At 36.4% G+C, this 72,089-nt stretch overlaps 2 protein-coding genes across 2 annotated transcripts; both read left to right on the forward strand.

The window, feature by feature from the left end:
* The first annotated feature begins 20,415 nt into the window (after window positions 1-20,415).
* notum1a (notum, palmitoleoyl-protein carboxylesterase a) lies at window positions 20,416-60,036 on the forward strand. Its single transcript, XM_056454295.1, has 11 exons — window positions 20,416-20,919; window positions 32,236-32,288; window positions 34,849-34,944; window positions 35,084-35,144; window positions 35,249-35,307; window positions 44,166-44,268; window positions 46,641-46,832; window positions 50,692-50,789; window positions 50,910-51,057; window positions 51,143-51,190; window positions 54,226-60,036. Exons 1-11 carry the CDS (start codon window positions 20,582-20,584, stop codon window positions 54,530-54,532), a joined length of 1,503 nt encoding a protein of 500 aa, XP_056310270.1. The 5' UTR covers window positions 20,416-20,581; the 3' UTR covers window positions 54,533-60,036.
* A 3,937-nt stretch (window positions 60,037-63,973) lies between these two features.
* LOC130221716 (myeloid-associated differentiation marker-like protein 2) lies at window positions 63,974-66,395 on the forward strand. The gene has a single exon (XM_056454296.1). It carries the CDS (start codon window positions 64,599-64,601, stop codon window positions 65,508-65,510), a length of 912 nt encoding a protein of 303 aa, XP_056310271.1. The 5' UTR covers window positions 63,974-64,598; the 3' UTR covers window positions 65,511-66,395.
* The last annotated feature ends 5,694 nt before the right edge of the window (window positions 66,396-72,089 follow it).

Here is a 72,089-nt window from a genome sequence, read left to right on the forward strand (position 1 = left end):
TGCAAATAGCCTCGTCTTTTAGGCAAAAGCTATGTACATATCATGAGCCCCAGACAATATTCTTTCCTCCAACTTATGTAAATCCTGAGAGTGTAAGATCCTGGTAAAAAAACAGACCAATCAGAATAAAACACGAACTATGATATCGCGCATGGGATCATTAATATGCACGTGTTTGATTGGACACAATGTTTTCAAGTGAGATTATAACAATGATAAACAATGATAGTGTCGGCATGAAATCAAAATGTATTCTTCTCATTTTATAAAGTAGTGCTTGTTATAAATGAGGTATTTGTGCATTTCATTATTTTGTTCAAATTATTTTCCCTTATAATCTTTAATACAATACCATAACTTTCCTTCACCCCTCAAAATGACTTTATTTACTTTTGGTCAAATGGAACACCTTTAGGGTGGGTTATCTCTTTCTGCTCTGTCTTTCAAACAAATATGATGATTCTGTCAGTAAAATTTAGCTCCTCATCAGAATCGGGCATCTGAAAACATTCTGGGGTTGAAAAAAAACACCAGAGGGTTCCGATGGTGATTCTGGTGTACAGTGAACCTCTACAACTGTGCAAACTGGAATTTAAATCTTTCTTTATTTTGTTAGCAATGCCCACCTTCCAACCATCCAATGGAATTCCAAAGCATGAAATCATGCACTACCCTATGTTTTTATCTCATTTCAATGAACATTTCAAGTGGATGTATATCACATTAAAACAAAAAAATCAATCATAACTTCCATTTTATGTCGACTTTAAGTTGATATAAACTTTGATTATACTATGTATGTGAGACTCTTATTTTGAAAACAAGAGAGGCTTTAAGCTGCGGTCACACTTGACTTTTCCTCCCATAGACTTCCATTCATACGCACGCGAATGCGTCAGACCGGAAACGCGGGGTCATGCGTCAAGTTTCGCATGTTGCTGCGGTGCAAAGTTCAAGCTTGGTGAACTTTGACCTGCGAAATCGCATCACTTGACTGTGTGAGACCAATCGAGGATCAAAACAGGACCTCTCTGGACAGAAATTTAAAACATGGAGCAATCACTCGGTTTTTTAAATGTCTAATCATCTTGTTTAATCCCGCCCCTTTTCGCAGCGCCGCACGACAGAATTTCGCACACACAAAGCCCAGTGTGACCATAGCTTAAAGGAGTAGTTCGGTGAAGCAGGCAATTATGCATGACCATAGATTGTTAACAGCTCATCCGAATGCAAAATGAGGGATATACGGATTATATTATATTATTCAATGCCACTCTGGATAGATATTAGGTCTGTTTGTTAGTTTAGCGTGTATATTTTGACATTTGCCACATATGTTTTAATGCGACAACAAACACGTAGATTGTCACAGTCAGACCAGGTTCTCCACCCAATCAAACACCACAAGCACTTTCACATGAATTCTAAACACCTGACGTTCATCAACGTCATCATCACTGCACTAGAAATACCCCTCAAGCTGCAGTCCCACTGCACTTTTCTCCCCATAGACTTCCATTCATTTGTATGCAAATGTGACAGACCAGAAACGCAAGCTTGTGTGACTAGTTTTGCAGTTTGCTGCACTGCAAAGTTTAACCTTGGTGAACTCTGACCTGCGAAATCGCATCAAGTGACTGCATGAGACCAGTCGAAGATCAAAACATGACGTCTCTGTAAAGAAATGTCAAATATTGACCAATCGCTCACTTTTTTAAAGTCTAATCATCTTGTATTATCCCAACCCTTTTGCAGTGCTGTATGACAGAAGTTCGCATGCTCAAACTCTAGTGTGACCGCAGCATCACTCAGTTCACTCAGCGTCCGACCTCATCGCTAGCACAAGAAAGAACTGAACTCCCAGAACATGGTCAGTGTCCATTCTTTAGCTCTAGTACTTGCCTTCCTTGTCTCCTGTGATCTTCAGTGTCTTCTGAGTCTCTCCATCTCCTCTCGTCTGGCCATCGCCCTGTCCGTCATCCGTGGTTTCTGTTCCCATACCCATCTCTGCAAAGACAATATCACCAGTTCATGTTCTACATCTGCGTTCATCTGGAAATAGTTCACATACTCACCTGCTTATATACCTGGAATCCTTATTAATAAACTGTGTTTACATCACCTTATCTTAGTCTTGTCCTTTCTGTGACATAGACTGAATAAGTGTTTAATGTATCGTGTCATTTCACTCAGCTCTTCCTGTCATTCTTCAAAAACAAAGGTTTATGCAAAGGTTGATATTAATTCCTGCCTGTTTTTACAAACCTTCAAAATATGGTCAAAACCAACCAAATCAGATTAGGGTGCATTAAAAGGTTGGAAATGGATCTGTAGACTCATTTCTGGAGTTTTTTTGCCTTACCTAAGCCACAGTTAGATATCAAAGAACAATTCATCACAGTGTATTAATGCATTCTGTGGCACCATTAAAAATCTGCTCACCAATTGTAGGTCAGCCCCTTAAGAGTCTATATGTCTCTGCTTATTATAATAATTTGGTTAGATAATAACATTTCTGGTGCTAATCATGGCTTGCATGCTGAGTTTGGATGGAAACAATTCAGAGTATCAAGATTTAACAAAGTTAAGATTAGTAGCAGTCTTTGTAAAATCCTATAGTTAAATAAGTAACTTAATAAAAAAATAAAGAGTATTGTAAAAATGGTTTATGTGGATACGTGCACTAGGAAGCAAAGGTATAATAATGTTTAAGGAAGCGTAATGTATAATGTGTCTGATGAAGTGCTTGTTGGATTGGTGTATACCTGTTGATTGTTATGTAATGGAAGAAAAACCTGTCTGGCAAAGTCATATCATCATATCATATCATCACTTACTCATTAAGAAAGCTCAATTTTGCTTTTCCTAATTCCATTTTTCTCTTAATCAATATTATATATCAAAAGATAATGCCAAGCTGAGTCAAAGATGCCTAAAATACAAATCCCTTTGGTGCACAAAACACCTGAACCTTATTGTGCAAACATAGTCTTTTTTTACACTCTTCGCAAACTAGTGTGTAAGGCAAGGCAAGGCAAGTTTATATATATAGCACATTTCATACACAGTGGCAATTCAAAGTGCTTTACACAAACAGGAATAAAAGAAACAAGTATAAGAAAAATAAAAACAAATAATAAAATGGTTAAAAAAAATTAAATAAATAAAAATAAAAGCTGATAAAATGTGTTATAAAAGAATGAAAAAGAAGAGAAAAATAGAATAGTGCGATCTGTCGGACGTAGCACAGTGCTCATTCAGTAAAGGCACAGCTAAACAGATGTGTTTTCAGTCTTGATTTGAATGTGCATAATGTTGGAGCACATCTGATCATTTCTGGAAGCTGATTCTAGCAGTGAGGGGCGTAGTAGCTGAAAGCTGATTCACCCTGCTTTGATTGAACTCTTGGAATTTCAAGTTTATTTGATCCTAAAGATCTGAGTGATCTGTTAGGTTTGTATTCAGTGAGCATATCTGTAGTGTATTGAGGTCCTAGGCCATTTAGTGATTTATAGACCAGTAATAATACTTTAAAATTTATTCTGAATGTAACTGGGAGCCAGTGTAAAGACCTGTACAATAACACTCTTTTGCAATTTGCTTTTTAGTATTGTTTGCTTTTTACTCTATAGTGTAAATAGCAACTAATTTCTGCATCTACGTTACACAGTATCTTCCAGAGAAATTCTAAGAAGTGTTTGCTTATGCAAACAATTGCTGATGAAGTTTCTGTGTGCTTGTAAAGGGCTTTGGTAGTTTTAACATGTTGATTTGTGAGTGTTTTTAGGTGGCTGCTTTAATAATGCCCCAATAAACCTTCTGTAAAAGTTTAATCTGACTGGTAAACAGCTTTAAATTATCAATTGGTATTGGTAGCAAAGTTTACAGCTAATATTAAAGGTGCAGTAAGGTTTTGACTCTTCTAAAGCATAGAAATTCTACAATATGTTTGCAGATATTTGAGAAACATGCTAAGTTAACAAATTTGTTTATCTGAAAAGATGGTCTCTTTGGTCACTTCAATCCACCCAATGCCAGTTTAGCCAATTATATTCTAGCACCTCAGGTTGGAAAACAGTGAATTTCATTGATTCAGTCATGAAGGCTGTCAAAGCATGCGTCCCTGACCAAAAAATGCAACCGCTGGTGGACAGTAGCAGCTTCGGAAATGAGATGCAGATTCAGAGTTCCATGTGAGGTGGCTATTAATTAGTGAATAATATAACGATTACAAACGTAAACATTAGCTAAGCAGGTTACATTGTAACCCTGTGTCCTAGCTATTGTGACAAGAGTTGCAGTGATAAGCAATTTGCCAATTTTGCACCAGGTGCAACATGAATTGAATTTTATTTGACAGATTTAGACAAACTGTACAAAATACAAGTATCCCATACATTTTGAAATAAAACCCTAGTGGATCAAACACAATAAAACCTTTTAAATTAAAGCTCTTTGACAGAAACATTTAAATACCAGAGCCATTCGGAAGCACAGAATAGTGAACTCACTGCACTCCGATGAAACGGTAAGGTCTACAATCTAATTAATACATATTAAACCTCTCAAATATTATTAATGTATATGCTGAATCAATGATATTTGTTGTCAAAGTTCTACATTTCAAACGGTTTATTTTATTTTCAAGATCTGAGGTGAACTATCCACTGCTGCTTTTCTTATGGCAATAAATGTCATGCAAATGGCATTAAAACTTACATTACTAGCATTTAGTTAGGTGTACTTGAGGTAATCATTGTCATAGTTTATACTGTTGTTCAGCAGAAATAGAAGCCGTTTCTAAAATAGAAATTTCAGGTATTGGTTAAGACAAAAACTCATTTTAATATGAAAAACATTCGTTCTATTGTGTGTCGTTGCTTTTAGTTAGAACAAGGACATTGTAAGTATGATTGTTAGGCATGCTTTTCCTGTTGGTGTGGTCAATCTGGCAATCTGTGCTTGCCTGGCATCGCCAGAGGAGGAGCCAAGTGAAAAAGGGTTTTGAATCAGAGGTGTAATACCTAGGTTATCCACTGGGTGTCAAACTTACATACTACACCTTTAATACTTAGCTGTAATGACACAGGGAACAGATCTTCAACCACCCATGTTTTTGGCATGTAATTTCATACAATTGTCAGGTCAAAAAATCAGGTGGTATATCAGAGCATTAAAACAATTTTCACTTAAACTCACTCAAGACGTGTTTGCAACGCTTTAGTCATTCATTCATTCATTTTCTTTTCGGCTTAGTCCCTTTATTACTCTGGGGTCGCCACAGCGGAATGAACCGCCAACCTATCCAGCATATGTTTTACACTGTGGATGCCCTTCCAGCTGCAACCCATCACTGGGAAACACCCATACACTTTCGTTCACACACACACACATACACTACGGACTGGGTAATTTAGCTTACCCAATTCACCTGTAGCACATGTCTTTGCAAACCCACGCGAACACAGGGAGAACATGCAAACTCCACACAGAAATGCCAACTGACCCAATCGAGGCTCGAATCAGCGACCTTTTTGCTGTGAGGTGACAGCACTAGATACTCCATCACCGCGACACCCGCAACGCAACGCTTTAATATGTTTCAGCAAATGTGGATTTACTTCAATATTACAATACAGCAGAGACACATATATAGCTAATTGTCACTTCCTTACAAGCACTGTTAACTAAAAAGGTGATGCTCACTAGACGCGGAACACGCAGGTAAATAGACGCGTGAACATTTTAACTTTACTCACTTCATTCACGTGTCAAAATCCGGTTCATTCGCGCGTCAATTACACTTCCCAACACACATGTATTGGCTTGATGGACGGGGCTTCTGTCTGTCCAGTGACTGAAGCCTCGTTGCTAAATAGCTATCATGGATTTTATATAGAAAATAACTGTGTTTATGTGCTTTATGAAGGCTAAAAAAACAGTGTTGATTCGTTTGGAGGCAGTCCATTTTCGTTTGGAGTCCACTAGATCATTTCAGAGGTGCACCCAGCTTTATGAGCTCATAAACTCCTCCAGAAACTTAACCTGGATGATGGAAGCTTTCAGCTGTGCTTCCGACTGAGCCGAGCCCAGTTTGATGAACTGTTGTTCGATGTCGGCAGGAGGATTTCCCCCCAGGACATTAAGAACAGGCACTACGTCATAAGCACGCCCCTACAAAAGAAAGCTCCTGATTGGTTTACACGGCGCGAATGTCTACTGAAGTTCAGATTTTCGAACTCGTTTAAGCACGTCAAACGCGCAAAACGCTCAACTCGCGCCGCTTCATTTGCACGAATCAGGTCATTCGCGCAGCAGAATGTGTATTCGCGTCTTCGCATTGACTTAACATGTAAATCCCTCGTGCTTGACGCTTCTTCCAAATCTGGTGTGATCGCATCATGACAGCGACATCTACTGGCCTGGCGTAGGCAGTATAGTATACAGTATGTGTATATGCAAATTGTTTTGAAAACATTTTCGTGTATGCAGGAAAAATCTGGTTTTGTTTATTATGTTGTTGTGTCAACATAGCAATAGATAAATGTAACATAATCAGTAGAGGTTCTCAATTGATAAGTGCTTTTTCTTCCCACGCTTACACATCAGATTTGGTAATAGTCAAAATCTTTCAGATGAGAGTGACAGATCGGTGGATAAAGCCAAATTACCCTTCTGAAGCTAATATTTACTTTCCACCCTCTTCTTATTTCTACCTACGAAAGAGCATGAGATTGGCGCTTCTGTTGGGCTTCAGCCAAGTCCGTATTTGAAGGGACCCACAGCACTTCACGCAGGCCAACCAAAACACTCTTCATTGGAAAATACAAAGGAGCGCAGAACTGGTTTTGAGAGCGGCACAGGAGCGCATTTGATGTGGTTTCACTTAGATATGTCCGAAAATAAGAGGCTTCTGCAAAACATTACTAATACAAACAGACAAATGGTTAAATAAAAACAGGATTTGATCTGCTGCTTTAAAGATTCCTCCGCCTGTTTATCCACCGTCAGACGTACATCAACCGAGTGCGATTCCGTTTCTAAACAGCCACATCCACACAAACAAATTATCCAATATAATCCATACAAACAAATTAGTCATCTCCCATTTGAACTAGTATACAAGCTGTCAACTTTACTCCCATAATCTCCCCATGCCAGGGTACGGGAAACGAAAGCTGCGCGGTCTTGAAGTAGTTAGTCTTCCTTCGTGAAATGGGGCATCATCTGCAACCAATAGAGACACTGGTTACGAAAGGAAAGCCTGTTTGACAGATGTCTCCTGCTTCTTCTTACTCTACTGAAGTCCACTTCCTAGATGGCACCTCATGACTTATGTTTATGGTCAAGGTTGTTTACTGATTCAATGGGGTGCAGCACGCAGAACACGTTAATGGAGCACAGAACATGCCTGAGTAATAATAATTCAAAAATCTTGTTTGTTTGCTTTAATGCAGTACTATATTACAACATCCTCGAAATACACCCGCAGGATTTTTCTTGGGATCTCATACTGATTTGGATATTTCAAGCTTTCCCAGATAATCATACTCGGTCTCTTTGTAGATTAACACCATCAAATGCGGAGTCAAATTCAAGAGTGACTCTAATGACACTTAACGCTATCCTGGAGCTCGACCAACCCCCAGAATTGGGTGTCACTTTAAAGAAATCCGTTAAAGAGAGGTTCTTAGTGAATTACAAAGGTTTTATAGATGGTGATCTCCGCTTTGTTCTTGGAATGAGGACTTCCACCTGTTTCTGATGATGGGAGCTGGAGCCTGTCCCTTTTAAGAGCTTGATCCTTCTTGATCTCTTTGATGTAACTTGACCTAACAGTTCCAGCGAGAAGAATTTGATGATTGCGGATGGGCTCTTTTAACTAGCTGTGTGGAAGATGGAAGAAGGGAACGCAGCAAAATGAGCAGAGCCAAACGAGGGACGGATGAAAAACTATAGAAGAGTGATGAAGACAACATGATACACCAGTTGCAACCCATTTTAGTTCTTTAATCTCCTGTGCTTTCACGTTAGAGATCTCCAATGAGAAAACAAATGTAGAAGGAAGATTTTTTTCACCGTTGCAGGTTGATTAGGGAAAAGTGGGCAATACACTAGAATGTGTCCAGTTGATTAGAGGGTTTTAAAGGAAGAGCTTGTGCAAGGAGTTGATTGATTAGACATTTTAACCCCCAGATTGTAGATGGTGCAACGGCACAATCTGAGAAATTACCCTATTCACGTGTTTCCAGTTTGTCAGTTTCCTGGCTATGCAGGAAGTTTAATTAAACATTACGATTTTCTGGCTTAGTAAGATTGTTTTATCGGTGTTTACCAGAATGGTAACTAACACTATGCTGCTAATTTTATTCTAGAAAGATCACAAAACAAAACTGGCCAAATTAGCTTTGAAAAACTGCTTTTGACTATTTTTGATACAATAAATACACCTTACTGCTCATATTTCTTAGTTATAGGAGATAACTAGTAGGAGATATATAGTAGTTAGGAGATATAAACTAGTAAGGAGATATCTGGTAGTTTTCTGCGAACCTTGACAATAGTTAATGCATGCACGGTAGCTGAGTGGTTAGCACTTTCGTCTCACAGCAAGAAGGCCGCTGGTTTGAGTACTGGCTAAGCCAGTTGGCATTTCTGTGTGGAGTTTGCATGTTCTCCCCGTGTTGATGTAGGATTCCTCCAGGTGCTCCGGTTTCCCCCACAGTCCAAAGACATGCGTTATAGATGAATTGGATAAGCTAAAATGGCCATATTGTATGAGTGTATGTGTGAATGTGAGAGTGTATGGGTGTTTCCCAGTGTTGGGCTGCTGCTGGAAGGGCATCCACTGTGTAAAACATATGCTGGAATAGTTGGCGGTTCATTCCACTGTGGTGACACCTGATAAATAAGAGACTGAGCTGAATGAAAATTAATGAATGAGTAGTTAATGCTTAATTCAAGAATCCTTGGCATAAAGTACTTTAAATGTTTAACAATTACATGTTAAATGTTTAAACAATTAGTCCTCTTGAATTAATATAGTGACATAAAAGCGCACAGTAGCTGCTTATGTACTGCCTCATAAACACATTTAAATTAGTTAATTTTTTCCTATCAGTATCTTAATATTAAGCTAGAAAGTGAATAGTACAATCGAGAAATGAACTAAAGAGATGCCCCCCTTAATGTGTGACTGGGTAAAGTCTACATGGGTTACAGATGCGGATACATCAATTTAGAATAATTTTTGTAACACTATACAACAATAATTAATGCTTTTACATTACTGTGAGGGTTGGGTTTAAGGTTGGGGTGGTGGTAGGCATTAAGAAAATACAATGTAATGGGTAATTTAGAAAATAATATTAATAATACTCTATATAATTACTGTTGGCGTCACAGTGGTGCAGTGGGTAGCACGATCACCTCACAGCAAGAAGGTCACTGGTTCGTGCCCTGGCTGGGTCAGTTGGCATTATTGTGTGGAGTTTGCATGTTCTCCTTGAGTTGGTGTGGGTTTCCTCCGGGTGCTCCGGTTTCCCCCACAGTCCAAAGACATGCGGTACAGGTGAATTGAATACGTTAATTGGCTGTAGTGTATGTGTGTGTATGGGTGTTTCTCAGTATTGGGTTGCGGCTGGAGGGGCATCCACTGCGTAAAAACGTTGGTGGTTCATTCTGCTGCGGCGACCCCTATTTAACAAAGGGATTAAGTCGAAAAGAAAATGAATGAATGAATAATTACTGTTTTTACATTAATGTGAGGGTTGGGTTTAGGGTTGAGGTATGGGTAGATGTCAATACATCAATAATGTATAATAAATAATCAATGATAGTGCATAATTCTCGTTAACCTACGGCCTCAGCTGTATCTCAACTAGTACATTTACATTTACATTTAGCAGACGCTTTTATCCAAAGCGACTTACAAATGAGGACAAGGAAGCAATTTACACAGTAACAACCATGTGATTGGCTGTTTGCTGCAAGTGTCAGACTTTCAGGTGCATGTGCTCTAGACGTAATCAGGAGCTCTAGATCAAACCTTGGATTGTCAGAGAATGTTTATAGCAAGCATTGTGTGCCTGCTGAACCTGATATAAACCAGGCTGAATTTGTTTGGGTTTGTCAACTTGGCCATGTGTTTCCCTTTTTCCGGTTGTTATTATTTTTATAAAAAATTACTTTTCAACTATGTTTGCCTTTGCCCACAGAGAACTGTCTGACAGGGAGTGCCTCTATATCTGGTGAAATCACGTTGGATATTTAAGTCACAGTGTTAGTGTACTTTTTAGTGTTGGTCATATATTTAGGGTTTCTATGTTCAAAGATTGGGTTGTTGTGGGGTTGCACATCCCTTCTTCAGTCTATAGCTGGGTTTCGTGGGGAATTGCCCAGCCACAAGGAACTTGCATGCAAGCCCCAACCCCAGGACTGGCTCCAGGTTGGTGCTCTGGATTTGCCATACCAGGCAATGTCACAATCTCTGATGTTACTTTACTCATAAGAGGTTTCTAAACCATTCTTAGTGTGACCTGTCAGCTGGGACATTTTTGCCTTTTCACTCTAACCTGTAGTCAAGAGCTTTGGGTTAAGACTAAAAGGACAAGATCTTGGATAAAAATGGCTGAAATGAGCTTCCTTCGCAGGGTTGCAGGGTGCACTCTTAGGAATAGGGTAAGAAGCTCTATCACACATTATGAGTTTAGTAAAGCCACCAATTCTGGTGTTTCCAGACTTGTCCCAATGGGAGGAGTCCCCAGGGAAGACAGTGGACACACTGGAGGGACTATGTTCCTCTGGCTTGCAAGAGAATGCCTTGGGATCAGAAGGTGAAAGTGTATAGGAAGAAGGAAGTCTGGGGTTCTCTGCTGAGGCTACTCCTCCCATGACCCAGCCCCAGATAAGTGCTTGAAAATGAATGAATGGATTTTCAGGGTTGCCCTTTGGATGTTTTGTTAGTTTGCTCAGTTTTGCTGATGCCCTCCGAATGGTAAAGTTGTTGCATGTTTATGCATTCATTCATTCATTCATTCATTCATTTTCTTTTTGGCTTAGTTCCTTTATTAATCTGGGGTCGCCACAGTGGAATTAACCGCCAACTTATGCAGAATATGTTTTAGGCAGGTCATGGAGGAGTGGAGAAGATGAGGTTGATTTCTGAAAGACCCAGTGACAGATGAGTCTCTGCATTGATCCCGTGGGCCAGCCTGTACACGGCTGGTGACCTACTCACACCTGCAGCTTCTTCACGATGGACGTCCAGCATTCTCCAGCGCCTAGACTGCAACTCTGCACAAGAAGTTTGGCCAGAGGAGAAATGGCCGTGCCTAACTGAGCCTGGTTTCTCTCAGGGTTTTTTTTTTTTCTTCACTTTCGAATTGGTCAAGTTTTGTTCCTCGCCACTGTCTCCACTGGCTTGCTTGGTTTGGGACTTGTGGAGCTGAGCATCGATGGATTTGCTCCTCAGTGTTTGGACTTTCAGCAGTGAAAATTAAACCACACCGAACTGAACTAATCTGAACTTCAACTCTGAAAACTGGACTGACACATCTTCAATTTACTAGAACGTCTATGTTAAGCAGCTTTGACACAATCTACATTGTAAAACCGCTATAGAAATAAAGATGAATTGAACTTTTCCATGTCTTGCCTTTCACATCATAGCTAAAGATAACCAATGATGAATGATCTTTTGGTGTCATCAGCCAGTCAGCAGCGCCATGTAAATATATAATAGTTTTGCTGGAAGTTCTAACTTGAAAACTGCAACAAATAATGATGGCCAATAAAACATGAAACATATAATGTAAGCAGGGTTTGATTATCACTTCCTCTCATACTCATTGTGAGACATGAAATACATGCTATGCATGATTATCTGGTAAGCAGCTCTACCAGAGTTGAGAAGTAAACCTTGCAGATCTGCAGAGGGCACATGAAACTGATTGGAGATAAAAGACAGCTTTTGATTTTGACAGGGGCGAAAAGTTGGAAAAAGAGAGTTTAACGACGAACAAGAAACAACTGCCATCGCAGATCCTATCCTATTGTCAAGTGCCATAATGATCTGTATTTACACATATCCGCGAAAAAAGCCAAAAACACTCTATTACATATGCCAAGTCAGTACTTGTATGGAAGTGACAATTTGATCTTTATATGATGTGTCTTCAGTGTTGCTTGTAATATTGGTGAAATAAATCCACACAATATGGAGCAGCAACAATACTACCATGTACCCCACAATTCAAGAGTTCACACTTAGCTCACGATTTATACATAGCTTGTTTGGCGTGCTGTCCCAGGAGAGAGCCCTGAGCTCAAGGGATCCTCGAGCCCAGGGCTCCCTCCTTTCACAGGGCGAGGGGAGACTGAGCTCAGGTCGATCTGAAACTCCCCTGCTGCTGAGGCCAAGGTGAACTTCCTGAGAGTAAGACATTAGAAAAAAGATTCAGGCTTATTTTATCTATAATATAGAGCACATTTAGATGGTGGGAGGAAACTGGGTAACCCGGGGGAAACCCACGCAGACACGGGGAGAACATGCAAACTCCGCACAGAAACACCAGATGGCCCAGTGAAGACCCAACACCATTGGTATTCTTGCTGTGAAGCAACAGTGCTAGTCACTGGGCCACCGTGCCGCCCATTCTGGATAAAGGTGGGAGGAGGGGGGTTTCTTCCAGACGAAGATAGTTGTAGAGAGGAAATGAGGATATATATAGTGACTTGGGATCCTTTGATTGGAGAATCGTGATTAGCTAATGTGGACCAGCTGGGTCAATTATGAGCACATGCTCCTCTCGAAATTAGTTTAAAATTAAACTTCACTTATTGCGTATGTTTGTTTGTGGTTAGGTCCATGTACTATGTACAATGATATCACTGTTTTTTTATAAATTCCCATTTTTAGGTGTTTACATGGAAAAGATTAGAGTAACATTTTCAAAACATTTCACTTTGAAACCCGTTTATGCATTTTGAGTCCTTAAAATGCCACCGTTGTGTAAAGGAACAGGCAAAATGCATAAAGGTTTCCCATTTTTCTTGTAAACAATACATAAACGGCCCATCAGACTGACCCAGGACCATCATGAGACATATTTAGATGTAACTCAGAGAGGACCTCTGAGAAGTGCAATAGTTTGTTGCAAAGAACTGTTCATTCCTGTGATGAGTAATTCCCGCAAGAGTAACGTTATCTCCAATGCTGTCACCATGTGTGAAAGGGGCACCCGGAGAAGGTGTACCAAGAGTGCAGATCCATCTGTGAATGATTTAATGGCTTCAGTTCCAAAGATGATGTGTAATAAAATGGGAGGTATGGGTCAAAGTGACTAGACTCAATCTGGGACAGGCCCTTTGCTTCTGCGTCCGCCACATGCTCATATCTGTACAAACATCTGTTTGAAGTTCCTCAATGAATGCCATCAGCCCATGCTGGTGTGACCTCATGTAGACTGATCCCACCACCACCGCATTCTGTTGCTATAGCTCAACATGAACTGTGTGACGTGTTCAGAACACCCTCTTCACGTTTCCAGGCTTTTCCACAGCTGAATTTTTGAGAAAGATTGCTCACGCATGCATGGAAACTGTGTCATCATTTACTCATCCTGTGTCACACCAAACCCACCTGACTTTGACTGTCCTGTTCAAGTTTTTATATTAAACATTTACTAGCCGTTTCGATGCTATTTTTAACTTTACATGGATATTGAGAAACGTTCAATGTGCCATATATTGGAAGATTGTATTGTGCATCTTATAGCAAAATACTTGTTTTACTGTGTCTGTAGTAAAGTCTAAATGTTTCATATGAGGGCTGTGGTGTTTGCATGGTTTCCCCGTGTTCGTGTGGGATTCCTCCGGGTGCTTCGATTTCCCCCTCAGTCCAAAGACATGCAGTTTAGGTGAATTGAATAAACCAACCCAGGCTCGTTCTGATTACGTACCACTATATACATTTCTGGAGAGCATCAAATACGTCCCAGGAGCTATGTTTTTTTGCAGTTTTTGCGAATCCACCAGAGGCCGCTGTGTACACATTTTGAGATCTCAAATTTCTCTCTCGAGTGCCATTCGTGCCTGTTCTTCTCACATAAATCCACCAGAGGCCGCTGTCGACTGACTGACCTACTGATCACCCCACCCTAAACCCAACCGATAGCGTTTTGAAAATCTATCCAGAAAAAGAAAAGCCCTCGCGGCTTCCTGATTTTTACCCTGTTTTCAGATTTTACCACATTCTCATCCTGTTATTTAATTGTTCAGTTTATTTTTTGGCTTTTGTTTTTGTCTTACCTATTTTTTGAAACAGTTCGAACCCCATCGTCACGGTCAACTCCGCTCTGCGTCTCAAATCCTCAGACATACACGGTGAGCCACTGGGCAAACTTGTAACGGCGGAAAAGCCATCCACACAGAGGCAAGCAGTCAGCTGGTACGTGTGAAAAGGAACGGCTTCATAGTGTTTGTTTTAAAGATGAAATGCAGCCATACGTACCTCTGGCTACATAATTCGCGATCTCCAGAAATGTATAGAGGAGTATGTTTTCAGAACGAGCCTATGAGTCCATGTATGAATGTGAGTGTATATTGGTGGCAGCTGGAAGGGCATCCACTGCTTAAACCATATGCTGGAATAGTTGCCGTTTCATTCCGCTGTGGCGACATCTGATAAATCAGGGACTAAGCCAAAGGAAAATTAATTATTATACCCCAACCTCCATCCCCCCAGCAAACACACACCCCCACTAATTTTAATCTATTCAAATATCTGAGAATTCTGTAAATAAGTGTAAATAAAAGTTACTAGTAAAGTATGATTAAAACTAACAAATATTAGGGATGCAGTAGTTTTAGAAGTTGAATGTTCTTCGAGTTTTCACTCTTTTACACAACACTTTAGAGCTTGGCATAATTTTGATAAAATATATAATAATTGGAAAAAAAATACCTATGGCATTTTAAGAACATAAATGATAAATATAATGATAAATAAAGCCTTTTAAAGCCTGTTCACACCAACAATTATAGCTATGAATTTAACTATAGCAATATCTATTATAGTGTACACACCAGCAGACTATAACTTAAAAAATATAAATATTCTTTGTCACTTTAAATATTCAAGCTCATGACACTGCCTTGTTTATCCAGGTCCAAGTTATTGAGGGGAAAAAATAAAGTTTTACCTATTCTTGTCCTATTTCCAATCCTTTATTACGAGCCTCATCTTGAGCTTCAGCCCCTGGTTGAGAACTAATGTCCACATCCTGGAGCCACTGTATGACACAAAAAAGATGACACAAAATGTTCGCCACAGTTTTCAACAAAAACTTTTGGTCATTTATTTACAAAAAGCTAGTTTTTGAAAATTTTATTGTCAATCTCAGTGTAGACTATCCATAAAATGATTGTATGATCACTGTTGCAGTTTAAACAGAAACTAACAATCCTGTTTTTACTTACACACTGAACTTACACACTGAACCCCACTTTTTAATAAAATGTTTTCAAATGAAGAAAAACAAGTATGTCACAATTTACTCAAGTGGTTCCAAACCTGTTTGAGTTTCCCTCTTCTAGGGAATGCACAAACAAACACAAAATAAGGATTTTTGGAAGGTCAACATAGGCTCATTCTGAAAACGTATCCATGTATACTTTTCAAGAGTTTCCACTTAGATATGCTTGGCTTATAAAGCAGGTTTAGCATGCTGTCCCGGGAGAGAACCCTGAGCTCGGAGATATTTGAGCCCAGGGCTCCCGCCCGGTCGATAAGCATATCAGGAGATCCAAGATCAGGTAGGTCTCGAGAGCTCCGCCTTTAGAAAAGGGAGGAAAAGGAGGAGATGGGGTGGAAGGGGGGATTCTTCCAAACGAAGATTGAACAGTAGGGAAAAATTGATCCATTTATAGTAAACTAGGATCACTCTGATTGGATTATTACTGATAACAGATGAGTGGCCAGACGTGCTCAATCATATCACGTGCTCCTCTCCAAATTAGTTTATGAAACTTCACTTCTGGAGATCATGAATTATGTTGCCAGATGTACGTATGGTTCATCTTTAAAACAAATGCTACGGGGCAGTATGACGCAGTCCATTTTCTCGCTTACCTCCATGTGGACGGCTTTCCGACTGTTAGCAGTTTGTCCAGTTAGGTCTCCATCTACGTCGCCAGACTTGAGACGCAGAAAGGAGTTGACCACAACGACACAGTTAGAGTCTGATGAAGAACAGTTGTAGAAAGCGGGTAAGTCAAAAACAGAAGCCAAGTAATTAAAAGGGTGAGAATGTGGTAAAATCTGAAAACCTGGTAAAAATCAGGCGAAGACTTTACTTTTCTGGATTGCTTTTTAAACCTGTTAATTGAGTTTAGGGAAGTGGCTGTACAGGTCAACCTGTGCTTTTTAAAACAGTCGGTTGGGTTTAGGGAAGGAGGAGTGTGGGTCAGACGATTGGTCCGTCTGTCAGTTAACAGCGGCCTCAGGTGGATTTATACGAGAAGAGCAGGCGCGAATGGCACTCGCAAGAAAAATGTGAGATCTCAAAAAGCGAGACATATTTGGCACTCTCCAGAAATGTATGTTTTCAGAATGAGCCTGGGTTAAAGAAGGTTGTGAAAGTTCAAAGTGGTTGCCTGGTTCACCCAAAATCGAAAACAATGTCATCATTTACTCAAATGTACTTTGAAGAAAGCTGGAAAGTAACCAATAGTACTTCCATAGTATTTGGTTTCCTACTATGTAAATCAATGGTTATAGATTTTCTGCTTTTTTCAAAATGACTTCTTTTGTGCTCATACATACATAAATAAATAAATAAATAAATAAATAAATAAATAAATAAATAAATAAATAAGTAAATAAATGTTTGGAAATGGGCAGCACAGTGGTGCAGTGGATAGCACGATCGCCTCACAGCAAGGTCAGTGGTTCGAGCTCCGGCTGGGTCAGTTGACATTTCTCTGTTTAGTTTGCACGTTCTCCTCGTGTTTGTGTGGGCATAGGTGAATTGAATAAGCTAAATTGACCGTAGTGTATGTGGGTGTGTGGATGTTCCCTAGTGATGGGTTGCAGCTAGAAGGGCATCTGCTGTGTAAAAAAAATATGCTGGATAAGTTGGCGGTTCATTCCACTTTGGCAACCCCTGATAAATAAAGGGACTAAGCTGAAAAGAAAATGACTTAATGTTTGGAACCACTTGAGAGTAAGTAAATGGGCTATATAATGCTTGAGGACTTATTATTTTGAATAAGCCAGCTCAGGTATTTCCAGTGTACTGACATGCTATTATAAACTTGCCTCATTTTGATGTGGTTTGTTTAAAATTAATTATCTTCACTGCCTAATTGAGATACAAAACAAAGTGGGATTCACTTGACAACAAGCACTGCATTAAATTCCAATGTTCTGTGCCATGTCTTTAAAAATAGATTATTTTACCACAGTATTTTCAATTGAGTATAAAATCACCCACCTGCTGTTTCTGACGGCATTTCCTCTTGTTTTATGCTAGAACAACTAATGCTTAAGTCTATTAAATGCACTACATTTTAATTGAAGTACATTATTGATGCTGTGGGAACCTATGAAATTGACAATAGATACATCAACCTCTCGCAGGAAGTTTATCTGTGGCTAAAATCACTTTCCAATATGAGTAAATTTTCAATTTTGGATGAACTGTCCCTTTAAGTAAACTCGTCCAACTGCTTTTTGGATCAACCTACAGTACGATGAGCTTGAGTGTTTAATGGCCTGTCTGAATAGGAGATGACTGCTCCATTCTTCAAGTGTTTAGCATGTGAACAAAAAAAGGCGACGGGATGAATGAGCATGAGTGAGATGAGTATCCCCCCCCCCCCCCCCCCCCCCCCCCCCCCATTTCCACAGCTCTGCATGCATGAAAGAGGAGAGTTTGCTTTGAAACAAGTGGAAAGTGTGGCGAGACGCCTTTTTATCTCAATCCTCAATGGCCGATTAATGGCCGAAGCTGGAGCAACGTGTGAAGGCACTTAATCAAGACATCACTGTGAAGGGGCAGGGAAAGTGAAAATGAACTAAAATAAGCTAGAATTAATGGATAAAGCTTGAGCTGTTGTGACAGGTAGTGTGTTTGCCGGTTAAAATTACCGGCATAAAATACCTCAGGAAGGGCTTAATTTATACCCACAAAAAGCATTCCTGTAAGGTGCGGGTTTCCCTTCCGACTCCAACCCTTCAGCAGAGGGAAAGTCTGGATGGGGCTTCATGAGGGCGGAGGGGTGATGATGACGGACTCCTTTGATCTCCAGGGGCCCCGTCAGCAGACTTCTGCAGATAAAACAAAACCAAAAAAGAGTCGCCGAATCTCTTACGCTGACAAAACACCCGCACGACTGTCCCGGAGCTTTCCCGCGCGCGCGCTGAAGACGACTAGCTGATGTACTGCACAGAGGAATGTAGGAAATTAGGTACATTTTGAAGCGTCTGTGTCCGCATTAAAAACAAAAATGATTTAGGATTAAATGCAAGTAAGATGTCAATTTTAATGTTTTAAATAGCTAAATAAAATTAAAATATCGATTTGTCGATTCAATAATGTTTCATTGTTATTCAGTGTAAGATGTAGACTATATTTATGTCAAAAAGAAAGAAATATAGAAAGAAAGAAAAACAAACAGCTGGTTTGTGCGTATTAAAACAGCCATAAAGAATACAAAAAAACATACTTATTTTATTATATTTTACAAATATAAAACAAACCAAAAAAATGTGGCAAATTATAAAATCTCCAAATGACATATGATTTATTTTTTTACATTTTTTAAATTTATTTTGGTGTGGCAAAAAAGGCAAGTCATTAACCCTTTAACTACCCCACCAAGAAAAGAAAATGTTTAGATTGCATTTCTTAACTTCCAGTATCACTAACACACTCAATCCATTTTTTAACACATCCCATAATTTCTAAAATATCAGCCTCTACCAAATGATTGATATGGCGGTTTATGGTTAAAAAACACATTTAATGCACATGCTATGAAAATATGATATTTTAAAATGTAATAAAAATAAAACATTTTGAATACTAAATCGCCTTTAAGTATTTCATAAAATATTTCAGGTCCTCGTTTAACATGCTTTCCTGTTTTTTACGATAAAACCAAAATCAAGTGTAGTAGTGCAACAGGATTATGTTTGTGTGATTTTCTTTGTAAATCAACAATACTGTGTGTGTAAACCATTATTTAAAACAGTCATTCTTTAAATTACTTTAATAGTCATTATTTAAAACAGTCATTCTTTAAATTACTTTAATAGTCATTATTTAAAACAGTCATTCTTTAAATTACTTTAATAGTCATTATTTAAAACAGTCAATTATTTTAATAGTTATTATTTAAAACAGTCATTCTTTAAATTACTTTAATAGTCATTATTTAAAACAGTCAATTACTTTAATAGTCATTATTTAAAACAGTCATTCTTTAAATTACTTTAATAGTCATTATTTAAAACAGTCATTCTTTAAATTACTTTAATAGTCATTATTTAAAACAGTCATTCTTTAAATTATTTTAATAGTCATTATTTAAAACAGTCATTCTTTAAATTACTTTAATAGTCATTATTTAAAACAGTCAATTAGTTTATTAGTCATTATTTAAAACAGTAAATTACTTTAATAGTTATTATTTAAAACAGTAAAAACATGGTCAACCGTTTGGGAGAGCGACAGTCAAAGGGTTAAAACGATCATAAAATGGTTACTGATCTAAATATATCTGACAAAGATTTATTTATTTTTTATTATTTGTATTTTAAAAACAATTTACACTGAATGACTTTTGAGGGTTTTCTGTTAATAGCCATAAATGTGAGATCATTAAAAAACTGGGCTACTATTTTTGTAGGCTGTTTGATCTGTTTTAAATTTACAGTTAAATTCTCCATACAAAAAAGCACAATTGGACCTCAAACAGCCTAATTTTAAAACAGAAATTCCAAATAATAGATGCATTTACAAAGTTCTGGCTACTATTAATAAAGTAGTTATGTGCGTTTTAAGTTCCCTCTATATGCTTGTAGATTCTCACGCTATTCTGTATTTATATATATAAGCTATTTTTTCCAATTATGTACGAGTGTCAAAAAAAGACTTATTCTCACTCTATAAATTCGCGTGGATTAGGAAACAGCCATTTCAATGCCAATAAAGGCTACCACATCAAGCAAAATATCGCAGTTCAAAACGACCAAACTGGGCATTTTTTCTTCAATAAATGAAGAGGACAGGAATCAGTAGTGCGACTGGATCACGCCCCGCCGCACTGCCCTCCACAGCGATTGGCTGATGGCAAAGAGAGCAGGGTTAAAACCCAGAGCGGTTCAATACACAGGTGCTGCAGCACAACACAAGAGCCAGAGGAGAGTTTTCAGGTCAGCGCAGGAGAGAACTTAGGGGACTTCTGAATTTTGCTCTCCTGTTCTGCAGTTTTGACTCCGCGTAAGTGTTTGTTTGCTTTTAAATTTTGCCTTGTGGTTCAGAAGACTCTCAGCATCACCTCCGGATTTTGCGCGATGAAGAGGAGCCTCCGGGTGGTGCAGGTCCTCCACTGGGCGGTGATGCTGGCTTTGGTTCAGTGCGGCGCGCTCGGTGCGCGGAGGTTCCGCGGAGGTCGAAACCCGCAGCCGCGGCGAGCGCTGCCCTCTGCTCATTACCGGGACCGCGGAGAAACCACCGAGAGCTTCTCACTGGATTTCACAGCCGTGGAGGAAAACATGGACAACTTCATGACTCAGGTGAAGAACCTGGCGCAGTCCCTCTACCCCTGCTCGGCCCAGAAGCTCGACTATGACATGAAGTTACACTTTCTGGAGAATACATCGGTCACCTGTAATGATGGGACTCCTGCGGGGTAAGACTTCATTTTCACACACATACTGTTACTTTTCCGGTGCTCTGGTTTCTTTATAGCCTGTAGCTTTTGAGCGGCTCTTTTGCCTCATCATCTTGGCACCCTGCGGAACACACCTGTGTTAGCGTTAACGCAAGGTTTCGCTTTATTTTGATGGTCTCTTTTGAACATTTTGTTGGCTATGAGTTACATTGCACAGCATGCCAACTAGTTCTCATTAGAACATTGGGGAACTCTTTAAATGAAAAGTGGATAGTTCACTCAAAATTGAAATATCACTCACTATTTACTCTCCCTCAAAAGGTTTTTTAAACCTTTATTTTTCTTTCTTCTGTTGAATACTGTACTAAAAAAGGATATTTTAAAGAGAGCTGAACCTGTAACCATTCCCTTATGGTGGGAAAACAAATACTATGGATGTCAATGATTACAGGTTTTCAGCTTTTGTCAAAAGATATTATTTTGTGTTCAACAGAAGAAGCTTAAACAGGTTTAAAACAATTAAAGAGTCAATAAATGACAGAATTATCAGTTTTGGGTGAGCTATCCCTTTAACTACTGGCTTATTAATGCCTGTTATTAAGATATTGGATGATTATTAGTATTTATAAAGTATGATCTTATTCTAAATCCTGAGCTAAAAGTCTTAGTTAATAGTTTCTTAATAACGAGAACTGTGTCCCTAAAGAAAGTGTGACTTGTCCACTAACAGACATTCTACTAATTATAAGAAACTTTGACCATAAACGTACACTATAATACGCTAATGGAATGACTTGACATGTAGCTGCAATGTAACTTGTAATCAACAAAATGTGTTATATATATATATATATATATATATATATATATATATATATATATATATATATATATATATATATATATATATATATATATATAATCTTATGATCAAATGTACACAATCATTGAAATATTGGAGGTTTCTTGTCAGCAGAGGTTTATTGTGAACGTGACATACTATCTTTGCATTAATGCTAACCATGGTAGGTCGTTTACATTTAAAGGGACAGTTCACCAAAAAATAAAAAAATAACTAAATAAAATTTACTCACACTCAGGTGGTTCTGAACTTTTATGAGTTTCTTTCTTTGGTTAAATACAAAACAAGATATTCTGAAAATTGTTGTGAACATCCACAATATGAACCAAAATTACTATGGAAGCCAATGCTAGCATTCTTCAAAGTATCTTGTTTTACATTCAACAGAAGAAAGAAACTCAAACAGGTTTGGAACAAGTGAAGGATGAGGAATGATGACAGAATTTTCAGATTTGGGTGAACTGTCCTGAAAATTCCACAGGGATGTTTGCAGTTTAGAGTTTTGTGTGTAGCAAATCACATCAACCAATAGACAACAGACTTTTGATACATCTAACTTCAACACCACATTGACTTCATGTAAACATTTTAAATTAGTTCATGTTAATAGTTTTACATATTTATGTGTTGCAGTGAAAGTGTCACAGGACAGAAAAACTTCAAAAGCTACACTGTGCACCTAATTTATACCTAAACCACGCATATTATTTAAAAGCATATGATCACATGACAGCGTTTTTATGACGTAGCGCCTGTTGTTGGTGTCCCAAGGGGAAATCCTCCTGCTGACTCCAGACAACAGTTTATCAAACCGAGCTCGGCTCAGTCGGAAGCACCACTGAAAGCCTCCATCATCCAGTAGCTTCTGGAGGAGTTGATAAACAGAGCTTGTTGCCAAAAATCTAGTGGACTCAGACACGGCGGCGAACAAATATATGCTGTTTTTCAGCCTTCCTAAAGCACATGAACACAGCTATTCCTAATAAAATCCATGTTAGACATTTAGCAACAAAGCTAGAGTCACCAGGCAGACAGAAGCCCCGTCCATGACATGAATCCGCATCTATTGTGAAGCGAATTTGACGAATGAAGTGAGTAAACTTAAAATGTTCACACGTCTATTTACGTGCAAATGACGTGATTTATTTGTGTGTTCCACGTCTGGTGCATTTAAATTACAGCATCAAATTTGCATTCAGTGCTGCTGGCAATGCTACAACGCCACTGCTCTACAGGACGACAGCATGTTTACACATTTATCATACATGCATTGTTTAATAGCTGCTTCGAAGAAATGATCAATGAACAATAAACACACAGATATACATGGATGGTTCAAAATTATTGCGTAAACTGAAAGATGCATCACGATTCTTTCTCTAACAATTCTGGACCGATTCTTAAAATTACAGAATCAATTCTGTAGTCAGATTGGATTATATTAGTTAAATTAGTTAGTAGAAAGTAGTATTATTAGTATATAATTAGTACTATTAAAATTTCACAAGAGAGCTAATAATTTTTACTTCAACTGTACATTTTTCCCCTAAAGGTAACATAGTTTACCTCTTTTTTATGTTTTAATATTAATATTATGGTTCTTCTGAGTGTGCCAGTTTAGGTTCAGTTTAAAACACAATTCAGATTTTTTTATTATAATGTGTTAAAAAGTGTCATGTTGGGGGCGTGTCCACAGCTAGCTGATTTATGGGTGTGTTGCTTCACATGTAAATTAGTTTCGGCTTCCCGCCAACGTAACAAGGGGGCGGGGCCATGAGCTCACCCGCTCTTGAGTGTACCCTGATAGAAACCGATGTTTAGAATTCTAAAACGCATGCTAGTTAAGATCACAGGGAGCTTCTGGGATCGCGAGAAATGCAAACGGCTGAAGTATAAGGTAGACTCAATGAGAAGTACACATGTTTGCAAACCTACCTAAAGATACAACCAATAATTCCGATTAGAGCGATAATGTGGAGAATATTGATCTTGTGTTGAGCTCAATGAGCCTTGCATCTAAAAATAGAGCTAACGTGTTCCTTTAGTGCTATCGCTTCGACTCACGCTGAAAATGGCGGACGTGAATCAACAAACTGAGGATATGATGACGCACCTGTCAATCAATATTGGTGGGCGGGGGGACCGCTCTCCTACGTAAAGTTGCGGTCGGTTTGAAAACCGCTCCAATTGGTCCACCGTTTTTTATGTTGTTAAATTGAAAAAAAAGCACTGGGTGTGCTTATATCACCCCAATATGACAGTCTATACACCATTCATGCACATATGTCTGTCCAAACAGCTTGAAAAGTAGATTTTTTACCATAGGTGCCCTTTAAATTTTCTTAATGTTAAACAATAAAAAATGATGCTCTCTTTTTTTGTGAAATGAATATGATTTTTTAATGGAATATGTTGTTATCCTTCATATTACTCTTTGGTTTTCTTAACTTTCAGTGTTTGTTTGTCCTGAATAATTCTTTAATTAAATAAACGTATTTATTTTTAGATGAGAAAATAGGAAAAGAAATAGGAAAAAAATTAAGTTAAGAATTGTTTTGAAATCAGATCATGACCCACATAATCATACTGAACTGAACTTAAACGCTACAAATTGAATTACACTGTTCCTATTTACTATGACCTTTTATGTGAAACTGCTTTGACACAATCTACATTGTAAAAGCGCTATAAAAATAAAGGTGAATTGAATTGAAAATAATCAGATCGGATCGTAAAGTCCCTAAACATTTCCAACCCTACTGAAAGTGTGAATATGTGAATATTCAGTTCTGGAAACTCTCAGAAGCATACGTCAACATCTTGCCTTGCCTACTTTTACAGCGATTGGTTGTCACCCAGCATTTTTCACTTAACATTTGCATAAAGTTGAGAAATTCACAACTTTTCGGATGCCTTCGGGTGCTCTCCATGCTCTCTCTGGGCCCCTTTCATCCCATAATGCACCACAAAAGCGCTGACACTCAGCTTTCATAAGAATGAACTGAAAATGCTTATATTTTACTCTCAGTGTGCCAGTGGAAACTTGCCATAACTCTGCCTCATACTACCATGATAATAAGTGTTGAATACTTTAGCTCATCCATCAACATGTAATGTAATGTGTATTTATATAGTGCATTTATCGTGTATGGTTATACACTCACAGCACTTAAGTGTGAAAGCATGATTACAGCAGGAGTTCCATAGGGTGTAATGAAGACCACAACTCCCATAATTCCACACTCAGTCATGCCGTCATCATCCTACAACTTTGTTTGTTGTGAATATGCACCCTCTAGCTTTGTTTTGCAATATGGGATAATTTATTAGGCACCAAATGCATCATTGCATGACATACCTAAGCCTGTGCTATAAATCTTAAAAGTGTAGGTATTGTACAATACAAAACATAAAAATAATACTTGACAAAGGGGGGAGGGGACAGATGTAAAGTAGTAGAATACTAAGTACTTTTTAAGTACACTGTAAAAATGCTGGGTTCCACACAATTCCTTCAAGTTGTCCCAACAAAAAATTATCATGTTAACTTAATATTTGTTTTACAAATGTATGTGGATTAGACATAAAACAATTAAGTTGCCCCCCAAAAAAAAGGGAAGTTTCACAAACTAATTTGAAGAGGAGCGTGTGATAGGATTGACTACAGCTGATCCCTATCACTAATCAATAACTAGCCAATCGGATCAGTCCAAATTTAATATAAATATCCAGCCTAAACTTCATTCCTCATCTTCGTTTTGGAAAACCCCCCATCCATCCCTTCTCCCTCCTTCTCAATTCTAAGTTCGGGTGACACGGTGGCTCAGTGGCTAGCACTGTTGCAAGGGGTTCGTTGGTTCAAATACTAACTAAGCCAATCGACACTCTCTGTGCAGAGTTTGCATGTTCTCCCCGTGTTCGCGTGGGTTTTCCACGGGTACTCCGGTTTCCTCCCACACAAAAAACATGCAACAAAAGTTAAAGTCACAAGCACCTACCACATACAGTTAGCGGTCTATTCTTGGGAAGATTTCGAAAACTACCTGATCTCAATCATTCACTCATATTCTTTTTGGCTTAGTCCCTTTATTAATCTGGGGTCGCCACAGCGGAATGAACCGCCAACTTATCCAGCATTTGTTTTATGCAGCAGATGCCCTTTCGGCCACAACCCATCACTGGGAAACACATACCCACTTATTCACACACACATACACTACGGACAATTTAGCCTACCCAATTCACCTGTACCACATGTCTTTGGACTGTGGGGGAAACCGGAGCACCCAGAGGAAACCCACGCGAACGCAGGCAGAACATGCAAACACACAGAAACACCAACTGACCCAGCCGAGTGACCTTCTTGCTGTGAGGCGACAGCACTACCTACTGCGCCACTGTGTCACCCTACCTGATCTCATGTCCCTCCTACTGCTTATTGACCAGGCGGGAGCCTTGGGCTCATCTATCTCCGAGCTCAGGATTCTCTCCCGGGACTGCATGCCAAACCTGCTAAAATATTCAAGCATTATCTAAGTGTGAACTCTTGAAAACAAATTTTAAATAAGTACTTTGAACAAACAGCAAGAATATTTGTTTTGAGTGCACAATCCTATGACAAACAATGGCAGTGTGTGGGCCTATAATAACAAGTGAAAAACAAAATAATATCAACTACACTACTACATAATTTATGATGTTTTTTAGTCTTGTTTGATGTCCATTCTTCACCATCGCGAGTCAAGCTGCAAATAAAATGATATTAGTTGCTGTACTGATATATAAAACAGAAACAATCATAAATCCTTTTCATATATTTAAGCTTATATTCACATCGTTGTATATTCACATTGTCTTTGAGTTAAAGTCTATCCAAAGGCAAATGTACGGTGGCCGAGAGAGCTTAATGTGCTGCAATTTAAGAAAACACGTGCAATTACAAAAAACGCCAGCAAATTAAGAAAAGATCTTCTTCAGTTTGACATGTGCTACAAATCCTCACAACGCAAACACATTTGTAAGAAAAACGTGCTGCATTTTCTCACAAGGCAAACTTATTATGAAAACCTGCTGCATTTTCTCACCACATAGCTAAATGGTTGAAGGAGACCCTGAAATGTGATGAAGCCAGCCAGCTATTTAGGTTATAGTTATTTAGGCTAATAAATACTGAAGAGAAGGTAATCGGTATATTAAAATAAACAAACAAATCTCACCTTTCAAATATCACCTATATAACTTCACTGATGTATAGTTATTAGACCAATACGGGATCTGCACACGCAGAAATCCGTATATTTTTAGCCCATCATGGAGTCTATTTATTTACTTGTGTAAATGTGTGTAAATTTATAATATTCAAGTTTTTAAAATTAATTTCATTAATATCATTAACAAATATGAACATTATGAATTTATTTACAATACAGTTTGTAAAGTAACGTGTTCTGTCTTTTAGTAGATGTATGATAGACTTGCTTTGTTTACCAAATAAGTGGATCTAATAGGATTTGCATTGTAAACATTAAATAAAAGTCAAAAAGGGATTATTCTTTATTTGATATATTAAGTTTTTAGTTGTGATAATCCCAAAATAATTCTGCATAAATCTGCAGATCTTTTTACAAAATTCTTTGCAGAAATAGCAAAAAATGTCCACAGATTCCGTCCGGCACTGGTCATGGCACAGCGGTGTCTGACATGTTTTTGGATCTTGAAATATTTCCGTTGTGTTCCGTTCTTTTTGTGTTATGAGAAAATCCAGCACTTTCGTAAATTGTTTGCGTTGTGAAAAAATGCAGGCGTTTTTTTGAGATTGCATGTGTTGTCTCAAATTGTTAATTGTAACATACAAATGTGCTTTCGAATGATCCTTCATTCTCAACAATTATGGCATTAATGGACAGTTTGCCTAAACATATACAATTCTGTCATCATTTATCAATCCTCCACTTCACTGTAAATAATATTGCTGGCTTAATTTTTTTTTGTTGAATCAAAGGATTTTTTCTAGTCATCTTAACTTACATCAGTCAAACTGACTAAAAATATCAAGTTAAACTTTGTATCACTTAAAAAAAATGTAGTTGAATCCTGATTAATTTTTTAAAATAAGTTAGGGCAACATAAAAATATTTTCACTATCTTGACTTTTTGTCATACATTTTTTTACAGTGGTGTTCTAAATCAGGTTGAGCGTCCTTCTGTTGATCGCAAAGTGAGATATTCTGGATAATGCTAGATAAAGCCATTTACATCCGTTTTTGTTGTATTTTTTAAATAATTAATAATGCATTTTTTGATCCTACTATGACTGTCAATGGCTGCTTTTTTACCAAACATTCTTCAGAATAGCTTGTTTTTTGTTCAACAGAAGGAAAAAAATGTAAGTGTAGAACCAACTGAGTGTGACTAAATGAGGAAATTAAAATTTTTGAGTGAAAAAAAAAAAGATTCATTTATTCATTTTCCTCCGGCTTAGTCTCTTGTTAATCAGGGATCGCAACAGTAGAATGAACCGTCATCTGTTCTGGCATATCAGGGTTCATACGGTGATAGAAAAGTCATTAAATTTTGACATGGCATTTTCCAGGCCTGGAAAAGTTTTGGAAAAACTGAAAAACCCACAAGGTTTTGGAAAATTCATAGAAATTACATTCACATTTAGTCATTTAGCAGACATTTTTGTCCAAAGTAACTTAGGCTACGGTCACACTAGAGCTTGTGCTTGCAAAATTCTGGCGTACGGTGCTGCGAAAAGGGGCGGGGTTAAACAATTTGATTAGACATTCATAAAAGTGTGCTCCATATTTTAAATTTTAAATCATCTTCAATTGGTCTCATGCTATCACCTGATGTGATTTCGCAGGTAAGAATTCACCAAGCTCGAACTTTCGAATGCAGTGAAATGCGAAACTTGTCGCACGTGCTCGCGTTTCTGGTCTGTCGTCATTGCGGCTTTACAATAGTAGTTTTATCTACTATTACTAGTTTATTCATTCATTTTCTTTTTGGCTAAGTCCCTTTATTAATCTGGGGTCGCCACAGCGGAATGAACCACCAACTTATCCAGCATATGTATTACACAGTGGATGCCCTTCAAACTGCAACCCATTACTGGGAAACATCCATACACACTCATAAACACACACATACAATACGGTCAGTTTTAGCATACCCAATTCACCTATAGCACATGTCTTTAGACTGTGGTGGAAACCGGAGCACCCAGAGGAAACCAGAGCACCCGGAGGCTAAAAACATGCTCAAATTATTAGTGCTGTGTAAGCTTCATCTATTTTACATAGATATAAAATACATTTAAACTAAAGAGATTGTTGCATGTTTTATGATATGGTGTAATAAATTTAAATGTGCATTGTTTTTCTTACACGTAGACGTTACATGAAACATTAGGTCATGAAAATTGACTTGAAAGTCCTGGAAAAGTCATGGAATTTTTGGAGTAAAAATGTTTATGAACCCTTTTACACAGTGGATGCCCTTCCAGCTGCAACCCAGTACTGGGAAACACCCATACACTCTCACATTCACACACACTATGGCCAATTTAGTTTATTCAATTCACCTATATAGCGTGTCTTTGGACTGTTGGGGAAACCGGAGCACCCAGAGGAAACCCAAATGAACACGGGGAGAACATGCTAACTCAGAAATGCCAATTGTCCCAGTCAGGACTCGAACCAGCGACCTTCTTGCTGTGAGGCAAAAGTGCTAACCACTGAGCCAACGTGCCGCCCTGGTAATGAAAGAAATAAAGACAAACAGTTGTATCACACCAACATCAACAGATCTGTTTTTGACTTAAAATGCAAACTCCTGACGTTCTCAGTCATAACATGCTAATAGCTTGATTTGCTGTCAGGTAATTATCACTGTTTTAAACTCACTGACTGCTCTATAATGCACTGAAGCATGTTGTATTCTTGAGATCTGCAGTCATTGCTTGTAGAAAAGGTGTCATGTGATCAGCTGAGACACATGAATGGATCACTCACATGTTTCACAGGTTCTGTGGAAATCACAATCCTTCCTATAGACCAGGGGTCACCAAACTTGTTCCTGGAGGGCCGGTGTCCTGCAGATTTTAGCTCCAACCCTAATCAAACACACCTGAACAAGCTAATCAAGGTCTTACTAGGTATACATAAAACACACAGGCAGGTGTGTTGAGGTAAGTTGGAGCTAAACCCTGCAGGGACACCGGCCCTCCAGGACTGAGATTGATGACCCCTGCTATAGACAGTACAGAAAAGTGTGTAGGATCAGATTCATCCTAATTCTGCTTTGATAAAGATTTTAAAAAATCTTTCAAGTGAAGTTTCTGAGGACCAGCAGACCTTCATCTGAATCTTTATTGGTTGTAATGTAGTGAAACATAAATCATTAGCTTGTAAGCAGTGTTGTGGTGGGTAATGGTGAGAGATTTACAGCATACGCCAAAAATGTGGCCGCCAGTGGCATGAATTGGAAGCAAATTAAAGCTGTCTTTAATTATGGTGGAGTGATGCCCCTCAAAGAAACAAAGCCAGCCACAACTGTAACTTTTCTCACACTGGCCAACGGCTGAAGTGTTTGAGACGGACTGATTTGTTTTATGCAAGGCGGACAACAGCGCCCTCCTGTGGAAACCGTGAAGATTGCAGACGACAATGAAGGAGATTAAGCAAAGTAGACAAGGACAATAACATTGGTCATCATTCCTTTTGAAACTAAAAAAGAGCAAAAGTACTTATTCACTTCAACAAGAAAAAACAGACTATTCTACATTTGTAAATGTCTCATTTTATAATTGTTTTTCTTTTAAAATTGATCATCATCAGAAAGTTAAACAATTACAATATTTGGATGAGATAATACATATCTGAACAAGCATGGAATACGAAAGTATATATATATATATATATATATATATATATATATATATATATATATATATATATATATATATATATATATATATATATATATATATATATATAGCTAAAATAGCTTTTAAAAGTCATCTAATCTAAATTGTGGCTGCTGAGATACAACATACTTGAAATCGGGAATCCGAGGATAAAAAAAAAATTGTATAAGTGATGTTTTATAAACAAATTTCAGGAGGAGCACGCGCTGAAGTTTCAGTATCAAATACGTCATTGACAATTATTCTATTATCCAATCAGTTCTTGACCAAACCCCTATATATACCAAAGCTGTTTTACCTGCAGCATCTTACGACTTTAGCATCCCTCCACCACCCCGTCACCTCACCTCTTAAGCATTACAATCCCGGGGGGAGCGTTCTGGGGCCGGGCTAGATACTTCGCTCGAATCCCAATTCCTCTCTGTTTCCTGATAAGAGGGATAACTCGAGTTTGGGTGTCTTCCCTGAGCTCAGAGCCCTCTCCCCGGACAGCACGCCAAATACGCTTTATTCTGAAACTATTGCAAGTGTGAACTTGTGAATATATATTATCTCTCTGTCTTTCTCTCTGTATATATATATATATATATATATATATATATATATATATATATAGTTAAAGTCTTAATTATTAGCCCCCCTGAATTATTAATCCCCCTGTTTATTTTTTCCCCAATTTCTGTTTAACGGAGAGAATATTTTTTCTGCACATTTGTTAAGCATAATAGTTTTAATAACTCATCTCTAATTACTGATTTATTTTCTCTTTGCCATGATGACAGTAAATAATATTAGACTAGATATTCTTCAAGACACTTCTATACAGCTTAAAGTGACATTTAAAGGCTTAACTAGGTTAATTAGGTTAACTAGGCAGGTTAGGATAATTAGGCAAGCCATTGTATAATGATGGTTTGTTCTGTGAACAATAAAAAAAAATAGCTTAAAGGGGCTAATAAATTAGACATTAAAATGTTTTTTTTAATCAAAAACTGCTTTTATTCTTGCCAAAATAAAACAAACAAGACTTTCTCCAGAAGAAAAAACATTATCAGACATACTTTCCCTGTTAAACATCATTTGGGAAATATTTTAAAGAGAGAAAAAATTCAAAGGGGGCTAATAATTCAACTGTGTATATATATATATATATATATATATATATATATATATATATATATATATATATATATATATATATGCGTGTGTGTGTGTGTAAACTTCACAAACACACTCTAGGGATATCAGAGACTTATTTTACATCTTGCAAAAGGGGCATAATAAGCACTATTTAAAAAAAACTTTACTTCTGTCTTCAGTGGCATCTTTTCCCTTTTCTGATTGTGTTTGCTCATGTGAATGCAGGATCAATATGCCGGTAACATAAGATCCACCAATAGCAAGCCACAATCATCCAATGAATTCCCTATAGACAAAATCAAGCCCCGTGCTGTATTTATTCTTGTTTCAAAGTCAATTTCATGCATCACTAAAGGAAATAAGAAAAAAAAGATTTTAATGAAGATCTGCTTTATTGTAGGTACTACCTGAAGGAGTCCAAAGGAAGCAAAAGATGGTTAATATTTCTTGAGGGTAAGTGTGATGCTTTCTGACTACTTATTTTAATACAAAAACAGTCGTTTGAAAAAGGTTAGGACACCCTATTAAATTCAAATTTTTCATATCAGTACATAAAGAATTATCTGAACTATGGCACGGCTTAAAATTTGGGAAATAAAACCTCACGATGAACAACATTTACCATCAACAGAAATAAGTCAGGCAGTGCTAATCAAATACCTGAACTGACAAACAGTTTTATCTGAGGCTGCACTCCAGTCCAACTTTCCATGCTCTTCACTCGCTGCCTTCCCTCATTCTCGTTACCTCAGATGTACATCGTTGATTACATCACTTTTTTTATATATAATACCCTAAGTATATATAATACCCTTGAGCACTTAGGAACTACACTGTTGTGACGTCACAATCACATTGCAATCTGGGACGTACAGGTGCTGGAGTGTACATCCTAGTAAACCTCCAGCACGGGAGTTTAGGTGGAGAAGAGTTTACTATACAGGAGTCATAGTACACTGATAACTAAGGCCAGACGGAATCTGCAGACATGTTTTGCTAGAAATCTGCGGATTTATGCGGAATGATTTTGGGAGTACATTCATTCATTCATTTTCTTTTCGTCTTAGTCCCTTTATTAATCTGGGGTCGCCACAGCGGAATGAACTGCCAACTTATCCAGCACGTTTTTTACACAGCGGATGCCCTTCCAGCTGCAACACATCTCTGGGAAACATCCATACACACTCATTCACTACAGACAATTTAGCCTACCCAATTCACCTATACCACATGTATTTAGACTTGTGGTGGAAACCGAAGCACCCAGAGGAAACCTACACGAACGCAGAGAGAACATGCAAACTCCACACAGAAACGCCAACTGATCTCAGCCGAGGCTCGAACCAGCGACCTTCTTGCTGTGAGGTGACAGCACTACCTACTGCGCGTCGCCCAATTTTGGGAGTATCATAACTAAAACCTTAATATATGAACTAAAAAGTAATACCTTATTAAATTTTATTTAATGTTCACAATGCAAATCCAATTAGATTCGCTTAATTTGGTAAACAAAGCAAGTCTTCTATATAATATATCTACTAAAAGACAGAATATATTATTTTACACACTGTATTGTGAATAAATGATATTAACATTTTTATATTAGTCAATATTATTACTGAAATTAATTTAAAAACTGAACAAATATAAATTTACACACATTTACTCAAGTAAATAAACAGAATCAATGATGGGCTAAAAATCTGTGGAAATTCTGTGTGTGTTCCGTGATGTACCGTGTGTGCCTACTGTTAACCTTTGCAAAATAACGGTTTGAATTTTAATTCGTTTAATCAGTCTATAATGACATTGAGATAATCATTCTGCGGGCGACGCAGTGGTGCAGTAGCTAGTACTGTCGCCTCACAGCAAGAAGGTCGCTAGTTCAAGCCTCGGCTGGCTCAGTTGGCGTTTCTGTGAGGAGTTTGCATGTTCTCCCTGCGTTCGTGTGGGTTTCCTCCGGGTGCTCCGGTTTCCCCCACAGTCCAAAGACATGTGGTACAGGTGAATTGGGAAGGCTAAATTGTCCGTAGTGTATGGGTGTGAATGAGTGTGTATGGATGTTTCCCAGAGATGGGTTGTAGCTGAAAGGGCATCCGATGCATAAAACATGTGCTGGATAAGTTGGCGGTTCATTCCGCTGTGGCGACCCCGGATTACTAAAGGGACTAAGCTGAAAAGAAAATGAATGAATGATAATCGTTCTGCGATTAATGACAGCTGTATGAGCTTCTCTTCTCAATGAACTATGACTGTAGTAAAAGCTGCATGTGAACCAACCGTTCACATTCTGCAATCGCTGTGGCCAGAAGTTTAACAAAAAAAAATTATATTATTTATTTAATTACCTATTAATTGCTATTAATTACCTATTAAGTGCTGTGGCAGAGTGGATAGCACTGTCGCCCCACACCAAAAATGTCGCTGGTTCAAGCCTCAGCTTGGTCAGTTGGCATTTCTATGTGGACTTTGCATATTGGGTAAGCTAAATTATCCGTAGTGTATGTGTGTGAATGAGAGTGTGTATGGATGTTTCCCAGTGATGGATTGTAGCTGGAAGGGCATCCGCTGCGTGAAACATATGCTGGATCAGTTGGCGGTTCATTCCACTGTGGCGACCCCTGATTAATCAAGGGACTGAGCTGAAAAGAATATGAATGCCATCAGAGTAATGTAAAAACTGGCATTATATTGATTATTATTCATGTTATTTATTAAATTACTCATTAAATTGTATTTTATTTACCCTCTACCCCAAACCTAAACCAATTTAAAAACAGTAAATATTGTTGTGCTACTTTGATGTGCATATATGCAGCTCTATCCCTTCTTGATGGTGCCATCTTGCCTTTGGAGGAAATTTACCACAAATCTGCTCAATCGAGTTTGCAATTTCAATATAATTAAATGCCCAGCTCTAGGATAGGGTGTCCTAACTTTTTCTATGACTGTGTGTGTATGTATATATTCCGTATCTGCCATGTATATGTGTAAGACACGTCTCTCTGTGCAGGTGGCTGGTACTGCTTCAACAAAGAGAACTGCGACAGCAGATACGAGACTATGAGGAGACTCATGAGCTCCTCCAAATGGCCACAAACCAAGACAGGTCAGAAACACCAACCGTGTCCATCTAACACAATCACCACTGATCTACAATCGCACAATAGATACCAACATAATCCATGCAAAGACCTCATCATCTCATTCCTTTGTGATAGCTGAATGTGTTTTGATCTCACCTTCAGGCACAGGAATGCTGTCTTCACTCCCAGAGGAAAACCCACACTGGTGGAACGCCAACATGGTGTGAGTATCCCAGAGCCAATGTTTGTCAAAGCACTTGGTTTACATCTCTTTATTTATGTTAGTACAGATTTGAACCTGATGGCTTTCTGTTTTTCACTTTTCAGCTTCATCCCTTATTGCTCAAGTGATGTGTGGAGTGGAGCCTCACCAAAAACGGATCAAAGTAAGACTCCGTTACATCCACTGCTCTTGTGCACAAATTTTTAGAAAGAATCATTTCTTTACTTTTTAAGGGTTAGTTTTGTTATTAATTTCTCATCCTTATGCTGTTCCAACACCTTTAGACCTTTGTTCATCTCCAAACACAAGTTAAGATATTTTAAATGAAATCAGAGCACTCCCTCATCTAGGGATGGGGAGTTGACTCCAAAAGAGTCGATTCCTCGACTCTTAATGAACCAAGTACCGGAGTCGACTCCGGGTCAGGAGTCTGTTTTTTCAAATCCTCCTGAATGAAGCAACAATAACAACATGAATGCTAGTAATAAAATGATGATTACTTGTATGTTATTGACATTTGCATTATGGATAAAATCTCATTTTAATGGCAATACTACTTTTGAATAGATATGAATACAGGGAACAGTGTATTAGCGAGCACCACCATGTTCTATGGTAAATGAAACAAGAAAAGGACAGAACTGGCTCTTCCTGCAGGTGAAAGTGAGGATGAGATGGGTTTTATTGACCATGAGAATGATGCAGACTGGACAGTTGATAAGAGCAGTGATAGAGACAGTTCAGGTAAGTTAGCTCAGAGGCAGATTAGACAGGTGTAGTATAGTAGATAGTATAATATGCATAAACATTGTTAGCTAGTAGCTACATTATTCTGATGCATCTGGATATATTAGACTTGTTATTTATTTGTTGTAATATTTACTGGAGAAAATATTTATATTCACTGTATATTGTATACATGATAATACAATATTAGGTTTGTTTTTAATAATATTCAGCAAAAAAAAGTATGGAGTGAATGAAAGCTGTTGGAAAGTGTGTATAAGGTGATATTTATAAGTTCTATGTTAAAGCTTTTAATACTACAACACTAATTAAATCATTTCAAACAACAAAATTATTAATTATAAGGAAATATTTAAATTTGAAATTAAGTTGGATGCACTTTTGGACGTTGTGGCAACATTTCATAAAGGACCTTAAAAAATAATTCTTTCCTATTTATTTTTTTACAGCACTTCAAGTTAAGTCATTTTAAGAAAAGAAAAACAGTCAAATATATTTTAACATAGATTTATCATAATGGATGCGGTAGAGGGTCTTGCATTTCGTTGCCTTGTACTTGTACATGTGTAATGACAATAAAGTTGAATCTAATCTAATCTAAATATGAACTGCTACTCATCTTTCCATTAAACGTTTCGATAATAAACTGATGGTTTACCTTTCTGTCTCCAAGATTGCAATGTAGTTTTCTAAATTATCTAAACTAGACAATTAAAATATGCTGTAAAAAAGTGTAGGTTGATAACTATTTTATTTTGGCTGGAGATGATTTACTGCTGTTTTTTTCTGACCAGAAGATAACTGCACAATTTTGCAACTGACGTAGTAGCATTGTATAAAGCCAATATGAGACCGCATGTTTAATCTTTGCACTATTTATAAACTTTTATCAGCTCAATGATAAACTTTTTAGATGAATTAACGCAAAATACGTATAAAACAATATAGAAAAAAAAACATAAATTTCAATTTTTGGGTGAATTAACATGACAAAAACTACAAAAACACTATAAATAATAACATTATAAACTTTTTAGATGAATTAATGCAAAAATACCTATAAAAACAATATAAAATAGAAACATAATTTTCATTTTTGGGTGAATTAACATGACAAAAACTACAAAAACACTATAAATAATAACATTATAAACTTTTTAGATGAATTAATGCAAAAATACCTATAAAAACACTATAAAATAGAAACATAATTTTCATTTTTGGGTGAATTAACATGACAAAAACTACAAAAACACTATAAATAATAACATTATAAACTTTTTAGATGAATTAATGCAAAAATACCTATAAAAACAATATAAAATAGAAACATAATTTTCATTTTTGGGTGAATTAACATGACAAAAACTACAAAAACACTATAAATAATAACATTATAAACTTTTTAGATGAATTAATGCAAAAATACCTATAAAAACAATATGAAATAGAAACATAATTTTCATTTTTGGGTGAATTAACATGACAAAAACTACAAAAACACTATAAATAATAACATTATAAACTTTTTAGATGAATTAATGCAAAAATACCTATAAAAACAATATGAAATAGAAACATAATTTTCATTTTTGGGTGAATTAACATGACAAAAACTACAAAAACACTATAAATAATAACATTATAAACTTTTTAGATGAATTAATGCAAAAATACCTATAAAAACAATATAAAATAGAAACATAATTTTCATTTTTGGGTGAATTAACATGACTAAAACTATAAAAACACTATAAATAATAACATTATAAACTTTTTAGATGAATTAATTCAAAAATACCTATAAAAACAATATAAAATAGAAACATAATTTTCATTTTTGGGTGAATTAACATGACAAAAACTACAAAAACACTATAAATAATAACATTATAAACTTTTTAGATGAATTAATGCAAAAATACCTATAAAAACACTATAAAATAGAAACATAATTTTCATTTTTGGGTGAATTAACATGACTAAAACTATAAAAACACTATAAATAATAACATTATAAACTTTTTAGATGAATTAATGCAAAAATACCTATAAAAACAATATGAAATAGAAACATAATTTTCATTTTTGGGTGAATTAACATGACTAAAACTATAAAAACACTATAAATAATAACATTATAAACTTTTTAGATGAATTAATGCAAAAATACCTATAAAAACAATATAAAATAGAAACATAATTTTCATTTTTGGGTGAATTAACATGACTAAAACTATAAAAACACTATAAATAATAACATTATAAACTTTTTAGATGAATTAATGCAAAAATACCTATAAAAACACTATAAAATAGAAACATAATTTTCATTTTTGGGTGAATTAACATGACTAAAACTATAAAAACACTATAAATAATAACATTATAAACTTTTTAGATGAATTAATGCAAAAATACCTATAAAAACAATATAAAATAGAAACGTAATTTTCATTTTTGGGTGAATTAACATGACTAAAACTATAAAAACACTATAAATAATAACATTATAAACTTTTTAGATGAATTAATGCAAAAATACCTATAAAAACACTATAAAATAGAAACATAATTTTCATTTTTGGGTGAATTAACATGACAAAAACTACAAAAACACTATAAATAATAACATTATAAACTTTTTAGATGAATTAATGCAAAAATACCTATAAAAACACTATAAAATAGAAACATAATTTTCATTTTTGGGTGAATTAACATGACAAAAACTATAAAAACACTATAAATAATAACATTATAAACTTTTTAGATGAATTAATGCAAAAATACCTATAAAACAATATAAAATAGAAACATAATTTTCATTTTTGGGTGAATTAACATGACTAAAACTATAAAAACACTATAAATAATAACATTATAAACTTTTTAGATGAATTAATTCAAAAATACCTATAAAAACACTATAAAATAGAAACATAATTTTCATTTTTGGGTGAATTAACATGACAAAAACTACAAAAACACTATAAATAATAACATTATAAACTTTTTAGATGAATTAATGCAAAAATACCTATAAAAACAATATGAAATAGAAACATAATTTTCATTTTTGGGTGAATTAACATGACAAAAACTACAAAAACACTATAAATAATAACATTATAAACTTTTTAGATGAATTAATGCAAAAATACCTATAAAAACACTATAAAATAGAAACATAATTTTCATTTTTGGGTGAATTAACATGACTAAAACTATAAAAACACTATAAATAATAACATTATAAACTTTTTAGATGAATTAATGCAAAAATACCTATAAAAACACTATAAAATAGAAACATAATTTTCATTTTTGGGTGAATTAACATGACAAAAACTATAAAAACACTATAAATAATAACATTATAAACTTTTTAGATGAATTAATGCAAAAATACCTATAAAAACAATATAAAATAGAAACATAATTTTCATTTTTGGGTGAATTAACATGACTAAAACTACAAAAACACTATAAATAATAACATTATAAACTTTTTAGATGAATTAATGCAAAAATACCTATAAAAACAATATAAAATAGAAACATAATTTTCATTTTTGGGTGAATTAACATGACAAAAACTACAAAAACACTATAAATAATAACATTATAAACTTTTTAGATGAATTAATGCAAAAATACCTATAAAAACAATATAAAATAGAAACATAATTTTCATTTTTGGGTGAATTAACATGACAAAAACTACAAAAACACTATAAATAATAACATTATAAACTTTTTAGATGAATTAATGCGAAAATACCTAAAAAAAACAATATGAAATAGAAACATAATTTCAATTTTTGGGTGAATTAACATGACTAAAACTACAAAAACACTATAAATAATAACATTATAAACTTTTTAGATGAATTAATGCAAAAATACCTATAAAAACAATATAAAATAGAAACATAATTTTCATTTTTGGGTGAATTAACATGACAAAAACTATGAAAACACTATAAATAATAACATTATAAACTTTTTAGATGAATTAATGCAAAAATACCTATAAAAACAATATAAAATTGAAACATAATTTTCATTTTTGGGTGAATTAACATGACAAAAACTACAAAAACACTATAAATAATAACATTATAAACTTTTTAGATGAATTAATGCAAAAATACCTATAAAAACAATATAAAATAGAAACATAATTTTCATTTTTGGGTGAATTAACATGACTAAAACTATAAAAACACTATAAATAATAACATTATAAACTTTTAGATGAATTAATGCAAAAATACCTATAAAAACAATATAAAATAGAAACATAATTTTCATTTTTGGGTGAATTAACATGACAAAAACTATAAAAACACTATAAATAATAACATTATAAACTTTTTAGATGAATTAATGCAAAAATACCTATAAAAACAATATAAAATAGAAACATAATTTTCATTTTTGGGTGAATTAACATGACTAAAACTACAAAAACACTATAAATAATAACATTATAAACTTTTTAGATGAATTAATGCAAAAATACCTATAAAAACAATATAAAATAGAAACATAATTTTCATTTTTGGGTGAATTAACATGACTAAAACTACAAAAACACTATAAATAATAACATTATAAACTTTTTAGATGAATTAATGCAAAAATACCTATAAAAACAATATAAAATAGAAACATAATTTTCATTTTGGGTGAATTAACATGACAAAAACTATAAAAACACTATAAATAATAACATTATAAACTTTTTAGATGAATTAATGCAAAAATACCTATAAAAACACTATAAAATAGAAACATAATTTTCATTTTTGGGTGAATTAACATGACTAAAACTATAAAAACACTATAAATAATAACATTATAAACTTTTTAGATGAATTAATGCAAAAATACCTATAAAAACAATATGAAATAGAAACATAATTTTCATTTTTGGGTGAATTAACATGACAAAAACTACAAAAACACTATAAATAATAACATTATAAACTTTTTAGATGAATTAATGCAAAAATACCTATAAAAACAATATGAAATAGAAACATAATTTTCATTTTTGGGTGAATTAACATGACAAAAACTACAAAAACACTATAAATAATAACATTATAAACTTTTTAGATGAATTAATGCAAAAATACCTATAAAAACACTATAAAATAGAAACATAATTTTCATTTTTGGGTGAATTAACATGACTAAAACTATAAAAACACTATAAATAATAACATTATAAACTTTTTAGATGAATTAATGCAAAAATACCTATAAAAACACTATAAAATAGAAACATAATTTTCATTTTTGGGTGAATTAACATGACTAAAACTACAAAAACACTATAAATAATAACATTATAAACTTTTTAGATGAATTAATGCAAAAATACCTATAAAAACAATATAAAATAGAAACATAATTTTCATTTTTGGGTGAATTAACATGACAAAAACTACAAAAACACTATAAATAATAACATTATAAACTTTTTAGATGAATTAATGCAAAAATACCTATAAAAACAATATAAAATAGAAACATAATTTTCATTTTTGGGTGAATTAACATGACAAAAACTACAAAAACACTATAAATAATAACATTATAAACTTTTTAGATGAATTAATGCAAAAATACCTATAAAAACAATATAAAATAGAAACATAATTTTCATTTTTGGGTGAATTAACATGACAAAAACTATAAAAACACTATAAATAATAACATTATAAACTTTTTAGATGAATTAATGCAAAAATACCTATAAAAACACTATAAAATAGAAACATAATTTTCATTTTTGGGTGAATTAACATGACTAAAACTATAAAAACACTATAAATAATAACATTATAAACTTTTTAGATGAATTAATGCAAAAATACCTATAAAAACACTATAAAATAGAAACATAATTTTCATTTTTGGGTGAATTAACATGACTAAAACTATAAAAACACTATAAATAATAACATTATAAACTTTTTAGATGAATTAATGCAAAAATACCTATAAAAACACTATAAAATAGAAACATAATTTTCATTTTGGGTGAATTAACATGACAAAAACTATAAAAACACTATAAATAATAACATTATAAACTTTTTAGATGAATTAATGCAAAAATACCTATAAAAACAATATAAAATTGAAACATAATTTTCATTTTTGGGTGAATTAACATGACAAAAACTACAAAAACACTATAAATAATAACATTATAAACTTTTTAGATGAATTAATGCAAAAATACCTATAAAAACAATATAAAATAGAAACATAATTTTCATTTTTGGGTGAATTAACATGACAAAAACTACAAAAACACTATAAATAATAACATTATAAACTTTTTAGATGAATTAATGCAAAAATACCTATAAAAACAATATAAAATAGAAACATAATTTTCATTTTTGGGTGAATTAACATGACTAAAACTATAAAAACACTATAAATAATAACATTATAAACTTTTTAGATGAATTAATGCAAAAATACCTATAAAAACAATATGAAATAGAAACATAATTTTCATTTTTGGGTGAATTAACATGACTAAAACTACAAAAACACTATAAATAATAACATTATAAACTTTTTAGATGAATTAATGCAAAAATACCTATAAAAACACTATAAAATAGAAACATAATTTTCATTTTTGGGTGAATTAACATGACAAAAACTATGAAAACACTATAAATAATAACATTATAAACTTTTTAGATGAATTAATGCAAAAATACCTATAAAAACACTATAAAATAGAAACATAATTTTCATTTTTGGGTGAATTAACATGACAAAAACTATGAAAACACTATAAATAATAACATTATAAACTTTTTAGATGAATTAATGCAAAAATACCTATAAAAACAATATAAAATAGAAACATAATTTTCATTTTTGGGTGAATTAACATGACAAAAACTATGAAAACACTATAAATAATAACATTATAAACTTTTTAGATGAATTAATGCAAAAATACCTATAAAAACAATATAAAATAGAAACATAATTTTCATTTTTGGGTGAATTAACATGACTAAAACTATAAAAACACTATAAATAATAACATTATAAACTTTTTAGATGAATTAATGCAAAAATACCTATAAAAACAATATAAAATAGAAACATAATTTTCATTTTTGGGTGAATTAACATGACTAAAACTATAAAAACACTATAAATAATAACATTATAAACTTTTTAGATGAATTAATGCAAAAATACCTATAAAAACAATATAAAATAGAAACATAATTTTCATTTTTGGGTGAATTAACATGACAAAAACTATAAAAACACTATAAAATAAACACATAAATTTCATTTTTTGGGTGTATTAACATGACTAAAACTATAAAAACATATATAAACACTATAAAATAAAAACATTATAAACATTTTAGATGAATTAAAGCAATAATACCTATAAAAACAATATAAAGTAATAACATTATAAACTATTTAGATGAATTATCACAAAAATACCTACAAAAACACTATAAAATAATAACATAAACTTTTTAAATGAATTAATGCAAAAGCACCTATAAAACACTATAAAATAAAAACATAATTTTCATTTTTGGATGAATTAACATGACAAAAACTATAAAAACACTATAAAATAATAACATTATAAACTTTTTAGATGAATTACCGCAAAATACCTATAAAAACACTGTAAAATAAAAACTGAAATTTCAATTTTGGGTCAACAAACACCAGAAAAACCCTATATACACTACTTTTGGGTTTGGTCAATATATATATTTTTTATTTATAAATTGTTTTGCTCGCCATGACTGCGTTTATTTAATAATCTCAACTGCATTCAAACTATATATATATATATATATATATATATATATATATATATATATATATATATATATATATATATATATATATATATATATATATATATAAAGTATATAATTTAATTTTAAAGCTGAATTGTCAGCATCATCGTTTCAGTCTTGTGTCACATAATCCTTTTGAAATTAGTACAATATTATTTATATGAACATAAAATAATCTGAATTCAGCTGTGTTGAAAACAGAAGTCAGTTATTTTCAGAATTGTGTGATGAGCTCAATGATCAGTCACTTTTGATCAATTTTCAATCTGAATAAACAATAAATTACTGCAAACATTTGCTTTTTTACAGCATATTTTAATTGTCTAGTTTAAAAGTTAGATTAGCCCAGTAGCCATAAACTAATCTGTGGTTTTATTGTGTACAGATGACTACGCTTTCATGGGTTCGCTGATTATAAAGGAGGTCGTGAAGGATCTGCTTTCCAAAGGTCTGGATAATGCAAAGATCCTGCTGTTAGCTGGAAGCAGGTGAGTCTGCATTGCACACTGTGCTTTTGACAGTGATATATTATTATTATTATTATTATTATTATTATTATTATTATTATTATTATTATTATTATTATTATTATTATTATTAGCCTTAATTTTACCAGGAAAAAGCTATTTTTTTTTTACGAGAGCGTCCTGGCCAGGGGCGGACTGGCCATCTGGCAGACCGGGCAACTTCCCGCTGGGCCGACGTACTTTTTGGGCCGAGCTGATCATCTTCTTATGATCTGACCGGCCCATGTGACATAATCTGCAGCCCATTGGTTCTTTTCTTTATTGACATTGGGCTGACCCAATCATAAACTTCCATTTTGGGCGCGTGAGAGCAGAAGCGGCGAGCAGGCGTCTGCAGCATTCAGCGGATCGACAACTGTTGCAAAGATCAATATATTACTGTCTATTCTATCTATTTACCTATCTGTCTATATAAATATACTTTTTAAAAACTTTTCATCTGCACCAAGGCCCATGGCAACTTCCTCCTATGCTGTTTTCTTAACCCGCAAGTCTATTTTACAAATTATATATCATAAAGAATGTGCTACTCAAGCTCTATGAGGAGTGTCATTCATGTATTTTAAGATGCACTCGGTCAGAGGACAATTGCATGAGATATCATGGCATTTTGTTTTTGATCGTCAGCATGATGTAGGTTTATAGTTACAATATTATTTATACAATATAATTACAATGATATTTATACGTGACCAAAGTAGTGTGCAACTTAAGCAAAACAAAACTAAATATAAAAAAAAAGTATTAGTAGATCGGGCCCAAACAAATATTTGTTGCATTTTTAAATTGTTTAAGTTCATTTGATTGACTATGTACAATCTTTAATCTTTGTTTGATGTTTTATTGTTGATTCAAACATTTTTAAGCATCTATGACACATTGCTTTTATTATTTATCTTTATTAGGTTAATCAACATTAACTGTGTGCATCCGCAGGCAGTTTTTGTTTTGTTCATTATTTAATATAGGCTCCCTCAAAACACACAGGCATGCACAAGATGGACGTCCAGTGTGGATTATAGTTTTAATATAATAATAAATTTTAAAAAATTAATTTTTAATTTGTCAACTCTCATTATTTCCTACTTTTATAGAATGGGAGTTGGTAAACATATTCAATGGCGTGCACAGATGGGTGGCATTTTGATTGAATGTAGTGGGCCGCTCTGTCCCAAAATGCCAGGGCCGATTTTTTTTGTCCCAGTTCAGCCCTGGTCCTGGCCAAGATTAAGTATCATACAGTTTTCATAGGTTTAACCAAAAAAAAAAAACAGATAACATCATTAATCCATCAAAACACACATACAATGACAAATAAAACTAGTTAGAAATCTTCAAATTCTAGTTCAAATCTTTTAAAATCTTTTAGAAGTGTGTAGTGAGACCAACTCTTTAAAGTTTAGCTTTGTTTGGAGGTTCTGGCCCTGTTTGCATCAGGTATCATAATGCGTTTTCGTCAATCCAATCACAAGTGGACAACGCTAAGTAAGATGTTTTGAGTTGTCCATCTTTGACCACTTCCAGAGGTGGTTAAAATGCATTCAATTGGATTGCTATTCAATCTATTGAGATCATATATTTTTAAACGAGCAGCGGGACAGGGATTATCATTGATAATCTTAGGTTTTTAATAGAGGCGAAGAAGAATGTTTGAAGTAGTACGATCTCTCAGCAATCCTTATATCTTTAATCTGTTTTGTTTACAAAAATAAATTGATTTAAAAAAAATCATTCTCTTTAAACAGATGTCGTTTTTGCACAGTGAATAGTATATATCAGTAGATAGGTCTTTGTGAAAGTTTTGTTCTATGTGTAAATTCTTTAATGTCCTTTTAATTACATGGATTGCAAGTAAAAAATTATTCTGACTGTTTTTTTATGGCTACGTTCCTTTAATAAACTTCTTATTTAAATAGCTGAGACCAGTGGAATTAAAAAAAACGATTTTCTTAAACTGCTTTAATATTGCTAGTTTGTGTATTTTAAAAGCTATTGTTTAATAAATATGTTCATTTAGAAAATCCATCATAGACTCACTGCAATTAATGGGAATTCGCTCCACGACACCCACCAATTGTGTAATTGTCATGGACCAATGATAATGTTTAAGAACAAAACAAACTCTCCCATAAAAAGTTTGAATCGGCGAGCTGTTAAACTTGTGGAAATTATGGGCAGATTTGGTTAAAAATTATGTAATTTCTATTCTTTTTTTTGATTTCTTATTATGTCTCTTTTATCCACTTGTGATTGGATTGACGAAAACACATCTTAATACTAGATGCGAACAGGGTCTTTTTGATAATGTTGACTAATGTGCGTGTGCTCCTCAGTGCGGGCGGCACCGGGGTCTTGCTGAACGTGGACTCGGTGTCAGAGCTTCTGGAAGAGCTGGGCCACACCAACATCCAGGTCAGGGGTCTGTCCGACTCAGGCTGGTTTTTGGACAACAAGCAGTACAGATGCACTGACTGTGTGGACACCATCAACTGCGCCCCTACCGAGGTCATCAAGAGAGGAATCAAGTAAGCTCTGTTTCCATCCAAAAATGCGAATTCAATTCATGCGCAAACTGGATTATCGCATAAAAGACGAGTAAATAAAGCAGCGTTTCCATCTAAATAGTCTAATGGCCCGTTTCCACTAAGTGGTACGGTACGGTTCGGTTTGGTACGCTTTTATAGCCATTTCCACTGTCAAAAAGCATACCGAACCGTACCGTACCACTTTTTCGGCACCCTTTCGAAAGGGTACCAAACACGAGAAAGGGTACCAAAAGGCGGAGCCACATACGCAGCTGAACGCTATTGGTTTACAGAGATACGTCATTCGCTTACGCAACAAGCCAGAATGAAATCAAAAAAACCGCCATGTTTAAAATACACAGCGAGAGATTATAGCGGAATTATAAATACATATAATAACGAGCCATGGTCGATCTGGGCTCAAACAAACCTTGTCGTCGTCTTGATGAACAGCCACAAAGCTAAGAAGAAGAGCAGATTTACCCTGTGCCCCGTAGTTTTTTACGAGCCAGTCTGAAGCGCGAGCGGTTTCGCTTTCTTGCTAGCGCTCACGCGCGTCTAACATTAAATCTGAAATAACAAACTTCTTGAGCTGATGATAATAACCTGCGCTTGATTATTGATGTGCTTTTGAAACCCGATCCTGTCAGACACTGACAAACGCGAGAGTGAAGCGTGAAGAAACAAAGGAGAAGCCGGAAAAAAGGAGCACATTATTTTTCAGCAAACATGAACAAAATGCCATGTATAACTAACTTATTATCTTCACCTTTTGGACTAATATGAACCGAGAATGACGGAATTACTCTACAACAGAGGCTACATGTTCTGCTGAAGATTACAGACACAGATGAGAGGTTTACACTGACTGTAGACTATATTTAGTGTTGTTTTGAACCTAAATACGGGCGAAATGTCTGCTATATGTAGTTCTTCTGTAGTTGATAACATATTGGAGACTGTAAGGGGCTGTATGTGTGTATATATGTTCATTTATTTAGTTATTTAATATAATTACAGATGTTACAGTAGGCTGTTTCGCACTGTCATTGATCTACAGTTATAATCAACTCATGTTCATAGTAAAGTTAGTAATAAACATTTCTACACCAGTATTTATGTGTGTAAAGCCTCTGTTTTGTGAGAAGAGCTTCTTATATGATATGTAAGTGACCCGTACAGCTTTATTGTAGACATTTCCTCGAGCGAGAATGACGTCGACTGAAACTTTCTGTCGTACACCATGCCCACCAAAAGGGTACCCTTGTTAGTGGAAACGCAAGCCTGATAAAGGTGACCCGTACCAAACCGAACCATACCGTACCAGTCAGTGGAAACGAGCCAAAGGAGAACAAAATCGTCACTTCCTGACTATCTGGCACCAAATATCAAAATTAAAAAGGGAATTTGCAGAGGTAGGAGAAGCTGCTTGATTCTTTTCTTCATTTAATAAATGACTTAAGCCTCAGAAGACGTGGCGTTTGGTGGCGTTTGAAGGCGTGAAACCGTAGCACAGACGCTCTTGACAATTCTTGACGTCATTAATAATATAATAACACTAATACTGAAATGGTTAAGGCATTATATAATGACCAAAACAACATTTCCAATGTTTTACAATGTGCTCAGCCTGCTTGGTTTGTCCATTGACACACATTTTCATCATCACATGATCACTTATAACCAAATCACATGACTTGTTCAATGCTTTATAATTGACTATTGTTTCTTAGTAGAAGCGTTTCCATTATAGTTTATGCGCACCTTTTCTTATCTAATAAAAAGTTTATCCTATATAGTTATGTGCATATATTTTTATGCACATTTTCAAAATGTATCTTTTTCATCAACCATTTTTAATTCAAATATTATTCAAATAGGTGTATGGAAACAAAGCTACTGTTAAAGGGATAATTCCATCAAAAATGAAAATTCTCTCATTCTTTACTCTCCCTCAACTTGTTTTAATCCTTTATGGGTTTTTTCTTCTGTTGAACATAAAAGAAGATATTCTGAGGAAATCTGTGGACAATTGACTTCCACAGTATTTGTTTTTCCTACTATGGAAGTCAATAGTCCTCAGCTTTCTTCATAATATCTTCTTTTGTGTTCAACAGAAGACAGAAACTCGAGGGAGAGTAACTTGAGGGAGAGAAAACGATGAGAGAATTTTCATTTCAACTGTCAGTTTAAGGCAGGGGTCACCAATCTCGGTCCTGGAGGGCCGGTGTCCCTGCAGAGTTTAGCTCCAACTTGCCTCAACACACCTGCCTGGATGTTTCAAGTATACCTAGTAAGACCTTGATTAGCTTGTTCAGGTGTGTTTGATTAGAGTTGGAGCTAAAATCTGTAGGGCACTGGCCCTCCAGGAACAAGTTTGGTGACTCCTGGTTTAAGGTTTATGGATTTGAACAAACATTTAGCTTTAAGATTATATGGAAGAGTTGATTTGATTGAGGATTGTGTGTTGCATGGATGTAGAACAAAACTAAATTATTGTGACTAAAAGTTGATCGAATCTTATGATTAATAGGAATTTGCAACTCAATTGTATTTTGAAATCCATCTGTTCAGAAATCCATCGTAATGCATCTGCTCTGTAACAAACTTGTGATTTATAAGTGTTTTTCGTTTATTTACAATTGTGAATTGCATTATGGGACTTTGATCTCTGCTCTGTTGACTTTTGCCGTCCCCTGCTTCTTGGTGCCCTAGACCAGTGGTCCCATATCCCCGGGCCGTGGAAAAAAGTCATTAATTATTTCTGCTTTATTTACTACAGGAGTCTGAATGATCTTTAATTTTGAAAAATCTTTTATTTTGAAAAATGGCCATAATCTCTCGGTTTAATCTCAGTGATTTGAGTGTTAAAATTTAACCCACAAGCTAACAAAATAAATAATAAACAGACGTCTCTGGAAAGTTTCTTTGCTAAGGGAAAAAGGCACAGGGAAGGACACATGAACTGCCAACCCTGCTGAAAAATCCAGCTTAAATCAGCCTAGGCTGGTTGGCTGGTTTCAGCTGGTTGACCAGCCTGGTTTTAGAGGGGTTTTGGCCATTTCCAGCCTGGTCTTAGCTGGTCAGGCTGGAAGATGACCAGCTAAATCCAGCTAAAACCAGCTAGACCAGCCTGGTTTAAGCTGGACTTAGCAGGTTTTGGCTGGGCTCCCAGCCTGGCTAGGCTGGTCAAGCTGGTTTTAGCTGGTCATTTTCCAGCCTGACCAGCTAAGACCAGCCTGGAAATGGCCAAAAACCCTCTAAAACCAGGCTGTTCGACCAGCTAAAACCAGCCTAGGCTGATTTAAGCTGTTTTTTTCAGTAGGGAAGGAATGGATCCGCAACGCATTTGTCAACAAATCAGGTGAACCCACCATGTCTGTTCAAGAAGAAGATCAACTGCTCTAGATCGCAAATGACGGTGGCTGTTCGCATATTGCGTCTATTCTGCGCTCAAGTTCATTATTGCACAGATATTGGAAGTGAAACGCATGTGGCTCCAAGTTAAAAACATCTCAAGTTGCAAGCGAGTCAACAGTTGATGGTAGCCTAGCAATAAACATACACCGCACCCCCGAGCCGCTGTAAAATTGTCAAGCATTGACCGGTCGCTGTGTTAAAAAGGTTAAATACTGCCCTAGGCGACTGCCTAGTCGGACTATGCCTAGAAACAGCACTGTTTGTGCTTAAAAGGGTGAATCTCCCTTTATCAAACGCAGGTTTGAATACTGTGCATCGAATGATTAATAAAATGAAGATTAATAAACATACGCAAGTCATTATTATTCATTATTTAGGTTGCGCCAACCGTGATCCATTAAACCCCTATTGAGAACTAAACTGATGGTCTTGTCTGCAGATATTGGGGTGGTGTGGTTCCTGAGCGATGCAGACAGGCTTATGAAGGAAAAGAGTGGAACTGCTTCTTTGGATATAAGGTTTATCCTACCATCAAACGTGAGTACACACCATACCAGACACCAGCATGGACAGATGTTCAGTCTATTTTAACATGAACTTATGAGTTTGGTCACCTGTTTGAACTCAGTGTGCTGTTTTATTTTTTCTTTCTGACAGGACCTGTGTTTATCGTGCAGTGGCTGTTCGATGAGGCTCAGCTCACGGTGGACAACATCCATCTGACAGGTCAGCCTGTGCAGGAAGGACAGTGGCGCTACATTCAGAATTTAGGGACTGAGCTGAGGAACACTCTGAAGGACGTCCCGTAAGTTATGATTTGTCTCATGTTGGAGTGAGATTAAAGAGAATGCTTTTGTTAATGTTTCTAATGCTGTGCTTTTCACCTCCAGTGCCATGTTTGCTCCAGCTTGCCTCTCACATGAATTCATCACAAGAAAGTAAGTGATCACTTGGGTTTTGGATGAAATGTCTGTAGATTTTTACATTTTTTCTTATTTTTGTAAAGTCAGTTAACTTTAGCTGACATTCTGCAGTGATGAAGATAAACATTTTATTTGTTTGTGTGTGTAAAACTGTAATTCATTACAACTAATTATAGGGTGGGTGGGCCTGCACAATACTGTGAAGGAAAAAGGCAATTATTAGGCAGTTTTATTTCCTATTCTACCACAAAATCTAAAAGAACTAGATAAAACACAGTCTGAAATTAATAATAATAATAATAAAAATAATAATAACTTTAAAAGCTAAAGAAAAAAGTTAGATCTTTAGATGTTATTTAAAACTAAACCTGATAAAAGTGTGAATCACTGTCTCTGAGTCTTTTACCAATAGTTATTAGTCGAATTATGTTAGAGGTGTTTGTGCATGTGCAAATAAATTGTATTGTGTGTGTGTGTTTAATTAGTTATTGTTCATCTCTTTTTAAAAACCCTTTATTAAAAGAAAACTTAGAAAAACCGTATTCAATATTATTAACATGTGTTTAAATACAATTTCAGGAAATTTAAATCATTTGAGAAATGAACTCTGCATTGATTGTGAGAGTTTTAAAATGCAGCATTATTCTCCCTTGAATTGATTTTGATCCTAGCAAGTTTTTTAACATAAGATGATGCTCTAGGCCAGTGTTTCTCAACCACGTTCCTGGAGGACCACCAGCATTATTCCATGGCTGCGTCCAAAATTGCCTACTATTCTGTAGATACTGCATTTGAATTTAAATGTACTACTCGGCCGTGAGAATAGTACGTTCTATACAATATGAATGTCAGTAGTATAACTCGGACATACTACATCCGCCATTTTGTCATCATCACGGGACCTACCCATGTCAGTTGCTTTGCTTCACTCCCATTCATGAATTCTCTCTAGGCATGGGCTGGTATAAGATTCTGACGGTATCATAACCTTGGATAAAAATATCACAGTTTCACGGTATTGTGATTACTGCTCTGAAATATATTCTTTTTAAATGTCTGGGTAAAAAACTAAAACTTTTTTCCCTTTGAACACAATATATTTTATTTTGAGAAACATTTAAAATATTTTGGAGCAGTAAACATTCGGCTTAGTCCTTTAAATGGACCACCAACTTATCCAGCATATGTTTTACGCAGTGGATGCCCTTCCAGCTGCAACCCATCTCTGGGAAACATCCATACACACTCATACAATTTAGCCTACCCAGTTCACCGCATGTCTTTGGACTTTGGGGGAAACCAGAGCACCCGGAGGAAACCCAGGCAAACACAGGGAGAACATGCAAACTCCACACAGAAACGCCAACTGACCCAGCCAAGGCTCAAACCAGCGACCTTTTTGCTCTGAGGCGACAGCACTACCTACTGCGCCATTGCGTCACCCCAGCAGTAAACATATCAGGCTAAATAATTCAAATGAATTATTGACTCTTGCTGTCTTCATTTATTCCATACCTTAGGATTGGTATTGAAGAAAATGTTGACGGTTTTAAAACCTTGACTTTTCCAAACCACGGTATACCTTGGAAACGGTTATCGTCCCATGCCTAATTCTCTCGCAGTGCATCATGGGATAGCGTAGCGTCCATTGGATGCGCACTTCAGAATCTCGCCAGAAGTAGTAGGTCATCTGGATACCTCTCGCATACTATTTTTTTCGAATTTTACGAATTGGGACATACTACTCAGTTCGCATACTGTTTTTACTGTATGCGATTTCGGACGCAGCTCATCTCTGCTTAACCAAACACACCTGATTCAGATCATCAGCTCATTAGCAGAGACTGAAAGACCTGTAATGGGTGTGACAGACAAGGGAGACATCCAAAACATGCAGTGTTGGTGGTCCTCCAGATAGGTGTTTAAGAAGCACTGCTCCATGCTAGTTTTTAACAGCTGATACTGCTCTAGGCTAGTTTATAAAAGTAGATTGCACTACAGAATAGTTTTTAACATTGGATGGTTTATAGGCTAGTTTTTAACATCAGACAATGCTCTGGGATGGATTTTAACAACAAATGATGCTCTAGGCTAGTTTTTAACAGTAGATGGCGCTCTATGCTAGTTTATAACATTATATTCTGCTCTAGGCTAGTTTTTTTAGCATTAATCAATGCTCTATGCTGGTTTTTACCAAAAAATTAGAGTAGATGGCGCTCTTTGCTAGTTTTTAACATTAGATCATCCTCTAGGCTAGTATTTTAACATTAGACAATTCTCTGCGCTTGTTTTTAACAACAGATGACACTCCAGGCTAGTTTTTAACAACAAATAGTGCTCTAGACTAGTGTTTAACAACAGATGCTGCTCTAGGCTAGTGTTTAACAACATATGACACTAGGCTAGATTTGAACAGTAGACTGCAATCTGGGCTATTTTTAACATTAGACAATGCTCTAGGCTAGTTATTAACAACATATAAAAATCTAAGCTAGTTTTTAACAGTAGAAGACACTCCAGATTGGTTTTTAACATTAGACAATGCTCTAGATCTCCTAGTTAGCATACAACACATGATTGTCTATGCTAGTTGTCAGTAGATGGCTGTTAGAAACAGCTAACAGCAGATTCTACAGCAGTTCTAACAGCAGATCTCTCTAGGCTCCTTTTTATCAGTAGGTGGCACTTTTGGCTAGTTTTGAACAGCAGATGGTGCTCTAGGCTAATTAAAACCATACACTCAAAGACCCACAAGCAAGAGCACTTGTGTGTTCAGCTGAGTCATGCAAGTTGGCTTTTATGCCACAAGATTGATGTAAACAGTTCACTATGAACACTCTTGTAATTCACTTAAACCATTTCTGACTTTATTAATGCTTACAGCGCCATCTGTTAAAACTAAACTCTAAATTTGCTATGCATTTTGAAAATCTCCAGATTGATCCAGAATAAGTTTCTGGTACGATTATTGTGAATTCATAGAATGGTGTATTTCCTCTGATGATTTTGCACACTTGCCAAGCAGCTCTGCATTCTTGTGTTTGCTGTAGCTACTGGACCGATGTTCAAGTCAAAGGCACGTCTTTACCGCGAGCGCTGCACTGCTGGGACCGCAGTCTACAAGACACCAGCAGAAATAACAAATCGCCCCCCAAAGGCTGTCCCGTGCACTTGATCGACAGCTGCCCGTGGCCTCACTGCAACCCCACGTGCCCAACCATCCGGGATCAATCCACAGGGCAGGAGATGAACGTCATCCAGTTCCTCATGCACATGGGCTTCGATGTCCAGAAGATGGCCCACCAGCAGGGAATGGACCCGAGTAAACTCCTGGGCATGCTCAGCAGTGGCAGCTAAGCACCATGGAGGGACTTGCTCCAATTTGGGGCTTCCCTTCAGTCCATTTGATACCTCCGACCCTTAAACCCTCCTCAGCTTTGACCTCAGGCTGAGTCCCGCCTTCAGTCGATGCTCTGTCCAACTCTCTACGGGCATCCATCTCCTCATCCATGATCAGTTTAACAGTCCAGATGGCATCCATTTTGCTCCAGTGTGTATATAGGTATTACCCGTGCAGATCATTATCAGTTTGGAGATGGCCGAGATGCCTTGATTAGAGATTTGGAACGGAGCCGCTCCCAGATCCACCTTAGTTGAACCATGGGCTGCTGACTGTTCAAACGCAGTACAGGCGAAAGTACTGAACAACATGTAACCGGGACAAGGTACAACTACATCTTTGCTCTTAATTATCTTTTGGTTATAAAAGTATCACGAATGTAATCCAGTTTTACGGATCTTCAGCATTGTTATTGATGTATTTGTTTGCTTTGTGGTTTATGATCTTATCTTTTTTTAAATTCAATATATTAAGCTGCAGATTATTCGATTTTTATGTCTGTTCCGAGAAAGAAATCCAGAGAGAGAGAGTGTTAAGAGTTTATGAAGTACATGTAAAATATATGGATCAACACAGGACTATATAAGATCATATAAACAGGAGCTTCACATCTGAAATGCACTGGATCACTGGCTTTAAAGCCAACATCATGCTTGAGGTGTTGCTAATGCTGGGTTCAGACTACACACAGCAGACGGATTTTGGCTAGATACAAAATCCAAGATACACATCGAGCATTGTGGTGATTCATGAACAACAACAGGCATTGGGATAGAAATATATAGTTTGTCATAGAGGACAACGACCAACATCAAATCATCATGGCATCCTGACAGAGAGACAAACTGTGTTTGTATTTGCTTTGGTTTCCTACAATGGGGAAATAGCCAAAAAATTCCATGAAACGATCAATAGGAGCACAGAAGTTCCTAGGATATAGCATTCAAACACAGCTAAACAAAAGACAGATGATGAAATTGGTGCAGCTAGGTTTAAATATGCACAGATTTGTAGGGCTATAGTGAGGATTTCCCAGCATGTGCTCTTTCAGAAATAAAGGTACAAAAACTGCCACTGGGGTGGCATCCTTTCGAAAGCCACACATTTTTCTACTTACAGCATACATAATTGTATCTAATTGATTCATACTACCCTACAAAGTCAAAGTGCAGCAACTACAGAAACACTAAAGCTGAGAAAAAGGCCTTTAAAATGTTTTACACCAGCCAGATAAACATGTTGCTGTGAATATCAGTGATTTTGTTTCTCTTACAGCACTAAATTGACTGTGTCAGAAGGCCTTAACTCAGTTTTGACCAAATGTGTAGTTACAACTCTTTGCCTTTGAACACCAACGTATTATACTTTAAATGTACATATATGTACTTAACTCATTAACAGGCATCGTACTTGCCTGGGTGACCTTTTGTCCATAGGTTATCATTAAAAACAAGTACTTTTATTTCTGAGAGATTATAATGTGTATCTTAAAGTGTCTCAAGAAGAATTTGGGAGTCAAAATCTCTGAATCTGACACAGTGACTATTGTAAAATAGAAGAATAATATTGTGTAGTCTGAACCTGACATTAACCCAACCTTGTTAATGAAGTATCGCTAACTTATTTAATGCTAAAATGTGTCATCATAATAATAATTCTGTCATCCTCATTTTTATAATGCCATTCTAAACCTGAACTATTTATTTTAATCAGTAAACTCTAACTTTTGAAGAATGCCCAAGCTTCTGTTTTTGTGTATGGTCATTTATACTTGCAAAAGACAAAAAATTAAAGTGTGATAGTAGACTAAACATTATTTTTGAGACATTCAGATGCTCTACTGGTACTCCATAGCTCTCATTCTCAGTTGTGGTCAATTAAAGATGCAACAATCTTTGGAGCCAATGAGGTGATGTGCATGAAACATTTTAAGCCATTTGGTACTTATGACTAGTTTCCACTGATCAGTGCATTTTACTAGGGTACAGTATGCCTTTTTTTCCATTTCCACTGTCAAAAGTACCAAAATAGAGAACTGTACAGTCCCACCTTCTGGGAAACCTCTTGTGAGGGTGCCTAGAACAACATTATGGTACCAAAAGAGTGGAGCTAGACTCAGTGCTGAACACTATTGAATTACAAAGAAGCGTCACTTCTGCATGGAACAAGACAAGCGAAAGACAAGCCTCATCAGAGTGACCTGTACCGAACCGTCATTATGGTTCCTTTCCATTGAGCATTATGGTTCAGTAAAGTACAGTATGCATTTATTTCCAGTTCCTTTGTGAAAAGTACCAAAACAGACACTTTTTTTGAGATCCTTTAGTAAGGGTACCTAGCACAACAGTACAGTACAAAAAGGTTGATGGCTTGCGGCAATGAATCATGGTCCACTTGAGCTCAATCAAAACTTTTCTCTTCTTGTGACAAACAGCCACATGCCAAGAGTATTTGGATATCTTATTTGAGCCAGAATGGAGTCGATCTCAACTTTCTGACATAAAAAATGCCTACTGAGTAAAAGCCAATTTCTTTTTTTGCTTCTAGTCTCAGCTATAGGTCTGCCTTCACACAATTGCAAACTCTTCGCCAAACCCAGACACAAACCTCTCAAAAATGGTACACAAGAGCACAAGATCTGTGATTTCATAGTGGTAGTGGTAACAAGTATGGGCAGGTCAAGTCGTGGTAGTGGAACAAGTCTGAGATCACATCATTCAATCATTCAGAGAGAAATTCCTATAAATAATCAGAATATCCTACCTTCCATTCTTGAATCTCGATTCAGCATCCCTACGCCACTCAGACTCCGTACCTCTAAAAGATTACTTCTCTTGCCCAGGGAAGAACAGGGGAAACTTTCTAAGAGCGTGCTCAACATTGAGCTTGGACCTCCTTTCTAGACAACTGGTTCCCGATTCCAGTCCTCAGGAGCCCCCGAGCTGCACATTTTGTATGTCTTTCTTACTTAACACACCTGATTCAGATCATCAGTTCGCTACAGAGATCCATGAACTGATCCTTGTGTGTCAAATAAGAGAGACATACAAAATCTGCCTGGCGGAGGATCTCGAGGACCGGAATTGGAAACCACTATTCTGGACAAAGTGGATCGAGCTTGGGAGTCTTTTCAAATGCAGAGGCCTCTCCTCAGACTGCACACCAGAATATGACTTTTTTTTCCTTAAATCTGCGGGTTTCAACTTGTGAAAGAATTATTGCAATGTAACACAGACAGAATGCAGAAGTATGCTTACAATTGGCTACATCAGGGTGCCACAACTCCTAGAGGACTGATATCCTGCAAAGTTTAGTTCCCACCCCAAATAGACACACATGGGCTAGCTAATTAAGCTCTGACTAAGCTGTCTAGAAACATTTGTGCAGATGTGTTAAGGCAAGTTGGAGCTAAATACTGCATGAAACTGGCCCTCCAAGACAGAGTTTGGGCAATCATGGGCTACATGCAAGGTAATCATCATAAGGTATGGTGATCACTTGATGCAGAAGTGTAAATCATTCTTATGGGTACAATTGGCAGTGGAAAGGCAAGGCTGATCTGGGTGACCTTTACCGAATTGTATTGTCCTAAACTGAACTGTACTGCTTAGTGGAAACAAGACATTAAAGTCACAATGCAGAGCATAGGCCAGAGGTGCTCAACTCTGTTCTTGGAGATCTACCCTCCTGCAGAGTTCTGCTGCAACTCGAATTAAACATCCCTTTCTTTAATCACCAAGCGCTCCTTCAGACCCTACTTAGTTGCTTTAGTTGTGTGTGATCAGAATTGGAGCTAAACTCTTCATGAAAGTAGATCTCCAGGCTTGAGCCCCCTGGCATAGACCAGTGTTTCTAAACCATGTTCCTGAAGGACCAACAACACTTCATCTAGGTAAAGGCCTTTTACCTTTAGTGTACCTTTTCGATGTCTTCTTTGTCGGTCACACCCATTACAGCTCTTTCAATCTCTGCTAATGATCTGAATCAGGTGTGTTTGGCTAAGGAGACATGAAAAACGTGCAGAGCTGGTGGTCCTCCAGGAAGGTGGTTGAGAAATGCTGGCATAGAGTGATCAAGATGGAAGAAGTCCTATGGACCTTCAGGTTCCCTTTTGGAGCAGTATAAGTGAAGTTTCATAAACTAATTTCGAGAGGAGCACGTGATATGATTGAGCACGACTGGCCGCTCATCTGTAGTCAGTAATAATCCAATCAGAGTAATCCTAGTTTACTATAAATGGATCATTTTCTTCCTACTGCTCTATCTTCATTTGGAAGAATCCCCCCTTCCACCCCATCTCCTCCTTTTCCTCCCCTTTTTAAAGGGGGAGCTCTCGAGACCTACCTGATCTCGGATCTCCTGATATGCTTATTGACTAGGGCGGGAGCCCTGGGCTCAAATATCTCCGAGCTCAGGGTTCTCTCCCGGGACAGCATGCCAAACGCCAAGCATATCTAAGTGGGAACTCTTGAAATCCACTTATGATGAAAACAGATGATTGGACAGGGTTGAAAAATGTTAAATTACATGAAGGTGAGTAAATGATGCCAGAACTAATTGTATACATATAAAACACTATGCTAAATGCTAATTCCCCTTCGTCACATTCCATGCACACAATATCCTGATATGACCCTGCAACTCAGGTTAGGTTGTACCTTTTTGGTGTACCTTCAGTTGAACTCGTTCACTTTGTCTAAAAGGGTAATTCACTCAAATTCAACTGTGTAGAAAGCTCGGAGCATGTTTCTCTCAGTAACACAATGGTAAAATAAGCAACACTGTATGAGTGAAATTCCACTTCACGTAATAAACTATTGTACTGACATGAAAGTAAGGCAAGGATTGAAAGCAGGATGATATTATCAATGCAAATTCAGACTCGATTGGGAGTTGGTTATTGTGTTTTTCATAATTGTATAGGTTTAACAGCTCACTCTTTTGAGGGTACTTTTGTCAAATGAAGACTCTAGACTGTTCAAATATTTAATAGAAAATTACTTCTTAATATAAGTTGTATGTAGCGGTTTTATGAATATTAAAAAAATCATTAAAAGATAACCAAAAGAAAAGAAAACAACAGAGATGTGAAGGTATTACTAATTACTATTTTGTTGTGTAACATACTTTTTTAACAGAAAACTCAATCTACATTGCATATTTATTGTTATGTAAATCATATTTATAATGCTATTTTCACAGAGAAGTGATTCTTTGTACATTGTAAATAATTCTGTTTAATTTCTTGTGTTGATTGCATGTCTGTGTCCCTGAGAGAACACATTACAGTTATTCCAAAGAAATTTCCAGTCCTGCTTTTTCATTTAATGACATATTTAATCTCCAAAGCTCCAGTATTCTTCCTCAGCATATCATGTTTATTTAGAGTGCTTTAGAGTGAATTGATTTAAATTCTGATTGGACAGGTTACGTTACACCTTTTGATCTCACTATTCTTTATACGTGCATTAAAATTAACACCATAATGTTTGTTTTATGTGAAAGACACTACTATTTAATTGTGGTTCTACTAACTAAATGATAAAACATATTGCAAACAAAACACACAACACATGTCTACACAAATGAAATGTACAGTGTATTTGATAGGCCCCAATATACTCCAAAAAATACATAAAATAAAATCATGTGAGTTTAATTCTCAAGCTTGTCAAAACAAATTACATGGAAAAGTTTGCTCTGGCTGTTAAACATCATTAACCAGTCATTGGCCTGCGGCAGTGCTTAATTTGTGAATTGCGATGTCCTGGAACAGATTGAGGGGATGGAGAGCTGTCGAGGATGGAGAGGTGTCGCGCACGAAAGTGAGCGGGGCGTGGGTGTCTCGGACAAACGTGAAGAGGGTTGAGGAGTCGCGTAAGAAAGTGAAAGTGCATAGATATATATACACTAGATATCGCATACGGACTCTGAGCATGTGTCAATACCGTCGCCCCATTTGTACAGTGCTCCCAGGACAAATGTCATTCAACCGCACTAGTCTAGTCAAGACAGTGTGCCAATGTTAAGATTCTGGACTTTAGCGCTGTGTACGGGTGTAGTAACGAGCAAATAAAGAAAACAAAGCACAAAGGCAGAACACTTCATAGGTTTCGCTTTTTACATTTTTGTATGTTTTGAATTTTTGTGCTAAACAAGTAGCGCTATTGATGATAATACAGTCTCTTACTGCACTGACCATAAGGGAAAGTAGCACCAACTCGAACTAAATCCTAGGCTTATGCTAGTTTTGTTGAATAAAATCAGCAAACAATACAAATGAAATATGACAAGACACTGCGGTGCCAGAAATTTGTATTATTGTCGACTACGTGAACGAGTCGTTCATAGCGGGTATTCATTCACAAACGAATCGCTCCCTCTGATAGAATGAGAAGTGAAGCAGGAGAGGAGGTGTGTTTCAGGACACGGATTAGATCAAATTTAACAGGGAGCAGGATAATACATTTCCACGCACACAAACGCGTACTCTTTGTAAGGAATGCCCGTGCGGTCACGTATCCATCAATGTAGAAAAGTGATGTAAAATTATAATTGTCGTAATTAAAAAAAAAAATTTTGCATAATGACCACCGGGTAAACTCCAGATCATAGATATATGTCTATATGTCTGGCTCTAGATGGCCACAGTCCTCCACTGCAGCTTAGTTCTGCATTCATTTCAAAGGAGCGCTACCCTGTACTAAAATGGCGGCTCTATTGACGCATTCCTTCCAATAGAAAACAACAGGGTAGGCGACATCTAATGTAAATATCTATGGTAAAAGTGAACAGCGGATGTGGGAGAAGGGTGGTTAAGGAGGGGAATCTGTAAAATGAGGTGCCGGATCCAGATCCGGCATTTTCCGGCACAAATTAAGCCCTGTCCTGCGGTAATTAATATAAAACTCAAATCAATAATACTCAATATGTAGCGCATCTCTGAGGCTCCCTCTTCATTTACAATGAGATTTTCTTCAGTATTCTTGTGTTCATTCAGTTGAGGTGAGATGTTCATTTAAATTAAACGTAGACATTTTATCAGTTCTTGATTTCCGTGGTTATTCAACCCACAACATTGCTGTTGTTAGCGCCATTTTTTACTCTTCGAGGTACAAGAAGTAATTGATGTAAAAAAAAAAGTAATTGATGTGCTGGTCCGTTGTGGTACAGAAGGAGCAGAGCTGAAAGGCAAAGCTCTCAATTTACCGGTCAATCTACATTCCTACTCTCACCTATGGTCATGAGCTTTGGGTTATGACGGAAAAGACAAAATCTCAGATACAAGCGGCCGAAATGAGTTTTCTTTGCAGGGAGGTAGGGCGCACCTTTGTAGATAGGGTGAGGAGCTCTGTCACCTTGGAGGAGCTCGGAGTAGAGCCACTGCTCCTTCACATCGAGAGAAGTCAGCTGAGGTGTCTCCGCATCTGTTTTGGATGCCTCCTGGACGCCTACCTAGGGAGATTTCCCACTGGGGGGAGGCCTCGGGGAAGACCCAGGGCATGCTGGAGGGACTATGTCTCTCTGCTAGCCAGGGAACACCTTGGGATCCCCCTGTAGGAGCTGGAGGAAGTGTCTGGGGATAGGGAAGTTTGGGGTTCTCTCCTGAGACTGCTGCCCTCGCTACCCAGCCCTGGAATAGTGGAAGAAAATGAATGAATAGAGTTGAGTGCTGAATTGCAGAGTTTATTCGAAGATATCCATACCATTTTAATGATGATATATTTAAACAATATTGTCTTTTTAAAAACCTGCATGAATCTGAGACTTTTATTTTAGTATGCTAATGTACTTGCAACCTAAATAGAATATTGAGCAGGGTCAGGGCTTAAATAGAAAGTTTTTAATTTAGATTTTTGATGTGGAACAACAATTCTTAGTATTCCTCATGCAGGTGAGTGGACGTGTAAACCACCTGTAGGTGACACACTCTTTTCCTCTCCATATGCTCCAGACACCTTCTTATAAGCACCAATTCTTCTTGGAAAACATTGCACAATTCTGAGTATCATCCACACTGGTGAGTGGGCTTGACAAACCACCTGTAGGACTCTTCTTATGCTCAGAAAAGAATAAAAAAAAACTTGTCACAGAATTTATATACTACAACTCTCTGGTGATTCAAAGTGTTTCTTTTATCCTGACTTGTAAGTCGCTTATACAGATATGAAAGCTGATAAAATTGTCCGCTGAATGAGTAAATGTAAATACAACTCAAAATTAGGATTACTACTTCCTACTTGGAAATAATGCCAAGAATGCCACTTTTAAACATCTGACATGTGAACGTGGGGCAGATTGAAGAACCCCGACTTCAGAAAGATGCATCATTTGACATTTCTTCACAGATGGTGGCTAATTATGCTTTAGTAAGATTAGCATGGAGCTACCTTACTGAAATGTAAAAGCAAATTTCCAAGTATTATTACAGCCCCAAATGAGTGGGATCCCTATAAACTAAAGGGTATTTCTGAGATGATATTAGCTTTATTGTACAATACTACTCTTTGCTTATTACCAGCTGTTTTAATTCACTCGCTTGTAGTCACTCATTCATAATATCTCCCCTGGTAAACAAGATTACTTGCAAATGACTGGAGTGCATTGAGGTGGGAAGTTGAACATTTTACTGATGAAACCAGCCTTCCAACATCGTTGTGTAGCTCAAATGGTGGAGCATGACACTAGAAATGCTAAGGTTGTGGGTTAAATACCCAAGTAAAACAAGATCTGATCAAATGTATTACTTCATTTAAATGAAATTGCCATCTCTGAGTGTATAGACCGCAGCATTATTATGTTTTAGAGGATGCTCTCGTCTTGACAGCTGTTTTCTAAAAGTGAACACATGAAGCATCTAAATTTAGCATCCTTCTTAATTTAAATATAACATCTACTGACTGATAAACCAGTCCGTGTTTATTAGTATCAATTCTCACTGCTAATACTGGCTTATTAGTACTTAGGAAGTATGATCTTATTCTACATCCCTAATCCTACCCAATACCTAAAACCAACTTTAATAACTAATAATAAGCAGCAAATAAGGAGTTTATTGAGGTCATAGACAATAGTTTATTAACCATTGTACCTTAAACTATAATGTGACCTAAAATTCTTCTCATACTAGACCGCGCATACTATACGATAAAAGACAGCCTAGCTAATGTTTAATAGGTTTTACTTCGTCTGTTTTGATCTGCATAGCAATCGTATATCTGCTTTATTAAGTCTGGGGTGATTACATTGCATTTTCTTTGAGTCAGACAGATATCCAAGAGGCTACACCTTGTCCCCTAACACACACAGCAAACGAAACACGACTCCCTGAACTGTTGCTTGACGCAGACATTTGGATTCCCACCCCATTCCGCAGTGGAATATAGGGCTCTATTTATAGAGCTGGTGGAGCCCGTGGCCCTGAGCTGGGCAGAACGCACTCATTAAAACCACTTTCCCAAGTACACATCAGCTTAAAGCCCAGCGTATGCCTGTGTGTGAGAGTGGAAACACTGCAATAGAGTTGGAGATTAAACAGTGTTACCAGAGGAAGAAACTGGAAGTCTACTGACACCCTCAACATGTGGGATATCCATCGGACCTTACATGACTAGGACACTTCTTCAGCTGTTTGTCTTGAAGGTGACATTCAACTTGCACGGAACTTACCTTCATCACGATCATCCAACACAGAATTCAAGACCTGCGAAAACAAGGTGACTGCTGATTGACATAAACAACAGCCATGATTTGAACTTCCCTTCAAATCTCTCTACATTTGGTTGGAAAGATTTAGCAATTTTTTAAAAAGAGCTAAAAGTACTGCAAAGGAAAGAAAAAGGAAGAACATCTTCTTTTTTTGGGGGTGTAATCGGATCCCACACACTCTGCAGTAATTATAAAGCAGCGCTGGGAAGCAGCAAAGGAGATTTGTCATTAAGGCTGCCTAAATAAAGAGGCAGGCGAAGGGCGAGGTTTGTGGATTCCTCCGAACACTTCATCCAGATCCACCCAGAGCTGCTCATGGACCCCCAGGGAGGCCACTATCTGAACAAGTCGGCGGTGCTGTCATGCCTCGGAGCTGCCCGAATGTGCCAGCTACTCCTGGGCTGCACCACTATGTCCCTAGTAGCCCACAGTGCAGGCTTCAGCGCAACCTATGGCACTTTCTGCATGTTCGTCTGGTGCTTCTGCTTTGCGGTCACTCTTCTAGTCTTTACCCTGGATGTCACGAGGTTACATGGGTGTATGCCTATCTCCTGGGACAACTTCACTGTGGCCTTCGCCATGCTGGCGACTCTCATGTACGTCACGGCTTCAGTTGTGTACCCGGTGTACTTCCTGAGGTCTGACTGCCCGTCGCAGGGCTGCGAGGTGCGAAACTATCGCATCGCCGTCACCGTCTGCTCTAGCATCTGCTGCTTTGCCTACGGAGCTGAGGTGTTCATCACACGGGCCAAACCGGGACATGTGGTTGGATATATGGCCACCATTTCAGGCCTGCTCAAGGTAGTCCAAGCCTTCATCGCCTGCATCATCTTTGGTGCTCTGCACAATGACAGCCAATACAACCGGCACATCCCTACGCAGTATTGCGTGGTGGTCTACAGCTTGTGCTTCGCCGTGACCGTAGTGGTGGTGGCACTCACCGTCTCAGGAAGAACGTCTTCCCTGCGCTTCCCTTTTGACAGATTTGTGGTCATCTACACCTTTTTGGCAGTGCTGCTGTATTTGAGTGCTGCCGTAATCTGGCCGGTTTTCAGTTTCGATAAGAAGTATGGAGCGCCGGGGAGGCCGGACGACTGTCCTAAAGGAAAGTGTCCATGGGACAGCAAGCTGGTGATCGCAGTGTTTACTTGTGCCAACCTGGTGCTGTACTTCACTGATCTGGTCTACTCGCAAAGAATACGATTCGTTTTGAGTTCTGCAGCATGAAGACATCTTGTTTTTGATGTGGTTGGACATATACTGGAGTACTGGAAATGAGGCAGGGAGAGCCTAAAATATACAGTGGTGTGCGCTAGTGTATTTGTAGGTGTAGTTCAACCCAAAATGAGTACTCACCCTTGAGTCGTTCCAAACCTTGAGTTTCTTTCTTTAGTTAAACACAAAAGAGGATACTTTGATAAAAGCTTTAATTCTGTAACTACTGACTTTACGTAGTAGGAAAAACAGATATTATGGAAGACAATGGGTTATGTGTTTCAAGCTTTATTTAAAATAGCTTAAAAGATTTAAAGAAAGAAACTTATACAGGTTTGGAACAAGTCAAGGTTGAGTAAATGATGACAGAATTTTAATTTTTGGGTGAACTGACTGAAATGTTTTCGATCATGTTGATTAGATTGAAAAGTTTTTGGACTTTCTAACTGCAGGGTTGCCATTTTTTATGTTTTGTTGTGTAATGAAGTTGTTACTTTGCTTACTAAAATGAAATCTAAAGAAGTGATTTTGGATTTTGTGTATAAAATTTGCACAAAACTGACCTCTTTGACAGTTTTGACACAAAAGGAAAATTTCTGTCATTATTTACTCACCTCATAATGTTCCAAATGTGACCCTGGACCACCAGTTAAAAGTCTTTTTTTTACATCACATGAAAGATATTTGATGAATGCTTACTTTAGATGTATCAAAACTCAATTTTTGATTAGTAATATGCATTGCTATTTATTCTGGACAACTTTACAGGCAAATTTCCTAATATATAGATTTTTTTATGATGTACAGTTAAAATTAGAATAATTAGCCTCCCTGAATTATTAGCCTCCTGTTTATTTTCCCCAATTTCTGTTTAATGGAGAGAAGATCTTTTCAACATATTTCTAAACATAATAGTTTTAATAACTCATTTCTAAAACTGATTTATTTTATCTTTGCCATGATGACAGTAAATAATATTTGACTAGATATTTTTCAAGACACTTCTATACAGCTTAAAGTGGCATTTAAAGGCTTAACTAGGTTAATTAGGGTAACGATGGTTTGTTCTGTAGACTATCGAAAAAATCTAGCTCAAAGGGGCTAATAATTTTGACCTTAAATGTTTTTAAAAAAATTAAAAACTGCGTTTTATTCTAGATGAAATATAACAAATAAGAATTTCTCCAGAAGAAAAAATATTATCAGACATACTGTGAAAATTTCCTTGCTCTGTTAAACATAATTTAGGAAATATTAAAAAAAGAAAAAAAAATTCAAAGGGGGGCTAATAATTCTGACTTCAACTGTGTTGCTTTTTTAGGATAAGGCAATATTTGTCTGAGATGCATTTATTTATAAATCTGGAATCTGAGGGTTCAAAATTTTTAAAATAAAGAAAATATTGAGAAAATCGCCTTTAAAGTTCTCCAGAATAAGTCCTTAATATTACTAATAAGGTTTTTATATATATATTCATTTAAAGTAAGACATTTACAAAATATCTTTATGGACACAACATTTACTTAATAACCTATTGATTTTGGCAAAAAAATAAAAATCATTAATTTTGACCAATTCAAGGTATTTTAGGATACTGCCAAAATGTGTGTAATTTGTGATCCAGGGTCCCAAATATGAATGACCTTTTATTCCAATAGTCAATGTGCTCAAAGAACCTCTCTTTATGCATTTTTGTGATAAATCTACAACGTCTTCAATAGGTTGTTCAGTGTATTTAATAATAATAACAACCATGCATTTTATTTATTCTGCACTTTATCTACACTAAAGTGCTATATTAAGCATAATACAGACAAAAACACATCCAACTGAAGCAGTAAAAAAATAAACCTCCACAACAGCAACAGTAAATATAATTAGGACTAAAATACCATCTTAAATAGCATATTTTAACTGTTACTTAAATAATTAATATGGTGACCCTTCTAACAGGCAAAGGAAGTGCATTACACAACCTCGGGGCTGCTACAGAGAAACCATGTTTTTTTAATCTAAAATAGTTTGTAACTTCATTAAATTGTTACTCTTAACTTAGCAGAATGAAATAGTAATTTCGGATTCAGAATTGACAGAACTATTCACTTAGGTATTGTCTATATATATATATATATATATATATATATATATATATATATATATATATATATATATATATATATATATACACCATGTTTTTTCTTTCCTCAAAAAATACTGTAGTTTTAATTGTCATGGTTGTCAAAGCACTTCCTTTTATACTGTACTTCTCTATCAAACTACTCAGGCCCCATTGGTTGTTCATTATGTCTTGTTTTTTTTTATAGATTGTTACTAACTTTTATTGTTATTATACGTAACTCTCAACATATTTAATTAAATTCATTGTTTGTTGTTAAATTAAATATGTTGTTAAATAAACTTGAATTCAAACTTGAAATCATTTTTTCTCTTATTCGCAGCACCACTGAATACTTGCATGCACAAGTACGGATGAATAAATATATACATACAAATTATTCATATTAAGCCATTTACTGTATAAGTATGGTGGTCATTTATAACCAAACCTTTTTTAGAAAAACAAATACATTAAAATGTCCCCATTACTGAAATTGGACACATTTTAAATCAATTTACATTTAAAATGTAGCAATATAATAAAGTCATATTATATTTACTTCAAATTGAAAGCAACAAACACCTAATGATGGTAAAAGAAAAGCCCCACAAACAGATGGTTCTTCTGACATTCCCATATGGTTCCTATTTGGTCTTTTTTTTTTTTGACTAAATAAAATCATTCTGGGGGCGACGCAGTGTAGTGCTGTCACCTCACAGCAAGAATGTTGCCGGTTCAAGCCTCGGCTGGGTCGGTTGGCATTTCTGTGTGGAGTTTGCATGTTTTCCCCGTGTTCGCGTGGGTTTCCTCCGGGTGCTCCGGTGTTCCCCACAGTCCAAAAACATGTGGTACAGGTGTAATTGGGTAGGCTAAATTGTCCATAATGTATGAGTGTGGGTGAGTGTGTATGGATGTTTCCCAGAGATGGGTTGCGGCTGGAAGGGCATCCGCTGCGTAAAACATATGCTGGATAAGTTGGCGGTTCATTCCACTGTGGTGACCCCGGATTAATAAAGGGACTTAGCCGAAAATAAAATAATTGAATGAATGAAATCATTCTGGCAACACTCTCTGTGTGTTCCTTTTCTCTTTTTTTATAACCAAATTAATCTTTTCAGAAAGTAGTTTTCGTTGGAGTTTTGTTTGTTTGTTTGTTTGTATGTATGTTTGTTTATTTGTTTTACGTAGAGTTACAAATGTTAGGGTTAGAGAATATTCTATATTACACTGTAAAAAAAGTTGACTCAACTTTCAACCCAAGTACTGCTATTGACTTGATTTTGCTATTGAAGTTGAGTAAATTCAAAAAATGTCCTGGAACTTGTTGCCTTAAAATTTTAAGTTGAGTGAACTTTTTCTTTTTTTACAGTGTAGTAACGAAATATTTCCTGGCTAACCAACAAAGAATGTCCTGTGAACCAAAAATCGTCAGCTGAGGGGTGACAGCGATTTCCGATTATATTTTTGTAACCCCCAAACCTTTTCCATACTCTTTGATCAACTATACATGACTCATACCATCAGCTTTTTATTAAAAAATAAATAAATAATTAAAAAAATCACCAAGGTTGAATTGAATAAACTAAATCTGCCGTAGTGTATGTTTGGGAATGAGTGTGTATGGATGTTTCCCTGTACTGGGTTGCAGCTGGAAGTGCATCCACTGTGTAAAACATGCTGGATAAGTTAGCGATTCATTCTGCTATGGCGATCCCTGATGAATAAAGGGACTACGCCGGAGAAATGAATGAAATTAGCATGGTCAATTATAGTAAACACTTCAGTGTTTTTGAACCATACTTTTGTACACTGTACTATTTTTATTTATAACACTTTGAAAATACTGAACTGATAAACTGTATCATATTATAGAGTATACTTTAGTTTTTACTACAGTAAACTGTGGTATATTTAGGGCTGGGTGATATGACAAAAATGCAATCTCGATAATTATTTTCCATATTGAATGATAACGATATATTTCGATATAAGTTGGTAATGCTTTCAGATTTAAGCATACCCAACAATGACTGAAGCCAAAAAAATTAAATGGCATAACATATTTTCAGCCGATACATTTTTGGTGGCAAAATATTTCTAATATTAACACACTAAGATTTCCATTGTTGTACATTTCTGCTGTGTGATTGGCTTCTAGATCAATAAAAAAGTCCAGAGCTTATCATTGCTATTGACATAAATTTTATCGCGATTCGATATAATATTTTTTATTTGCCCAGCCCTTGGTGTATTGTAGCATATACCCTAGTTCAGGGTGAAAATTACACATTGTCAACTCTTTCTGTAATGTAAGTTTGTGTAAGCCATGCTTCAGTCAATCTAATTTTATGCATTAATTAGGGACCGAGCACCAAACGGTGCAAGGCCCTATTGGAATTGCTCCGTTTTTTATTATTAGGGACCGAGCACCAAACGGTGCAAGGCCCTATTGGAATTGCTCCGTTTATTATTATTATTATTATTATTATTATTATTATTATTATTCTTATTATTCTTCTCCCGAATGAATCGCGATTTTGAGGGTCTAAACATGCCCGAAAACTCACGAAAATTTGCACACACCCCAGAAGTGGCGAAAATTTACGTTTGTTATAGGCTTCGGAAGTGGGCGTGGCAAAATGACTCGACAGCGCCACCTAGAAAACTGATACGGACAAGCCCCCGAGCCACGAATCACGCACATGCACGAAAATTGGCACACACCTCAAACATGCCAACACCTACAAAAAAGTCTCAAGGAGCGATATCTCAAAACCAACAGGAAGTCGGATATTTATGGCTTCCTGCGGCGAAAAAGTGGCGATTTTGCCATTTCCAGGCGTTGTACTTTAACGAACTCCTCCTAGGGATTTGATCCGATCGACACCAAATTTGGGTTATGTCATCTAAAGGCCTTGGCGATGTTAAATTGCGAAGCTTTAGAGTTTTCGGCGATGGGCGTGTCCGTGGCGGCCTCGTAAATTTTGACGACTCGCCACAAAACATCAAGTTGTTATAACTCAGGCATGCATTATCCGATCTGCCTCAAAATTCACACATTTGATAACCGTCCTGACCTGAACACGATTACATGCCAATATCCCGATACAGTTATAGCGCCACCTGCTGGCTACAGGAAATGACATGATTTACAGTGAAACAAACTCCTCCCACAAAATTCATGATATCAGCACCAAATTTGAGTGGTGTCATCTGAAAGCAGTATCGATGATATATTGTGAAGGTCTAGAGTTTTCGTCGCTGGGCGTGTCCGTGGCGGACTCACAAACTTTGATGATTCGCCATGAAACATCAAGTTGTTATAACTCAGGCATGCATGATCCGATCTGCCTCAAAACTCACACATTTGATAAGTGTCCTGACCTGAACATGTTTACATGCCAATAACTCAATACAGTTATAGCGCCACCTGCTGGCAACACTAAAATTGCCTATAACTCAGCCAAACAATATCCGATCTGCCTGAAACTTCACATGGTTGATAAGATTGCTCTCCTGAAGACATGTACATGCCAATATTGAGTCACAGTCATAGCGCCACCTGGTGGCAACAGTAAAACTGCCTATAACTCAGCCAAACAATGTCCGATCTGCCTGAAAATTCACATGGTTGATTAAAATCCTCTCCTCAAGACATCTACATGAAAATATTGAGTCACAGTCATAGCGCCACCTGCTGACGGGAGCAAGTTTGGCATAAATCTGTGATTTTCTCAGATTTTTTTATGTATCGGCCTAAATTATTATTGTTCGCGGTTCTCTGTCGTCCTACGGCCGCCGGGCGGCGGTGAGCCCGGGTGCGAGGTCCCTATCATCGCTGCTTGCAGCTTTAATTATTATTATTATTATTATTCCGCCCCTAATCGGGGCACTTTTGAGGGTCTAAACGTGCTCGAAAAGTCACGAAACTTTGCACACACATCAAACGCGGCGTAAATGGTCGGCTGATATGGGTCTCGGAAGTGGGCGTGGCAAAATGACTCGACAGCGCCACCTAGAAAATTGATACGGACAAGCCCCCGACACACGAATCACGCACATGCAGGAAAATTGGCACACACCTCAAACATGCCAAGACCTACGAAAAAGTCTCAAGGAGCGATATCTCAAACCCAACAGGAAGTCGGATATTTACAGCTTCCTGCGGCGAAAAAGTGGCGTTTTTGCCATTTCCAGCCGTTGTATTTTAACGAACTCCTCCTAGGGATTTCATCCGATCGACACCAAAATTGGGTTATGTCATCTAAAGGCCTTGGCGATGTTAAATTGCGAAGCTTTAGAGTTTTCGTCGATGGGCGTGTCCGTGGCGGCCTCGCAAACTTTGATGACTCGCCACGAAACAGGAAGTCGTTATAACTCAGGCATGCATTATCCGATCAGCCTCAAAATTCACACGTTTGATAACCGTCCTGACCTGAACACGTTTACATGCCAATATCCCGATACAATTA

This window comes from Danio aesculapii, chromosome 3 (assembly GCF_903798145.1).
Source record: "Danio aesculapii chromosome 3, fDanAes4.1, whole genome shotgun sequence".
Lineage (NCBI taxonomy): Eukaryota > Metazoa > Chordata > Actinopteri > Cypriniformes > Danionidae > Danio > Danio aesculapii.

What these genes read in the sequence shown, in the direction of transcription:
- LOC130221716 (XM_056454296.1), top strand. Translation starts at nt 64,599, where the DNA reads ATGGACCCCCAGGGAGGCCACTATCTGAACAAGTCGGCGGTGCTGTCA.
- notum1a (XM_056454295.1), top strand. Translation starts at nt 20,582, where the DNA reads ATGAAGAGGAGCCTCCGGGTGGTGCAGGTCCTCCACTGGGCGGTGATG. An exon ending in AATGATGGGACTCCTGCGGG is followed by an intron (nt 20,920 to 32,235) that starts GTAAGACTTCAT and finishes GCTTTATTGTAG; the next exon opens with GTACTACCTGAAGGAGTCCA. An exon ending in GTCATCAAGAGAGGAATCAA is followed by an intron (nt 46,833 to 50,691) that starts GTAAGCTCTGTT and finishes TCTTGTCTGCAG; the next exon opens with ATATTGGGGTGGTGTGGTTC.